Source organism: Haliotis rufescens, unplaced genomic scaffold, assembly GCF_023055435.1.
Source record: "Haliotis rufescens isolate VD_foot unplaced genomic scaffold, xgHalRufe1.0.p SCAF_18, whole genome shotgun sequence".
NCBI lineage: Eukaryota > Metazoa > Mollusca > Gastropoda > Lepetellida > Haliotidae > Haliotis > Haliotis rufescens.
Genome location: NW_025963868.1, coordinates 30,276,318 through 30,344,497, shown reverse-complemented (window position 1 = coordinate 30,344,497; position 68,180 = coordinate 30,276,318). Strand labels below are relative to the sequence as shown.

General features: G+C 41.0%; 3 protein-coding genes across 8 annotated transcripts; 2 read left to right on the top strand and 1 right to left on the bottom strand.

The window, feature by feature from the left end:
* Positions 1–13,184: 13,184 nt before the first annotated feature.
* Positions 13,185–62,452, top strand: LOC124115509. Of its 6 annotated transcripts, XM_048398588.1 has the most exons (6): positions 47,753–47,964; positions 50,140–50,142; positions 53,229–53,662; positions 54,508–54,822; positions 56,174–56,332; positions 57,728–62,452. In XM_048398588.1, exons 3-6 carry the CDS (start codon positions 53,329–53,331, stop codon positions 61,555–61,557), a joined length of 4,638 nt encoding a protein of 1,545 aa, XP_048254545.1. In that variant the 5' UTR covers positions 47,753–47,964; positions 50,140–50,142; positions 53,229–53,328; the 3' UTR covers positions 61,558–62,452. The 6 variants fall into 6 exon arrangements, with proteins under 6 accessions (XP_048254546.1, XP_048254545.1, XP_048254542.1 ...); XM_048398589.1 differs by lacking the exons at positions 47,753–47,964; positions 50,140–50,142 and adding an exon at positions 13,185–13,369; XM_048398585.1 differs by lacking the exon at positions 50,140–50,142.
* Positions 17,116–26,165, top strand: LOC125381451. Its single transcript, XM_048397999.1, has 6 exons — positions 17,116–17,449; positions 18,280–18,594; positions 18,778–18,864; positions 19,946–20,104; positions 21,500–24,282; positions 24,346–26,165. The coding sequence occupies exons 1-6, from the start codon at positions 17,116–17,118 to the stop codon at positions 25,324–25,326; spliced, it is 4,659 nt and encodes a 1,552-aa protein (XP_048253956.1). The 3' UTR covers positions 25,327–26,165.
* Positions 36,706–40,097, bottom strand: LOC125381450 (ankyrin repeat domain-containing protein 17-like). The gene is made up of 4 exons (XM_048397998.1): positions 39,927–40,097; positions 39,009–39,079; positions 37,787–37,827; positions 36,706–37,430 (listed from the first exon to the last, which is right to left on the bottom strand). Exons 1-4 carry the CDS (start codon positions 40,095–40,097, stop codon positions 36,706–36,708), a joined length of 1,008 nt encoding a protein of 335 aa, XP_048253955.1.
* Positions 62,453–68,180: the final 5,728 nt, after the last annotated feature.

The following is a 68,180-nucleotide window of genomic DNA, read 5'->3' as shown; positions in this document are numbered from 1 at the left end:
ACACAGTATTATCCCTTTGTTGACGATATCAGCAGCATGTAGATACGTTATGTACAAACGCGTGGCGTCACATCCACAAGACAACCGTATTCGGTTGGTGCATCTACGGAATCGATACCGAACTGCTACATTAAGAGCTCAGACGGTTCCTGAGTTGAGCCCGGTTAGTGGCAGAACCGTACGCAAGTTGTTGATACGCCGAAGATTGATTCTACGTCACCGTCAGCCACGCCTAGCTTGGTGTAGACATCTGAAGTTCAGAATCAGGACTGGGACAGTATGCTGATGAGCCCAGGTTTAATCTGAACAGGTCTGATGATCGTGCAAGGGTCTACAGAACGTTTTAGCGATGCTTGCATTACTCAACGTCGCCTGTTTGGGGGTGGAAGTGTAATGGTATGGGCTTATATCACAACTCATGGGAGAACATAGCTTCATTATAAATGGCAATTCCAATGGCGTACGCTACCGGGACGAAATCGTTCGAGATCATGTTCTACCCTTTGTGGATTAAGCGTCTCGTTGAAGCAGCATCGCCTCCCCCCAAAACATCCCAGCCACCCACAACCCCACCACCAGCCACCGTTCCACTTGTTGTAACAAACTTTTGGAAGTAGTATAACATTGCTGTTCTGCCATTCCTGGCTGTTTCCCCAGACATCTCCCCCATAGTACATGCCTTGGATGAGATGGAACGACGTACATAACATAACCAGAACCAGACTGTAAGGCTACTTAATTGGGCCAATCTTTGGTTGACATTTGGAACAACACCTCCCAGGCTGTTTTCAACCATCTGTTGTCTTCAATGCGCCGCCGCTGCATCAAGGCAAATGGTGGTCACTCCCGTTATTGACATTGTTAATTGAGTTCTCACCCGGTATGGGTCCTACTATTTAACGCCCGGGAATGTCCGGGGGCGTCCGGAAACGTCCGAGAGGTTTCATCAGAGGTCCGGAAACGTCCGGGAGGTTTAATAAGACGTCCGGGAATTTGAAAATACAGTGCAGACAATAAAACATGTCTTTCTCAGTTTGGTAACGCTTCCGGACGCTCCCGGCCGTTTCCGGACGCCCCCGGGCGTTTTTTAGTATGACCGCCCTGTTACCAGGTATGGGTTTGGTGAGTCAATTTGATCAGACGGATGACCAATAGTGTGTTGTTATTTTAGATAACATTAACATCAACTTATATGAAAGGCGGTTACATTTTTCCGTTAGTATATATATAGCGGCTGGTTGGGTAGCGGTGTGGTCAAAACGTTTGTTCGCTGAAGACCCAGTACAATGTGTGAAGATCAATTCTGGTTTCCTCGATTTGTGATATGAATGGACTGTTGCCAAATGCGGCCTAAAATACATCTAAATCACTCTTGAAATTTGCCAGTAAATTACTTTTAATTCACCTAGCGTAAATTGAGTTCAAACCTAGCAGACCAATATAGCATACATGTTTATGCACTTAATGTCTGTTCTTCAATATGATGTAATTACATAAGGAAATAATTTCTGTAAAGGAATTAAACCAAATAAGTACAATCAAGTACATTCTTAAATAGGGTAAACATATTTACAAATAAATCGACTTACATCTGAATGATTCTTTTGAAGAACAATAAATCCTTCATTCTTCTCAATTGGATTCGATTCACCAAGTCGTAGACGACAAGTTAACGTTTCATAACTGTATTCGTATCTCAAACAGCCGCCAGTTTCAACACATCTTACTTGGCAGAGTTTGATGCCAATGTTCCCGATAGTAGCAGAACGCTCCGTCTCCTTCTCTGTTGTTTGAACTTCACTTTGTTTGATGCTGGATGTTACCAGTCCTACCATTGAGTGTAAAGCTGCTGATACCAGGAACAGCTCCCGAAACACCCCTGAACACAGTGGAGTCATCTTCAAGTCTGCACAGAAGATGCACCAACTACCGACCACACACAGCTGGGTACGACTGCACGACTGCTGATCGACACAACCAAGGTAGACCTGCTGACTTATGTATATGGAAGTCATGTGACAGATAACGTTACCTCTGTACATGCTACATGCGAGATCAATACAGCAAAGTACATCCTGGAACCGTCAACGAAAATATCATCTGAAGTTTACAGAGAAAACAGAATGTGAAATGCTGAACGTCCTTATAGTAAGGTTTACTGTAGCCTTCAGGTATATATATGACATTGTTCATTAATTGTCAATTAGCCAATTCCCTTCCTCTGATTTTTCACCTGAACTAGCCATAATAGAGACTAGTGAGACAGCCTCATCTGTTTTATGTTAAGATCTATGCATAAAGAATCAGAGTGACAAAACCTCTCTCCACAATTATGGATGGCTCGAGTGAAGTCTTCATGTTTTCAATATATGTCAAGCAACATTCCAGCAACTCCAGCCTTTGGCGTCTAAATAACCTATTTGAGGTATAATTGTACACGCGAGTCCTGCTGAAAGAGTTACAACATTCAAGGTCTTAGTATTGCTTTCTACGTTTTTATGGTTTCACGGTGGAGGGCATTTCTAAATGTTCCCAGGATTGTTTTGGACTTGCCTTTTGTTAATTAAAACTATGAGCCTAATTACTTTTTTTCTCTAAAAAAACCCAACACATTGCAGCAATGTAATTTTTTGGCAGACAATTTCTTCCTTTTTTCCCCAACAGTCTGAAGCATAACTATTTTTTTCAAAATGTGTCTAAGGCAATTTCCTTTCAGACAAATCCAAAGCTCCCCACTGGAATAATCATACAACATAGTATTTGTCCAGTTGTCAAGATGACAGCCATGGCTTGCAACCTAGATACTGAGCACTTTACAAGGTCAGTAAACCAGGTTAACACAGGTTAGCCTACAACCATATACTGATCATTAATACCCACGTGGTGAAGATACAGGTCTTAAGATACTAAATCCTTACGTCACACGTGTGTCGTACAAGGCTGACCTTGTTTAATTCGTTTTGATTGGCTAACCGTGACCTCTGTCACACCGGGACTACTTTTTTCATTCATAAAAAATCGTGAGACGTCATTCATTTTGCAACTTCAAGGCAGAACTGAAGCAATCTCATGTGAGCGAGGGATATTAACAAACAAATTCTGTTTGCATCCTATATAAGTTATGCATTGAGCTTCCACAAACATTATATAATCGAGCTATATCCATTTACAATATTCGACTACCGTTCAATAGATCGAGGGTCCACATGAGCGTGACGCACCCGACTACTTTCGCAGCTTTCAATTTGATTGAGCGTAAATTCAGCTGATAGGTCAAGGAAACCGAACCATTTCTGATTGCACAGACGGGACACCGGCAGTGACCGACTGTCAGTCCGATATTCAAAGCGCGGGGCTAATGTGACTTTTCAAATTTTAATATCTGTGTCCTTCGTACTAACAACATGGCGCTTGAATTACCATAAGTTGAAGAATTTCTTCCAAAATGATCTTGAGCGTCGTTATTAACAACGTATACAACGTTAACCTGTATACTGTTCAGTCAACATGGTGACAGACGTTAGCTTACAGCATATATATTGACCAGTAAACCAGCAAAGATACCATATTGTGTCCAGGTATGAGCGGACATTAGCCTACAAAACAAATGGTGACAAATAAACATTTAGAATATAACATATATTGTGACCAGCATCCGTACCCTATAACATATATTATGACCAGCATCCGTTACCCTATAACACATATTGTGACCAGCATCCGTTACCCTATAATATGTATATTGTTACCAGCATCCATTACTCTATAACACACATTGTGACCAGCATTTGTTACCCTATAACATATATTGTGACCAGCATCCGTTAACTAAAACCATATATTGTGACCAGGATCCATTGACCTATGACATATATTGTGACCAGCTTCCGTTACACGATAGCATATATTGTTACCAGCATCCATTACTCTATAACATATATTGTGACCACCATCCATTACTCTATGGCACAATTTGTGACCAGCATCCGTTACCCTGTAACATATTGTGAACGGCATCTGTTACCCTATAGCATAAATTGTGACCAGCATCCGTTACCCTATAGCATAAATTGTGACCAGCATCCGTTACTCTATAGCATAAATTGTGATCAGAATCCGTAACCATATTACACAATTTGTAACCAGCATCCGTTACCCTCTAAGATATCTTGTGACCAGCATCCGTTACCCTATAACATATATTGTGGTCAGCATCTGTTACCCTCTAACACATTTTGTGACCAGCATGTGATTCCCTATAACGAACATTTTGAACAGCATCCGTTACCCTATCACATATATTGTCACCAGCATCCGTTAGCCTATTACATCAATTGTGACCAGCATCCGTTACCCTATAACATATATTGTGACCAGCATCCGTTGCCCTATAACACATATTGTGACCAGCATCCGTTACCCTATGACACATATTGTGACCAGCATCCGTTACCCTATAACATATATTATCACCAGCATCCGTTAGCCTATAATATAAATTCTGCCCAGCATCCTTTAGCCTATAACATAAATTTTGAACACCATCCGTTACCCTATAATAATGATTGTGACCAGCATCCGTTATCCTAAAACATATATTATAACCATCCCATACCCAATAACATTAATTGTAACCAGCATTAGTTGCCACATACCATAAATTGTGAACCTCATCCGTTAACCTGTAACACAAACTGTGTTCAGCATCCGTTAGCCCACAGCATCAATTGTGACCAGCATCCATTACCCTATAACATATATTGTGACCAGTATCCGTTACCCTATAACACATATTGGGACCAGTATCCGTTACCCTATAACATATATTGTGACCAGCATCCGTTACCCTATAGCATATATTGTGACCAGCATCTGTTACCCTATAGCATATATTGTGACCAGTATCCATTACCCTATAACGCATATTGTGACCAGCATCCGTTACCCCATAACGCATATTGTGACCAGCATCTGTTACCCTATAACACATATTGTGACCAGCATCCGTTACCCTATAACATACATTTTGAACAACATCCGTTACCCCATCACATATATTGTAACCAGTATCCGTTACCCTATAACACATGTTGTGACCAGCATCCGTTACCCCATCACATATATTGTGACCAGTATCCGTTACCCTATAACACATGTTGTAGCCAACATCCGTTACCCTATAACATACATTTTGAACAACATCCGTTACCCCATCACATATATTGTGACCAGTATCCGTTACCCTATAACACATATTGTGACCAGCATGTGTTACCCTATTACACAATATGTGACCAGCATCCATTACCCTACAGCATATATTGTGATCAGAATCCATTACCCATTTTGAACAGTATACGATAACCGATCACATATGTTGTGATCAGTATGCGTTACCCTATAACATAAATTGTGACCGTTGTCTGCCATGTGTCGTATGTTAAGTGAGATATATGTGAAGTATACATAATTCATAATTTCTACATCAAGATAGCAATGGTTTGATTTGTTGGTGTGGTGAAGGGAGTGGGGTATGTGTAAGCTTTACAATATGCATACCTCCCATCAACATAACAAATGTTTCATTTGCTAGCAATACCGAAGTGAGTTAGATATATGTGAGGTATACACTATGCATACCTTCTATGAACATAGCAATGATTTGATTTGATTGTACTGGTGATGTGTGGTTAGAACCATTTATTTGCCAGCTTAGCGAAGTTCCTTAGATATATGTATGTTATACATTATGCCTTAACTTAATCCATACAGCAATAGTTTGATAAAAGTGTGTATGTGTGCGCGCGTTCACGAGTGCGTGATTTTGTGCGGACGTGCATATGTGCGATTACATACACTTTAACTATAACGCAATTCTCTGTGCAGGGTTGCGTGCTTTGGGCATGCAAGAAACCTGGGTTCGAATCCAACATTTATCCTGATTGAGTTTCTGGGTTCGTCCGCACCATATCCGATCTCTTGGCTTTCACCAAAGTGGCAATTGCCACTTCGGGTTTCCACCCACATGAAGCTGACACGTTGTGATTACACCCTTGATCACTGGAGCACTTGAATCAGCGACAGAACATTCATTTAATTATGCTCATCTGATCCATTTGCAGATTGGACTTTTTACAGGACACCAGTGAAAGATATTTTTTGGGTTTAAATTCTGGAACACATTTCTTTTGTAGATTTGAATAAATAGTTGTCTTTATTTTTTTAATTTACTTTATATCAATTGTCAATGCAGCAGAATAACTAGCCTAGATTTTCTACCTAAACAGATTCCACTTGACGTAAAGGGCAAATAGCTATGGGAGTTACATGCATGGACCACTGAAAATCAGTGATGACACCAGGTGTTCGCGAAAAGGGTAACCATAACCTTACCCTACCGGTAGCACCCGCCATTCATATAATTTGCATAACAAATATAGTATTTCTTGCCTGACTCAGCACAGCGGTACCCAAACCTTGTGGCGTCAGCCTGTAAACGAACCAGATAATCAAGTGATCAATGAACCAGGATATTTAATGACACGAGTGTACTATTACTGATTTTGTTGAAACTAATAAAATCGGTACGTTAATTTTGAATTACGTTTGCTGTCAACCAATGTATAAATGGTTCAACTCTCGTCTCATCCCAGAATCTTAACATGAGTATGCATGCATTTTAAACACAATTCCTAGTTTCATGTAAGTTATTTTATTTATTACCCATAGCGACATGATATCGCATATCTGTCAATCATCCCGCGGGGATTCCAGGTTTGAATACGTACCAAGAAACCTATGCTTGTCACACAGTGGGGATTCTGGGTTTGTATAGGTCCCTAACAACCAATGCTGGTCACACAGTGGGGATTCAATGTTAGAATAGGTCCCCAGGAACCTGTGCTGGTCACACAGTGGGGATTCAATGTTAGAATAGGTCCCCAGCAACCTGTGCTGGTCACACAGTGGGGATTCAATGTTAGAATAGGTCCCAAGGAACCTGTGCTGGTCACACAGTGTTTACGTTGCATTGTCGAGTGATTGCTTCGTGCAACAATACATGTAGAATAGCGATTTATAAATGTTCCAAGGCAGAGGATACGTTGTCTAGTATTATATAGCTGTGTCGAGGTGCATGTAGGTACATAGAACTTTCACCTCAAATAAAACGACAATTTATGTAAATGCATGTTTTGAATTTTGGATGTGTACATTCTGTAAAAATGTATTGTATGATGCAATCAAACTGAAAATAAACCAATTTATTACTTCTATATGAACGTTTGTTACAAAGTTTGTTGGTATGAAAGTAGTGCCAGCCGTATCGGTGTGTGTGTGTGTGTGTGTGTGTGTGTGTGTGTGTGTGTGTGTGTGTGTGTGTGTGAGAGAGAGAGAGAGAGAGAGAGAGAGAGAGAGACAGAGAGAGAGAGAGAGAGAGAGAGAGAGAGAGAGAGAGACATTGACTGTATCTTTGTTATGTCACGGCATGTCAGATGGAAGGAAGGGAGGGAAGCACGAGGTGACGAAGATGAATCCCACGAACTCGGGTCTGGAACCATACTCATTGTCAAACTAAGATTCTAACCCCGATCACAGGATTCCAGAGAGTCGTCCCACGTTATCTTGACCGCCTTCTTGGTCTAGTAGTAGAGCGTCCGCCCGCGGAGCGGAAGGTCCGGCGTTCGATCCCCGGCCGCGTCATACCAAAAGACGTTAAAAGATGGTACATGTTGTAACCTTGTCTGGCCCTCGTCATTAAGGGGCTAAAACAAGGACAGGTCGGCTCGAAGTCAGTATACTGTGTCTGAGTGGGGTATTCATGTTAAACTGCGGCATGGTATCTCAGTGAGCTAGCACTAGTAATCGGCATGAGTCCGGACTAGTACAAGCAGGCACACACACGTGCAAGCACGTCGCTATACAATGCGAAATTCTTGGACGCGACGTTAAACCACATTTCACCTCATCTCACGTTATCTAAACGGGTCCGATACCAAGGACTTTGGCTGCGAACTCTGGTTCAACATTTACCACCCAGGGATACCGCTATTTGCCCTCGTTATTTCAACAGCTGTCCGGATGAGACACATCTTATGTTCTCCTGAGACCCTTTTTATGCTCTGTGCCTTCGTCCTCTGTCGTGGTGTAGTGGTAGAGCGCCTGCCCTTAGAGTGAAACGTCAGTGTTCGATCACCTGCCGTGTGATGCCTCAAGACGTTAATATGGAACTTGTTGTTATCCTGCCTGGTGCTTGTCATTAAAGAGGATAAAATAAGGACCGGTTACCTCGGAGGCAGTATATTGTGTCTGAGTGGGGTATTCATGTTAAACTGTGACATGGTATTTCAGTGGGCTAGCACTGTCAAACCAGCCTTAATCTTGATCTGCGCACAGACAGACAGACAGACAGATAGACAGACAGACAGACAGACAGACAGACAGACAAATAGACAGACATATAGACAGGCAGACACAGAATGCACAGTAGTGGTCTGTACCTTCTCATCGGGTAAGTATTCATGTATTCGGGTAAGTATTCAACATTTTCTCACGAGGCACCTAAACACGTGTCATGTATAATATAATAGAACTGTTAAACGGATACCTCCAACATTAAATATTACAGGTTGAATAGTCTTTTTGTCAAATCGCCCAATACCAGCTTTGACTATTCAATAAAAAATATTATTAGATAAGGAACAACGCTCAGTACTAAATTGTTCACTTGGAATAATGCACAATCAAAGCACATTTGATTTGACCAAGATTTAACGTTATGAGGGAATTTGTAAAAATACCGCCACAAAATACACACGAAGAATTACACCTTTTGTTTAATGTCTTGATTTATCATCAGTTGATCATATTTATAAGTAAGTTCCTTATTGCAATCACGAGAATAGTACAATCAGGAATTCCGCACACCCACCGAATTCTGGTCCAAAACCATTATTTGACATAAGCTATACAAAGCAGAGTTCGAACGATTCCCGTTTCGTAATTTGGTAAAGTATTTCCTGTGGAATATTTACTCGTCTTTTTCATGCCTTGAAATTGTTTGAATCATCAAATCTATACAATTTGTTTATAAACAGACCATTATTTGGACAACATTCAGTTTTGTGTGCAAACCATGCTTGCCGTTAAAGGCGACTATACTTGTCGTTAAAGGCGACTATGCTTGTCGTAAGCTAACGGGATAGGATGGACAGGCTCGCTGACTTGATTGATCCATGTCATCGTATCCCAGTTGCTTGGATCGATACTTATGATGTCAATCACTGGATTGTTTGGTCCAGAGTCGATTACTTACAGACCGCCGTCATACAGCTGGAATATTGCTGAGTGCAGCGTTAAATAACAAACAAACACAATCTTACACGGGAGCGCACCAACCCAACGTGGAGGATCCGGAAACCAGTCTAAATAGTGAGTGACAGCAGTCCTTCTCTTAGACTTGTTTGCCTGCCCTATGTACGCTTGCGCTCCTCGCCGCTTGAGGGCGAAGGACAGGGTACCAGTCTAAGCTGGGACACGTTTCTCATATCACAATATCATTCGTGACCAACTAGTGTTATTCTCATGTATAATGTAGGTTACGGAAAGGGGCGAGTGGTGTCGAATGCTTCTCATGCAGGGGAGAGCAACGACAACAAGCGAAGGATGCGAGAAACAGTCTACGCTAGTGCTGTGCAGGAGCTTCCTTTCGCTTTGTGAATACAAGGTAGCGCCGGGAACGAGGCATCGCTGTGAGAAGCTGGGATATACAAATATATTTAGCAGTGTGTTTTTCTAAATGCAACGTGTCTTGACAGAGTGCGGATCTCGTCCAGGCATATCTCCATGATACAACACAGTAAGTAAGTGTCGGCGGATTTGTGCTTGTCTGTAATCATCATTGTGTAACTATTTATTGTCGGGTTGAATTTGAGAACGAATAGATCAGTGTGAATACTGAAATAGACACGATGTTGGTGACTGAGATAACGAAACTAGCCCAGTAGCGTCAGGAAGTACAACGTCCTGTTTGTTGGTTTCGTTGTTACAGAATGGCGAAATCCAACAGATAAAGAAACAAAGGATACATTTCTTTTTACTCACAAAGATCGCTGCATGTTGGCTTATTTTAAAAAGATTTACATGCATTTGGGATCGTAATTGATACAAAGAAAAACAGACCAGTTTGTGTTACTTCCTTGTGAAGATCTGGGGCAGAATATAGGTCACTAGCAACCTAAGCTTGCCGCAAAAGGCGACAACGCTTATCGTAAAGGGCGACTAACGGGATCGGATGGTCAGGGTCGCTGACTTTGTAGATTCATGTCATTGTATCCCGATTGCGTGGATCAATGCTCATGATGTCAATCTCTGGACTGTATTTACAGACCGCAATCATATTGCTTTAATATTGCTAAGTGTGGCGTTAAAGAACAAAGAAACAAGTTTGTGTTACGTCAAAACTACCCATTCTTAATTTCAGCTCGTGTCGTTAGGGGGCGTCCATCGTCCGTCCTTTGTAAAGACTTCCGCCCGTACCCCCTCCAAAAGTTATGTATTATATCAGTGCAGTCCTTTTCATTACATATATTTTTAGGTGGGGTACGGGTGGAAGTCTTACCAAAATATACAAGTTTTTTAAAATAATTACCTTAATTTAAAAAAATACTGACTACCTAGAATCCGACCACTCTCCTACCAAGAGTTCCATGTGATCAGCAAAGTACCAGCACCATGTGATGATTCGTCACATCTTACACAGTCCATTCAAGATATTGCATATGCTTTTCATCTGTTTCATTTTGGACAAGTCTACATATCTAGATAACCATATGTCACAGAATGGTTAACTTTTATTGAGAAAATATCCTAAATCGTTAATAACTATTTTCAATTTGCGTATGTTATACTATATTTACATTGGTTGTACGGCTCCACGTGCAGTCATCGAAGCCCTACGGAGAGCTAGCCATGCGGTCACTTTGATGTGTAATTGTCATGCAACTCACTATCGCAGTTGTGGTAGTTTATTTATATAAAATATGCAAAACAATATGTAAAGCGCCCCCAAATACTTGCATCAGTCCGTTCAATTGTAATCTGAAGAAACGCGTTTATTTACAAACAAGGGAACAGTCCGGTTACTTGAAATGCAAATTAGCCGGTGTCATGCTAAGCCACCACTGCCCCGAAGTGTGGAATCCGTCCTCAGCAATGTCCAACAATTCCATTTTATGATCAGGTGGCTTATATTTGCATAAAACGATCACTACAAAGGCAACCATAACACACACTTTTTATCCCGAAATAAATAGGATAAATAGGCACTTAATATTTCTCAGATGAGCCTAAAATTTGAATATCGTTTTCTCTCTTTATTTAGCACAGACTAATGTATTTCCTTTTATTATATTAGTAAATAACCAAAAGAAACAATGACAATATTATAACTAAGAATGTGAGACAACACACTTACGAAATATTTTCTTCCAACATATACTTTTGAGAATGCATAGAGGTTATCACGTGTTTTTTTTAGGAAGGTAAATATTTTGTATCAAACATACACCTTGTATTAGGCCAGCTATGACCATGTATGGCCACTTTATTTTTTTACTAAAACAAATGCTATACAGTGCAAAATTCTTGGACGCGACTTGAAACCCCATTTCACCTTACCTCACGTTATCTAAACGTGTCCGATACCCAGGACTTTGGCTGCGAACTCTGGTTCAACATTTCCCGCCCAGGGATACCGCTATTTTCCCTTGGTATTTCAACACGTTGTTCTCCCAAGGCCTCCCACGCCATACCGGATGAGACACATGATATGTTCTCCTGAGACACATTTTATGCTCTGTGCCTTCGTCCTCTGTCGTGGTGTAGTGGTAGAGCGCCTGCCCTTAGGGTGAAACGTCGGTTGTTCGATCACCTGCCGTGTTATGCCTAAAGACGTTAAAATATGATACTTGTTGTTACCCTGCCTGGTGCTTGTCATTAAAGAGAATAAAATAAGGACCGGTTGGCTCGGAGGCTGTATATTGTGTCTGAGCGATCAGACCAAAAGAAACAAATGTGAGACAACACACTTACAAACTATTTTCTTCCAAAATATACTTTTGAGAATGCATAGAGGTTATCAGGTGTTTTTTTTAGGAAGGTAAATATTTTGTATCAAACATACACATTGTATTAGGCCAGCTTTGACTTTATTTTTTACTAAAACAAATAATGAAATTTGGTACTTTTGTAGTTAGCAGTGGGGCTCAACATGAATCTGTAAATATCTGTCATGCACACATTGTTCAATCTGAAACCCATAACGTTGTGAGTGTGTAGTTTTTATACAATCATAAATCATGTTTCTCTAGGAGAGTTACCTCCCTTATGCCAAGCGTACTGTATGTTTACTCCTTTGCCCTGACACGTCAATTATTCACGCTGTACAAAAGTCCTCACACCATGCTACACGGAAAACAGGTCAACATTCACGCCTGTCACCATGACAACAACTTGGTCCCCTTGATCATTGAGCACGAAAAAATATTTTCATACTGATTTTTACATTTCATATATATGGTTTAAATATATGGTTTCTTTAAATAAAAGGTTTAAATCTATTTTACTCATTACTCGTATCATAGAGTTCGTCCCCCTTTTATCATAGTGCCCGACTAACAAGGAAATGTTTAGTGTACTAATGTACAGTTAGGAATGGTTTAACCTTTAGCCTGCTGAATTGTTTTAGCATAAGGCGCTGTAAAGAGGGTGATAAGGTATCTTTTAAAACTTACAATAATCCAAATTTTAATCATCCACAACTGCCTTTCTCAAACAAACAAATACATAAATAAAGCACGGTATGCAGGGCACGCAATAATGGTACCAATAGTCACAACTATTACTGCAAATATTCTACTTTTGGAAAATTGACATGACTCGCCCAACCGAGAGCCGAGAGCAGCGACCCAGCGCGGCACCCAGTCTAACTAGCTGGTGACAGTAGGCCTTCTCCTAGACTGGTTTGTATCCCCTATTGCGCTTGCGCTCTTCGTCGCGCAGTCTAAGCTGCACCCCGTCTCTCATATCACAATTTAACCTTGACGATGCGCATAATGAGCCTGTAACCAGGTTAGGTGCCAGTTTATCCTGGATGGGAGAGCAGCGACACCAAACGAAGGATGCGAGAAACAGTCCACGCTAGCGCTGTGCAGGAGCTTCCTTTCGCTATTTGAATACAAGGTAGCGCCGGGAACGAGGCATCGCTGTGAGGAGCTGGGATATACAGCTATATTTAGCAGTGTGTTTTTCCAATTGCATCGTGTCTTGACAGGGTGCGGATCTCGTCCATGCATATCCCCATGATAAAACAGTAAGTTAGTGTCGGCGGATTTATGCTTGTCTGTTATCATCACTGTGTAACTATTTATTGTCGGGTTGAATTTGAGAAGGAATAGATCAGTGTGTATATACTCGGACCCCATGGTACCGCGGCATTCATCGTATCGCGGCATTTGTGATTTCCGATAGTTCACGCGGGACACGCCTCTTAGCGGCTGTCTATTAATGCAAATCAGTAACCAGGAAGTGCTCACTTCGTAAACAATTTCAATTTCCTCGGAATGTTCCGTCTGCTGTAAGTAAGGAGTTATTAATCCGTTGATACATATTTCTGGCATCTGTTGTAATATTGCCTTACCCCCATCTATCAATGGCCAACGATATAACCCGCAGTTCCCAAAGTAAACTTTCTCTATCGACCTGAACTAGATCATCTGCATATTCATGGCGACTAATGAGGTGACGGAAGTTACGTAGTCCGCACATTTTTTCCCGCTCGGTGCCCAGAATCTATTGGGAGATCATAAGGGCCATAATGCCAAACTTAGAAATACGTTCTTCACTAGTAACCAAAAGATAAATACATACTTTGGGCATACTAGGAGTGCTTTTTATATATTTATTGTTGACTTTTAATATTTTTCCATTTTGTGACAAATTATTGTCATCCAATTTTTTTTAAACAATCTTAAAATATCATTTCTGATATTTTGATGTTGACTTATCAAAATATTTTTCTCTTACTTTTCGGAAAATATGCATTGAATACCTATTGCTGATAACACATTTAGTTTTTTACTTGTGCTGTCTTTGCACTTGTCTGGACAAATCACTGATGTCTAGCATGATCATACCAAGTGGTTGGTAGAATTATGTCCTCTTTTTGTCCAATTCGGACCTCCATACACAACTTTTCTCTGTACCGCGATACGATGGAGTTCTCTCCCTTGTCAAACAGAGCGCGAGGCCCGCGGGCTTTTACTCAGAGGTACTAATGTTAATAATGAACTTTTATCAGAAAAAAATGCATTGTTTGATAACATGAAGGATATCTGATACAGAGAACACGAATAAACATGAAGGTTAGTGAGTGCATTTTGTTCCGTTTAGCGTACATGACAAGTACCGCGATACCCCGAGGTTGCAGGCTACAGTGTGTTCGTCCCGTTGTTACAGAATGGGGAAATCCAGCATATAACATAAACAAGGAATAGATTTATTTTTACTCACAAAGATCGCTGCTTGTAGATTTATTATACCCCCGGGGGTATATAGATATACAAAGGTCCTGTCCATCCGTCCGTCCGTCCGTCTGTCCGTCCGTCCGTCCGTCCGAAAACTTTGACCGCGCGATTTCTCTGAAACTATTCAGTGGATTCATCTCAAACATACTACCTATAATCTTTGTCAAACGGAGCGGTGCAGTCAAAAGAAAACCAATATTTTTGTTTATTTTCCATTTTTGTATGAATCTTTCCCTAACCCTATCCTAGGTATTTAATTTGAAACTACTGACACACTAGGCGGGTCCGGGGTATTAGTGGGCCACGCTCACTTTTGCCCTTGTTTTTATAATGTCTTACGTGGATTTGTCGTGGTTCTCACGCTTCACTAAAAGATAATGACATTTGATACTTTTGTTGGTAGTAGGGGGGCCTCAAAATGTACTTGTAAATGTCTGTCATGCACACATTGTTCAAATTAAAAAAACATATTGTTATTCCTGATCATGAACCATACCTCTCCAGGAGTATTAACTCCCTAATGCTTACCTTACTGTATGCTTACTCCTTTGGCCTGGCAAAGGCAACAATAACTCTGTGCCTTCGTCCTCTGTAGTGGTGTAGTGGTAGAGCGCCTGCCCTTAGGGTGAAACGTCGGTTGTTCGATCACCTGCCGTGTTATGCCTAAAGACGTTAAAATATGGTACTTGTTGTTACCCTGCCTGGTGCTTGTCATTAAAGAGAATAAAATAAGGACCGGTTGGCTCGGAGGCTGTATATTGTGTCTGAGCGATCAGACCAAAAGAAACAATGACAATATTATAACTAAGAATGTGAGACAACACACTCACAAAATATTTTCTTCAGGTGTTTTTTTTAGGAAGGTAAATATTTTGTATCAAACATACACATTGTATTAGGCCAGCTATGACTTTATTTTTTACTAAAACAAATAATGAAATTTGGTACTTTTGTAGTAAGCAGTGGGGCTCAACATGAATCTGTAAATATCTGTCATGCACACATTGTTCAATTTGAAACCCGTAACGTTGTGAGTGTGTAGTTTTTATACAATCATAAATCATGTTTCTCTAGGAGAGTTACCTCCCTTATGCCAAGCGTACTATATGTTTACTCCTTTACCCTGACACGTCAATTATTCATGCTGTACAAAAGTCCTCACACCATGCTACACGGAAAACAGGTCAACATTCACGCCTGTCACCATGACAACAACTTGGTCCCCTTGATCACTGAGCCTGAAAAAATATTTTCATACTGATTTTTACATTTCATATATATGGTTTAAATATATGGTTTCTTTAAAAAAAAGGTTTAAATCTATTTAACTCATTACTCGTATCATAGAGTTTGCCCGACTAACAAGGAAATGTTTAGTGTACTAATGTACAGTTAGGAATGGTTTAACCTTTAGCCTGCTGAATTGTTTTACCATAAGGCGCTGTAAAGAGGGTAATACGGTACCTTTAAAAACTTACATTTTTCCAAATATTACCACAAGTAGCTTTCTCAAAAGGTAGCGCCGTGAAAGAGGCTTCGCTGCGAGGAGCTTTGATATACAGCTATTTTTAGAAATGTTTTTTTCCAGACTCGATGTTGGTGACTGATTTAACGAAATTTTTGAGGGGGTGTACGGCCGGAAGTCTCACCTTTTGCCATAAGCATTTTATTAAGCCAGCCATGGGTATTTATGGCTACTTTTTTTATTATTTACTGAAACTGTAATGAATTGGGTACTTGAAATGTATCTTTAGGTTTGTTTTTGAGATACAGATACTATTTCATGCTTTTCGTCAAATACCACGTACTCATTAAGTGAAGTTTGAAAACCATAATGTAAAAGCTGTTGTTTTTGTGGCGCACCAGTGGGAAAGTGCACGAATATATGTGCACCACAAAGTGGCATTCATGGCAGAAGATCTGTGACCCACTTCGTCACTAGTTTGTGGTACGATAGTCAAACAAGAACATTACAGACATCATGGTGATATTGTTTTGTAATATGAAAGTTATAGGACATCACGTAGCCAATACCACAAGTTGAAAGTTTGTTTATTCATTTTGTTTTGTTCTGCTTTTACGCTGACAGATAATCCAAGGGAGACAACTTTCAAGGGCGGTAACTATGGATGATACTTGTTCTGTTTTTATGTATTTTCACACTAGTGAAAGTACTGGTTTTTGTTTTCATGACAATGAGACATGACTTTTGACAACCTTAATAACTGCATATGTCACACTCATTTCTATAATAAATGTATTGTTTGCAGTTTTTACTTGCAGAGATTTTACTGAAAGCCGGCACCGATTTGACAAAATATCTATGTGAGCTACAGTGCTGTGGCAGAGAATTCTCATACTTGGTACACTGATACCAAATGTAAGGCTGTCCTCCAGGCAGACACTGTACACGTCAGGACTTTTTTCTTGTAGGATTATGATGAGTTTGATGCCGACTTAGATTGAAGACACTGATGAAAAACAAGAAACAGTGAAGAATGTTCAAAGACTAAATCAGAACGATCAAGGCCAGATGGATGATAGTGACACAGAGTGTGGAGGATGTACACCAGCAGAGTGCCCTGGGAGCCAAAATGATGGGAACACGTCATCAGACGGGGAAAACATTGACCTTGCAGGTATTGCCACGGACAACCCTCAAGGAACAACTGAAGGAGCAGGCAGTACTGCGGAGGATGCAGAAAATAAAGATGTTGATGACGAGACTGCTGACGAATGCTTGATGGATGACATCACAGATGAGGAAGAGGGGGAAGGAATAGAAGACTTGTCACAGCTTGGAGCAGGTAGTGTAGCGGTCAAACTCCAGACTGTTCAACAAGAGTCGTACCAACTTGTAGAGAAAGGTTTGTATGAAGCAATTTCACTTGCTTGTTGAGGATGCTGTTTTAGAATCCCACCATGTCAGTGACTGTTAAAGACAGTTAGGTGCTACCTGAGGAATTGAAGCATATGGACAGGAAAATATTTTTCAATTAATAAGATAGATACTAGTATTTTGGAATCCTACTCAATTACTGAAATTAACATGTGTTTTCCAAAGAGAAACACATCGCACCTGAAGAACAACCATAGTAAGGTGTATCTGCCAGATAGTCCTGTTACTACACTTTGTATCACAACGAGGGGCGGTCGGGAAGCCTAGTGGTTAAAGCGTTTGATCGTCAGGCCGAAGACCAAGGTTCAATTCCCGACATGGGTGCAATTTGTGAAGCCAATTTCTAGTGTCCCCCACCTTGATATTGCTTGAATATTGCTAAAAGTGATGTAAAACCATACTCCGCCACTGACTGTATCACAACGTATTCAGTGTATTTACTACTGCATTAACATTTTCAAGTACTTACAATAGTGTGCATATTAGTTTCGACAAAATCGTGTGGTGCCTTGCACAATCCTTTATCCAAATGTTTAACTAACTATAACTGTTTGTCAGCACGGCTAGGGTGGTGAAAATAAACTTATTTGGTATGGAGCTACAGCTGCAAAACCAGGTTTTGTTAAATGAGTCTAAATATGTTTTACTTAAAAACACCTTGTAACAATGTAATTTTAATGGCAGACAATGTCTTTTGCAGCAGTATTTTGTTTGAAATTGAATCGGATATAATTTATATTTTAGATGTATTTTTCAAATAGCTTGCGATCCAACTGTGACATGCTTGTTCCTTCGTAGATACCACGACACTAGCACAACACATTGTGGGATGTTGTCAACAACCACAGGGAGAAATAGCGTCAACACCACAGCAGGGGACACAACTCCAACCAGCTTCAGATAGTGATGTTGATCAGACAACAAGCCAGGCACAATTGTCCTCAACTACATCTTGTGTAGTTGCTCACACAACCAGTCCACAGGACCCGACAACAGCAGCCATGACACCAGCGTCCACATCATCCCTTCTACCCAGAATACCAGGATCTGTTGTATCAGAGATACAGTCATCCGGGCTACCTGTGGTACCAGTGACTGGTGATTCTTCTGTAGGTGAGTGCAGATAAACATGGACATGACTAATTGCTCAAATATCTAATACCTATAACATGGTGTTTTCAAATGACTTTGCTTTTTTAAGCTAATAGGCTATGACAGTATTTCCTTAATTATTTTACAGGGATGGCATTAACCCTATACAACCACTATACAAGGTCTAGCTCTGCTCAATTGCAGGTTTTCCACTTTTGAGAACAACCGAAACAAGAAAGTCACCATTTACGAAAATAAGAAGAGGTTATCACGCGAGTGTGTTTGAGGATGGTAAATATTCTGCATTAGGGATATACATTGTATTTATCGAGCCTTGGCGAGCTAAATACATAGTGTTTATTCCTAATACAGGATATTGACCATCCACAAGCGTGATAACCTCTTTATCATATTATGTCATTCTTTAATTCTGTGCTTGAAAACTGCTTTCCCTGTCTCACAAGCATTATAGAAACATTGCGAGTTTTCCTGAAATGCGAGCATTAATATTTATTGAGTCACAGGGTAAGTGATGTGACAGTCGGACAGCGACAGTAGTTAATATAGTTCCAACTGAAATCTGTTCTTATACAGTGGCGAAGCAACATATACGCAAAACAACAATTGTTTTTACTTGCCTTTCGCGGCAATCCATCGGTCTGTCCGCTAGAGTAACTGCCCTTTGTCAAAGGGAAGCTACTCTAACCCTAGTCTATTAGACGTCACGCCCACGTTTAGACGTTGTTGACAGTCGGCCTATCCTGTCATAACGTTAAGAAGTACAGTCAGATGTACACACAGCGACAAAACGAAACAAGGTAACAATCCAAACATAGTTCGGCCAAATCCAACTATTTTAATTTGTGGAAAAGGTTTCAAGCTGCAGAGGCCTACAAGCACAGATATGGCTACTGATCCCGCTTGGCTAGGCCTAGTGCCCTCGCAAAGTTGTTTGGAAATTTATATCTCCAAAGTTACCAAAAGATGCCTTAGCTACGTTACAGTTAGACACTGATTTTCAGTTTATTAGACTGATCTTTTGATAATGAGTGCAGTTATCCCTGTAGTTTATCCAGATGCCCAATGGTTAATTCTGACTCGATCGCCGAATGACAAGGGCGACGCCATGTTTGTCCCTACCTGACCTTTGATATTTGCATCTCTACTCACACATGACCCCAACGGATATCGTTTTTATCCGTTGGCTTTATCCTGCCGAGAAACCTACCCATTATATGATAAAACAACTTATATGCCGTAGCAGTTCGATGTCTGTTTATGACAGTTGTCAGTTTTCAGTATCATAAGAGATATCTAAGTTCAAATATGGAAAACAACCCTGAAGGCTTAGGTTATATGGTTTCTGTTACAGTCGCCCAGTACAACCTTATCCAAGTACGGCAGCAGTTTGGAGATGTGACAGTCCAGGGCGCCAAGAATCTGAACATTGGCGGAACGCAGAACATTGGTACACCTCAGACCAACCCAGAGGAAGAGGAGAAGCCACTGACTGCTGCACAGAAGATCAGGAGTAAGTTAGCTGCTCTACTTGTTCTCACAAGGATCGATCAGCTGAAGGCGTTTTCTAGTAAATGCTGACTGTAATAATCTTCATATTCGTTACAACTGTCACCTCGTGTACATAGTTTAAGTGTTCATGACTACAATTAACTTTGCGTTTTGTAAGCAAGTGATAAACCTAGTAAAGCCACTGAAGTATTATTTCTTGATCTCTGTTACATTTTACATAATGTTACATCACTACAGGACTATATACAAACTGTAGTGTGTCCATAGGATTTGTTCGTCTAAATCACTCAGATCAAATGTAAGGTCGTGTCTAGTGATACAACATACCCAGTAGATTTGATACAACATATATGGCAACTCCTAAGTACCTGGTGGATACAATCAACAAATATATAAGAATCAGAATTTCTGTTTAGATTGGAAAAGTGAAAACAAGGTAATTTGGCCCAGACGTTTATCTTAGGCTTCAGGTATATTAGTGATCGGATATCAGTCAATGATCCTTTCACTGATTTAGCCACCTGAACTACAAATAAGGGAGACCAGTCAGACCGCCTGGGCTGTTTTTCGTATTTAGATCTGTGAATGAAGATGCTGAGTGAAACAACACCTCTCCATAAGACTGTACGACAAGGGGAGTGACTTCAACTTTCAATAGTAAAATGTCTCTTTATGCCAAGCAGGATACTTACCCTCACCTACTTGCAAGGACCTGGTATCATCACTATTTGATAGTGATCATAAACAGGTGCTTATGATATTTAGACAGAATGATTCAGTGGACTGTTTCTTATGAATATCGAAATGGTTTTGTCACTTTAATTCTATACTTTGGTATTCTGGCTGCTTCGTTCATATGAACATTCTGTTATGATCCACAAGCACAGCAGGCACTATTCAAACATTACTTAAACTGTCTGTCTGTTCAGAACAAATAACTTGCAGACCAATATCGAAAAACATAGAAATGCTTTGAAAAGCAGTGTTTCAATTTAAACAATTTGAAGGTGGCACATTCGATTCAAGAGGTTTTGTGCAAACTATTGATTGTATATCGACAATATTCAACATTCACGGGATGTATTTAGTATTGTCCAACCTCTCAGTGAAATAATGTAATATGTTACTGATTTTTTTACAGTCCTTGTTGACAGAATTATATTTCATAGAAAATTTGTAAACATTGTAGTCACGATATGGATGAAGTTTTGTTAAAATGTTAACTCACTATCTCACTGACACATTTCAAAATAAGGGATCTCAGAGTCAAACTGTATGTGATTGATAACTTTATTCCTTTAATCGAGGTCAAATTTAAATATGGCAGACTGTATACTTTTACACATATTTTTATATAGTTTTATATATATATATCAAATGTGCCTTGCTTTCACAGAAAGAACGGAATCTAGGATTCAGTCAATGACTAAAGACATGGTGGAGACAGAAGCCCTCCAGATAGTGACGGAGAAGCTGGACAGAGGAGCAACGTGGGTGACAATTAAAGGAAGGCCAGGAGAGGGGAAGTCTACAATAGCCTACATGGCCCTCAAAGATCAGCATACTCAGGGGAGACAAGTGTATCAGGTGGTGTCACCAGAAGAGTTCAATGAGGTCATAACGGCCAGCACAAACCCTGTCATTATGTTAGATGACATATTTGGTGATCTAGAATTTGATGTAGCAGAATGGGCCAAGTGGAGGCCAAGTCTACGACCTTTTGTGGATATGAAGGATACAGACAAAACCACTGAAAAAGACTCTATAGATAAATCCACTAAAAGCAAAAAAGAGAGAACAAAGGATGAGCAAACAATTCTAAAGAGAACAGCACCAAACAAAGGCAAAACGATCATTATCCTCATAGGCCGTGACTATGTGCTGAAATCCTCACTGGCAGACTTGGGAAGGGTGGCAGATTACATATCTAGTCCCCAGTATGTGGTGGAAGTTTCCTCGCAGAGAGACTCTAATGAACGAAGGAAAATATGGCATGTTCATGCCAAAACAAAAAACATAGACTTTGATGAGTCAACCGTGTCTCGGATATGTCAAACTGACTGTCCACACGGCTTTCCCCACGTGTGTAAAATGTTTGTCACAACATATGAAAAGGATCAGACTCAGCTTCCAGTAGATAAGTTTTTTCAAGCGCCTCTAGCATTCCTCAAACAGACCCTAGATAAATTCCTTAAAGATGAGATAAAGGTTTCCCTGTTCAAGGCTATGATTAAAAGTGATGGAAAGATTAGTGGACAAGAGTTGGAAGAGCAGGATGCCCATGGATACAAATACATAACAGCTGCTGATGATTTAGTTGGATCTTACCTCAAGAAGGAAGATGACACATACATGTTTGACCATCCCTCTCTATATGACTGTGTCGCTTTAATTCTCAGTACAAAACAATCAAAGTTTGTCATCGATTTTTGTAGTTTGTCATTCATCCATCAGCGACTTCGTCTTAAAGCCTCCACAAGACCAGGGGAAAACGTTCCTGGTGAGACAGATCTTGTTGCAAACATCTCATGGAACTATGCTAAACATCTAGCAAGAAGATTTGCAACTGAAATTTCAAGGAGCAATTTGTTGCATGTCTTATCGCACCAGGCATGTTGTAATCCAGAGTTTATTGACTTGCTAATGGTCTGCCTGAAGACACAGTGTCACATGTCTGTTTCTGATATTCTCAAACTAGCTGATAACTCTTCAAAACAGACATTTTGTGAATTAATTTCTAGCAGCAAGTCACATCATCTCATCAAATTTATTATTGAGAAAGAACACAGAACATTCAGCCAGCGTGAACTGAGATACATTTTACTTGGGGTGTGCATGAATGCTGCTTGCAGTGTACTGACCTATATCAGTGAACACCATCAGCTTGAGATAGATGCTAGATATGTTTGGGGATGGAAAACACCGCTTATGTTAGCAGCAGAAACCAAAGACACTGTGTTCGTTAATCAAATTCTGGCCCTTAAGCCTAACCTGAATGCAAGAGACAATCACGGTCAAACTGTCCTTCAATACCTTTGCGCATATGGCCTTACATCAGCTGTGAAACATGCAATTAACATGGGCGTGGATGTTAATGAGCAGAATGTACCATTTTTTGGTCCTTACCCGCAAACCCCTCTGTATCGTGCCATAACAAATGGTCATGTTGAGGTGGTGGGACTGCTGCTGCAAAAAGGATGTGATATAGATAAACAGAGAGGTCTTAAATGTGCATTGAAGAGCCAGAACACGCATATGACGCGTTTTCTTTTAGACAGAGGAGCACAGGTTGGTGGTGATGCTTTGCACACTGCTTGTCTGTTGAACAATTTGTCTATCATCAAGATGTTGTTTGAGGAGGGTGCTAAAGTTGACATGATTTCATCTGCAGGGGATACTCCTCTTCACGGTGCATGTGACACTAATGTTGTCTCGTTTTTGTTGGAGAACGGAGCTAACGTGAATGTCATGAATAAAAGGGGTGAGACACCACTTCATGGAGCAGCAAGGAATGGATATACAGAGTGTGTTGATCTGTTACTGAAGGCTGGAGCTAATGTGAATGTACAGAATAATGCAGGTGACACACCACTTCATAACGCAGCAGCAGCAGCAGAAGGCTTGGGATCTGCAGGGTGTGTTAATGTGTTACTGAAGGCTGGAGCTAATGTGAATTTACAGAACAAAACAGGTGATACACCACTTCAAAAAGCAGCAGCAAGGAATAGATCTACAGAGTGTGTGGATGTGTTACTGAAGGCTGGAGCTTATGTGAATGTACAAAACAATACAGGTGTCACACCACTTCATACAGCAGCAGGAAAGGCATGGTATGGATTTATAGGGTGTGTTGATGCGTTACTGAAGGCTGGAGCTAATGTGAATGTACAGACCAAAACAGGGTACACACCACTTTATGCAGCAGCAGCAACGGCAGCAATAAATGGATCTACACAGTGTGTTGAGGTGTTACTGAAGGCTGGAGCTAATGTGAATGTACAGAACAATACAAGTGAAACACCACTTTATGCAGCAGCATGGTGTGGATATACAGCGTGTGTTGATGTGTTACTGAAGGCTGGAGCTGATGTGAATGTACAGAATAATACAGGTGACACACCACTTCATAAAGTAGTAGCAGTAGTAGCAACAAGGGGTGGATCTACAGAGTGTGTTGATGTGTTACTGAAGGCTGGAGCTAATGTGAATGTACAGAATAATACAGGTGACACACCACTTCATAAAGCAGTAGCAGTAGTAGCAGCAAGTGTTGGATCTACAGAGTGTGTTGATGTGTTACTGAAGGCTGGAGCAAATATGAATGTAAAGAATAATACAGGTGACACACCACTTCATAAAGCAGTAGCAGCAGGAGCAGCAGCATGGAATGGATCTACAGAGTGTGTTGATGTGTTACTGAAGGCTGGACCTGATGTGAATGTCCAGAATAATGCAGGTGACACACCACTTCATAAAGCAGCAGCAGCAACAAGGGATCGATCTGCAGAGTGTGTTGATGTGTTACTGAAGGCTGGAGCTGATACGAATGTACAGAATAATACAGGTGACACACCACTTCATACAGCAGCAGTTGCAGCAGCGAGATATGGATCTACAGGGAGTGTTGATGCGTTACTAAAGGCTGGAGCTTCTGTGAATGTACAGAACAATACAGGTGACACACCACTTCATAAAGCAGCATGGTATGGATCAACAGAGTGTGTTGGTGCGTTACTGAAGGCTGGAGCTATTGTGAATGCACAGAACAATACAGGTGACACACCACTTCATACAGCAGCAGCAGCAGCAGCAGGGGATGGATCTACAGGGAGTATTGATGCGTTACTGAAGGCTGGAGCTTATGTGAATGTACAGAATAATACAGGGAACACACCACTTCATAAAGCAGCAGGAGCAGCAAGGTATGGATCTACTGGGAGTGTTGATGTGTTACTGAAGGCTGGAGCTTATGTGAATGTACAGAACAATACAGGTGACACACCACTTCATACAGCAGCATGGCATGGGTCAACAGAGAGGGTTGGTGCGTTACTGAAGGCTGGAGCTAGTGTAAATGTACAGAACAATATAGGTGACACACCACTCCATGCAGCAGCAGCAGCAGAAGGGTGGAGATCTACAGAGTGTGTTAATGTGTTACTGACAGCTGGAGCTGATGTGAATTTACAGAACAGTACGGGTCACGCACCAGTATTTCATTGACCAGGACATCCAAAACCTTATTAGAGATATGCCACTGTTATTAGAAATAATTGGTAATAATATATATTATTCCAGTGTCATTGCTGAGCGAAGGTTATGGATGTCGTACAGTTGGTGACATTAGCAAGCTCTTCTCCCTTATTCCTTTGTCTCACTTCGTTACTGTTGGTGTGAGGGGTTTGTGCCGTTGATGGATGGTTTTTTTTGGTTTAACACCGCACTCAGCAATATCCAAGCTTTTTGATGGCTGTCTGTAAATAATCGAGACTTGATCAGACATTATAGTGATTGACATCATGAGCATCGATCTTCGCAACGGGCGATCTTGTTTAATTCATCTTCCCTTCACTCACCCGGCTGGTGCACTGACTTGGACGGTCCAACCTTAAACTGACGGCGTATGTGGTACGAGCAGTACATGTTAATATCACACCTGTAGACAGTTGACCAGTATAGCCTTCATCTCTAGCGGCAACGGTCACGCTGGTGAAAAGACAGTATTTCTTTTCGCCTAAACAAAGATCTATAGTCATGTCCGGAAATAGATGTTCACGATTCACCGGTACATTAGGGATGATCAAGACTGGTTATATCATATAGTTAACCACTATCAGAGATCAGCTGATCGTTCATTCCACGTCGCTTTGTTGGTGCTTTTCAATCGGTACTGAAAGTGATTGCCTTTGATGTTTGAATATCACACTTTTAAAATTGAAGTAGATTTTCATTGTAAGCATACCCATATCTATGTTGTAGTATCGCCAATCACGCTACACCATATGCATGCATTTCAGTACAGTGGTAAGGTGATGGGGAACGCGAAAATCAAAATTCATCTATGAAATCAAAATCAAATTGTTGCTATATATGCATGCAACAATCTTTTTTCTGACAACTTCAATAAACTTGATTTGTATATACAAAAAAAATTCCCTTTGTTTTCATTTATGTTCCACTCCTGACAGCCATGTTAAGTTATAGTTAGCCTGTGATGTATCGCACCTTTTCCTTTTAACCGTTACTACAGCATAGTGACAAAAGTTATTTCCCATTGGTCGTTAATTGACTTTGTTTAAATTGATTTGCCAGAATGGCTGATTAGATTTGTACTAGTTTAGTACATAACTTTGTCCAAAATAACTCAATGTTGTATAAACAAAGTGGGTGTGGCTTTACAGCTGATTTACAGGTAAATTTTAGAAGTTGTCTTCCCATACAGATGGAGTTGAAATGAGGTTTAACGTCACGTGCAAGATTATTGCAGATATATAGCGATGTACATGCACGAGTGTGTGTGTGTGTGTTTGTATGGCTGCTTGTACTAGTCTTGACTGATGCCGATTTATAGTGCTAGTTCACTGAGATACCATGCCGCAGTTTAACATTTATAACCCATTCAGACACAGTATACTGACTCAGAGCCGAGCAGTCCTTGTTTTAGCCCCTTAATGACGAGCGCAAGACAGGGTAACAACAAGTAACGTCTATTAACGTCTTTTGGTATGATGCGGCCGGGGATCGAACCCCGGACCTTCCGCTCCCCGGGCGGACGCTCTACCACTAGGCGACGGAGGCAGTCATTTTCACCGCCTTTGATACTCGGTATTGTATAGATGGAGTGGGGCCCGAGGGGAGAAAGTGAATCCAAACTTGGAATCTATATAGACTTATGCTTGACATCATAGCACAAATTCATTCATGTTTCGAAAATCTGCCTCGGAGTCTGTTTCCATCCCTGGTGACCGGCTCGAAAAGGTCTTTGGGTCATAATTACCTAAAAGATTGTCATCCCCATCGTATATACATACCCAAGCTAAACGTTAGACAATACATCCGTGCTTCCAGGACTGGCCCTTCTGTTCATCTGTCCGGCACTCCCAAAGGAGTTACATCCAGTGTGCTTTGACAATCATTGGATGATTGTAATACAGATAGAGCTCATTCTTAATTTCATCAGTCGTCTAAGGCGCTGCGATTCGCTGTGCAGAGTTGCGTTCCTTGGTAACTGCTAACGGCAGTGACGCTAATTGACCTCCCCTCTCACTGCCTCTCACTCACTTGATGATTCGACAAATATGTTTAGTGTAATCAGACAGGCACATGTTTCCCTGCAAGCCAGTATTTGTTTTGCACGTGCAATACGCTATTTGATTGTTTGTCATCGTACCCGACGGCGTCAATCGCTATTCATAAAATCAATCACCGGATTGTCTGGTCAATGGTGTTGATTGCGTCTTGTTTTGGGTGAGTGAGTGAGTTTGGTTTAACGCTGCTTTTGACGCATTTATGTTGTATAACGGCGTGTCATCTTGAGATCGTGAAATAAGTGATGGAAATATTCGGCGCTTACCACTTTTGGGGAACTAAAAGAGCATAGCTACGGTACTGACAAACCTAGAAACATAATCATGGTGAACGGGAGATTACCTTAACGCCACATGCAGCCATATTCCAGCTATACGGAGACACACGTCAACCAAGTCAGTGAGCCTGACCACCCGATCCCGTTAATCGCCTCTTACGTCAAACATGGGTTGCTGGAGACTTATTCTTTTTGTTTTTTCCTGCCTTTACGGACCTGTGATGAATGGAAATAACTGATGTGAACCCTCTGAGTTTTTATGACAAATGCACAGACAGGTCGTTTTATAGACGGTGACATGTTGCAAACCAAACGGCGAATGATCGACACACGCTTGGAAACCACTTTGCAACCGATCGACAACCAGTCACCGATAAAGCGCCAGTCGATCATAGCCTCATCACTGATCAAACACAACTGGGTTGCAAAGAGTGAACACTGTTGTGCACATGAAACCGCTCACCGCATAGTGGAAACCAATCTGCGATTAAAATAACACCACTTGGGGAACTCTAGGACACCAATGACTCCTCCTAGCAACCAAATAGGTCGCAGCATGTTGTGCATGTTCAAAGGACTGGTTGCGACCGAATGGGTTTTGCGACCGCTCTGAAACCTTTCAGAGACCCCCGAAACCTCATTGCGATCGTCAAATATTTTGGTCGCCAAGAGGTTGCATCGCGGTCGCATTGTCTGTGTGACTGAGGTTTCACTGTGGTTGAGTAAATGTTTCACCTGACAAAATAGGGAAACATATGGTATATGTCAAAATAGGGATTTTTTTCCGACAGCATTTTGTCACAGATGCGTCATATTTGGAAATATCCTCCACATGTCTACCGTAAGACGTTTAAGAAACATATTCTTTTTGCAACACAGTGGTGGCAGTTTTAGTGTCCCGGCCCAAACATTTCCTTTGTATAAGGAGCTGACCTTCTACATAAACATCAAGGGACAATCCATTGGTCATCCACAGCAACAGAAACGCAACAATATTTAGAGAATTCATAATTTAATGAAGAACAATAGATGAAATACATTGTTGTGTACATATTGAAACTTTTGCATCTAGATCAGGAGTATCTACATTTCATTTTTGTCTGTTTGTTTCTACTAGAAATGCAAATACATTTAAATTGTCAAATTGTCATGACATGATGTATATTACTGATTGATTCTTTTGTATTGAACGTCGTGCTATGCTATTCCATTCCTTTTGTATTTTATACTACTACTGCCACTGTGGTTATTACCACTGTTATTACAATACCTCTAATACATGTCAAGCATCATATTAGTTATCCAATAATTATATAATGCGCTGTACAGCTATAAATGATATTGTTTATCTATATGTGTATATGGGCCAATGGCCTTTCATACAATAAAGATTGATTGATTGATATTCAATCTAATAGATTGGATCGTTAACATATATATACTGACCCGCAAAAGAATTGTCACCAGGATAGATATATGAGAAACCTTATCTGTCCAAACACTGTAAATTTTATCTCTGCCTCGTGTCTTTTGATATGAAATATATCAACAGGAGTTGATAAAAGTAGGAAAACTCCGAGGCTTGCCGAGGATCTTTTCCACTTTTATCAACGCGTGTTGATATATTTGATATCAAAAGACACGAGGCAGAGATAAAATTTACAGTGTTTGGACAGATAAGGTTTCTCATATATCTATCCTAGTTGATAAAAGTAGGAAAACTCCGAGGCTTGCCGAGGATCTTTTCCACTTTTATCAACGCGTGTTGATATATTTGATATCAAAAGACACGAGGGTGAGATTAAATTTATCATCCAACATCATTCTTCCAACTTCAGTTTGTAGACAGTAATAAGCAGTGTCTTAAGTGTAAAAAGTACTGCCAACAGCTTCAGTAGCAGAGCCATTAGTGATATCATTTGATTGTGACGTCATGGTAACCAATGACGTCACAATGGCCTGCAAATCATTGTGATGCAATTTCATTGCAGCGATATCTAGTGTAGATATCGCTTGATCTCTCCCAAGCGATATCACCTGTGGGAGCCAGTTATGGATGATAAACATACTTTGAGACATATTAAAAAGATAAAACTTGGCAAAACTGATCATCAAGGATCAAATTCAAGTGCAAAATGTTCTTAAAGTGAAACACAACACTAGTTTATGAGAAAAAGATATCACAAGTCAGTATCTCGTGTGTCCGCCATGTGCATTGATGACTGCCATGCAACGTCGATACATGAAATGGATGAGGCGGTTGATGAAGGCCATAGGCACTTAAGCCCACACTCTGAGGAACGCCTGACACAGTTCAGCGGCAGTTGTCGGCCTTTGTCGGACGTCTTTCAGCCGTCTTTGAATCTCGTCCCACAGGAGCTCAATGGGATTTCAATCGGGACTGAGGGCAGGCAAGTCCATGGTTCCGAAGCCATTCTGCTGGAGGAAGTCTTTTGTTGCTCTTGCAGTGTGGGCACGGCCGTTATCATGCTGAAACTCGGCGACATGCCAAATGAGGTATGGCGTGTGATCGCAAGACCAATGTACCGAGTTGCTGTGACGTCATTGCATCTTCCTGGACCGATGGTCTGGACGACCACAGGGCCGACCCTCTGTGCAAGACCAATTCCACCCCACAGCATGATGCTCGGACCATCCCACGAGTCTCTCTCAACAATTCAAGCATCCGAATAACGTTTCCCATGGCGTCGCCAGGTTCTCTATGCAATCTGCTGTCGAGATAAAGTATCGGCTCTCGTCTGAAGAGAGGACTTTTCTCCACTGCTGCTGGCGCAAATGCTGGTGCTCTGTTGCCCTCTGAAGACGGTCCCGGCGATGACGTGGTGTCAGAATGGGTCCTCGTTGTGGCCTGTCACAGTGGGGGTGTCTGCTTGTCAATCGTCGACGCACGGTGTCCGCACTTATGTGTCGCTGGTGTGTCCCCATGGTTTGTCGAGCAGTTTCCGCAACAGTAACAAAGCGATCTTGAAGATGCTGTCGCACAATCTGACGATCATGTCGTCGGGTGCTGACCCTTGGTCTTCCACTACGTGGTCGATTATCTGTGGTGTTGGTGGTCTGGTACCGTTGCTGGAGCCTTTATATGGTCCTCACGTGGCCTTGAAATGCATTGGCTACTTACCGGGCGGTTTGTCCAGCTTGCAATCGTCCAAGGGCATGGTGTCGCTGATTTCTTTTCAATCTTGGCATGTGGTAGCAATTCAATATCGAATGAATGTTCTCTGATCTGGGTGGATTTTTACAGAGCCAAAAATGGGGGAACGCATGTACATTTCAATTTGCATGGAACTCACGTGCATCGGGTTACCGTTGCCGTGATGCGTTTTGGTGATCGGTTTTATTGTCATCTGCTTTGTTTTTTCGTTTCATTTTCCAAAAAAGGTAATGTCAAATTTTAGAAACTTGGACAAAAATTACCCAGATATTTAAATGTCAACTTTTCATGCAATGTTACAAGGGGTGACGCTTCTTTTGCGGTTCAGTACATATGCTGTGATATGAAAGGACATAACAAAATACAAACAGATACAAACGGAATCAGCGAGACGCGAGAGTGAGTGAGTGAGTTGGGTTTAATACCACTTTTAACAATATTCCAGGTATATCACGGCGTGTCAGCTTAATTTTGGAGGAAAGCCCGACGTGATGCAGGTCTAACACGTTTACCACTTCGGTGAAACCCACGAGCACGGGTATGGTACTGACAAACCTAGAAACATAATCAGGGTGAACCGGGATTCGAACCCACAATCATAGGTTTCTGGCGTGTTTCTGCGAATCGCGACGCCCTCGACGACTGGGCCATCCGTGCCCCCGCGGGACGTTAGAGAGAACATAGCTCCCAAGCCACGTGAAATGGCTAACAAATTTGTTTATAGATAATAGTGGTGTAACACATATTGATATTGATGAAATATTGTTATTATTGACTTGTTAACGAGTGCTTGAGTGAGTTGGATTTAAAGCCGCTTTTAACTGTATTCCAGTTATATCGAGGCGCGTCAGCTTAATGTGGGAGGAAAGCCTGAAATGATGCAGGTATCAGACGTTTACCACTTTGGTGAAACCCACGAGCACGGGTATGGTGCTGACAAACTTGAAAACATAATCGGGGCGAACCGGGATTCGAACCTACAGTCACAGTTTCTGGCGTACCCAAGGGACGCTACTCTGCACAGCGAATCGCCCGGCCTTAAACGACTGGGCCACCCGTGCCCTTGTAAACGAAGGGAACAAAGGACTGTCGTTGTGAAGGGAGATGACAGCAAGCAATTGAGAAAAAGGTACTTATATAATTATGTAATGCAAGAGTGTAGTAGTATTGTCGAAATGGCGCTCTTGGAATTTGCCCATGGAACCAGGAAATAACTCACTCGACCTGTGTTCAAGTTTCATCCTCTTTCCTATATCTATGCTTTACTGATTCACAGTTTTATCAGTGTGTTATTGTTAATATATTTGGAGAGAGTATTTCAAGATAATGTTCACCTGATTCAGTCGCTATAAAATAAATTACATTTCACCAGACCATTTGGGTGATACATCGAAGTAGAACTCTAACACAGGCTCAGCTTCTCGTGGGTTGCGGAGATAATGTTAAATCATCACATCACAACTGCTCGAAGCTTTTATCAAAATGCTAAATTACGAACACCTACAGGACCGCCTTCGTGGTCTAGTGGTAGAGCGTTCGCCCGGAGAGCGGAAGATCGCGGGGTTCCATCCCGCGTCACGTAAAAAGACGTTAGAAGACAGTACGTGTTGTTACCCGTAAGTTCGTTATAACCGTAGTTCGTTATAAGCATATATATTCATCATATAAACAGCAAATGGCCTGGACCGTTATAACCGTGTTCGTTATAAACGTAGGTTACTGTATAACATTCGTGTGTTGTTACAGATGGGGCGTCCCTTATGCGTGCTTAGGAGCCATGGGTCTTGGAATGTCAGATTCGCCCGAATTATGTTTATCCACACAATACCCCTGTTCGTTGGTGTCACCCAAGTGATAAACGCCTGAGGTGAGGTGAAATGGGGTTTTACGTCGCGTCCAAGATTATTACACTTATATAGCGACGTGCAAGTACGCGTGTGTGTTTGTGTGGCTGCTTGTACTAGTCCGGACTGATGCTGATTTATAGTGCTAGCTCACTGAGATACCATGCCGCAGTTTAACATGAATACCCTACTCAGGCACAGCATACTGACTCCGAGCCGACCAGTCCTTGTTTTAGTCCCTTAATGCCGAGCGCCAGACAGGGTAACAACAAGTACCATCTTTTAACGCCTTTTACAACTATGGAAGTTGGTAACCTCAACAACACTGGCTCTTTGTTTGTTTGTTTGTATTTTAACGTCGCACTCAGCATTGTTGCAGACATATGACGGCGGTCTGTAAATATTCGAGTCTGGACTAGACAATCCAGTGACACGCGTCATCGGGGCAAAATGACACATCAACGACGTCACCGAGTCTGACCAGTCCGATTCACAAAGTAGCATCTTGCGTTCAGCACAGTTAATTGTACAACAAATTATACCAGGGGATCCACACGTACGTGTTGATATAGGGGGAACACACGTACGATATGTACAGCATGCTTTGATGAACGGATAACCACGGGTAACAGTGTGTTACTGCGTAAATAACACGTTTACACTGTGTAACATATTGTTGAAGCACGGGTAACTCATATACACTGTGTAGATGTGGTATAATTAAGAATTGACCTTCACTTTGTGTGAGTTCATTGGAGTATGAACCTTCATAGAGTGAGGGCCAAACTGTATGAACGCCGGAGCTTGCGACAAAGTGAAAGTCAATTCTTATAATTTTGTATCACAATTTCTTACCTCAAAGGATGTAGGCAAAGATCTAAACACAGTTTTTAAAACTGACAGCCAAACAACAACCAGCTATACCGCGGAATAAAATAGTTCCCCAAAAAGAGAGGTGACATGAGCGAATGGATGCAGACCTTGCTCTTCAGAAACATGTTACGCAACACATGTGTTCATATAATATCCCCATTAGATGAGAAAGGTCTGTAATGAACTACTTCAGTAAGTCAGTCACAATGACAGCGCATCATAATACATTTACATCTAGTACAAGACGTCAAAATGGCCGACACGATAAACGTGACGGGAGTATTTCCGAAGTTGTTAATGAACCTGTGGCGGTTACATGTGTTAGTCATGATTGATCAACTGACCGATTATTAAAAGGTGATTAAAGATGCGTCAAACTGACACCAAGGTAAATTCGTAGATTGCTGGAGACGGTCACTGTCAGCCTAGACACAGATCGAATCGATACTGACGATAGTTTGGATTTTTTCGTTTGTTCATTAGGATGGGCCGTAGCGAGGAAATTCGTGAACAATAATGCAGTCAAGCTCTCTTACGTTTCTCAATGTATACTGAAATGCTGAGACCAAGATTAAAGGGTCTAAATGATCAGAAATAATGCTTATGTATGTTTCCGTGCTATGGAATTCCCAGGGGTTTCCCCAGGAATGTGGAAGTAGTCCGTTAGTGTTTACGTCATTTCAAGAACACGGTCTCGTGAAAAACGTATGAACGTCAAATTGTGTCGTTCATACACTTATGGACGTCAATTTCGCGGTCATGTGACCGACCTCTCGTCAAATGGAAAAGCCGAATGTCGTGTAAACGTCAAATTAAACAAAATATGATGTGTTGATGTAAGGGTAACACATGTACAATATGTGTTGATTTAAAGGTAACACGTGTAAAATATGTGTTGATTTAAAGGTAACACGTGTAAAATATGTGTTGATGTAAGGGTAACACGTGTACACTATGTGTTGATGTAAGGGTAACACGTGTGCAATATTTGTTAATGTTAGGGTAGCATGTGTACAATATGTGTTGATGTAAGGGTAACACGTCTACAATATGTGTTGATGTAAGGCAACACGTGTACAATATCTGTTGATGTAAGGGTAACACGTGTACAATATGTGTTGATGTAAGGTTACACGTGTATAATATGTGTTGATGTAAGGGTAACACGTGTACAATATGTGTTGATGTAAGGGTAACATGTGTACAATATGTGTTGATGAAAGGGTAACACGTGTACAATATGTGTTGATGAAAGGTAACACGTGTACAATATGTGTTGATGTAAGGCAACACGTGTACAATATGTGTTGATGTAAGGTAGCACGTGTAAAATATGTGTTGATGTAAGGGTAACACATGTACAATATGTGTTGATGTAAGGGTAACACATGTACAATATGCTGAAAGAGAAACATGTGTTTTCTATGTATTCTAACATGACATTGATGAATGCTTGATTCTGATTGGTTAAAAAGAGGTTTCCTTTTTGCTACGGAAACACCTTTCAAATATATTAATCCTTTTAAAAAAAAACGTGCGTATGAATACATAAATAGCCTAAATATCGATTCATAGAAAATGGCTGCCGATCGCGAAGCACTCGGTTCAAAATGATAATAAAGAGGTATCTATTCTACAGTGGGACTACATCAAAATTCAAAACACAGTAGGTTTATCTCCTAAATAAATATGTTGCTGTAAAAGAAACAGGTGAATACTATGTAATATATGTGCTGCTGTAAGCGAAACAGGTGTATGCTTTGTAATATATGCGTTGCTGTAAGAGAAACAGGTGTACGCTTTGTAATATATGCGTTGTTTTTAGGGAAACAGGTGTTTACTATGTTTAATAGCTGTTGCTGTAAGAGAAACAGGTGTACACTATGTAACATAGGTGTTGCTGTAAGAGAAACAGGTGTACACTATGTAACACATGTGTTGCTGTAAGGGAAACAGGTGTACACGATGTAACACATGTGTTGCTGTAAGAGAAACAGGTGTACACGATGTAACACATGTGTTGGTGTAATAGAAACAGGTGTACCCGATGTAACACATGTGTTGCTGTAAGGGAAACAGGTGTACCCGATGTAACATAGGTGTTGCTGTAAGAGAAACAGGTGTACACGATGTAACACATGTGTTGCTGTAATAGAAACAGGTGTACACGATGTAACACATGTGTTGCTGTAATAGAAACAGGTGTACACGATGTAACACATGTGTTGCTGTAAGGGAAACAGGTGTACCCGATGTAACATAGGTGTTGCTGTAAGAGAAACAGGTGTACACGATGTAACACATGTGTTGCTGTAATAGAAACAGGTGTATACTTTGTAATATATGTGTTGCTTTAAGGTAAACAGGTGTACACTATGTAACATAGGTGTTGCTGTAAGAGAAACAGGTGTACACTATGTAACATAGGTGTTGCTGTAAGAGAAACATGTGTATACTATGTAACATAGGTGTTGCTGTAAGAGAAACAGGTGTACACGATGTAACATAGGTGTTGCTGTAAGATAAACAGGTGTATACTATGTAACATAGGTGTTGCTGTAAGAGAAACAGGTGTACACTATGTAACATAGGTGTTGCTGTAAGAGAAACAGGTGTATACTATGTAACATAGGTGTTGCTGTAAGAGAAACAGGTGTACACGATGTAACATAGGTGTTGCTGTAAGAGAAACAGGTGTATACTATGTAACATAGGTGTTGCTGTAAGAGAAACAGGTGTATACTATGTAACGAGCGAACGCTTTAACCACTAGGCTACCCGACCGCACATTTAGATTGACGGAAATACATTGTTGCATAGTATGAGTGGGTCATATTTAATCTGTACTTTTTCTGAAGGTTCAAACAGCTTTCATGAAATAAATGGCAATGATGTTGAGACATTTACTTGAATGCGTTTCTAGAATGACAGAAATACATGCAACAAAGAAATCATCATATTAATCATAGTGACTGCCGGTTTGTATCGAACATCAGCTTTCCAAATCAGCCCTGCGAAATAATGAGGTCATACACTTTCATGTGTTTTCTAAACTTTGCCATCATCGCTGCCGTGTACCCATGCTTGTTCTTGGCGTCAATATCCACAATATTTTGAGACAGAATTTACTTCACCATTTCCACTTGGCCACAGAAACAGGCCACGTGCAGGATCGTGGAACCATTACTATCAACTGCAGACACATCACCTCCTTTACTAACAAGCAAGTCAAACACGTCTTTATGTCCCTCAGCTGCGGCCACAATCAATGGTGTCAATCCATTTGTTGTTTTACTGTTGATTTCCGCAATGTTCTGAGAGAGGATGTACTTTACTATATCGACATTTCCTCCAACACAGGCTAAATGTAGGATGTTATTACCATTACCATCAAATGCAGACACATCACCTCCTTTACTCATGACAAAGTCAAACACGTTTCTATGTCCCTCAGTTGCTGCAATCATCAAGGGAGTCCTCCCATACATTCCTCTACAGTTGATGTCCACAATCTTCTTTGAGAGGATGTACTTCACCATCTCAACATGTCCTCCAAGACAGGCCAAATGTAGGATGTTATCACCATTTATATCCACAAGTGAAGCATTGCCTCCTTTACTCATGACTAAGTCAAACACGTCTCTTTGTCCCTCAGTTGCTGCAAACATCAATGGTGTCATCCCGTGCTTTTTCTCTCTACTGTTGAGGTCAACATGACCTTCAGTTAAGATGTGTTGCACTCGGCTAAGATCACCCTCCCTGCAGGCTTCAGGGAGTATGTTGTCTCCAGATTTTCTCTTCTGATCTCGTTTCTGCTGTTGAGATCTCGAAGGATAGAACTTCTCCCTATCTGGAAATATGTTTATTGAGATTTGTTTCACCACAGCTAGTGACGAAGTACTATTCATGTTAACATCCTAAAACACATTTGTTTCAAAAACTACATTACATAAACATATAAATTATTCAGCGTCGTCATATCCCAACATAATTTCTAGCATCTTAAATTTAACTTAAGAAAGTTGGAAATCAAGGTTAATTCAATAGATAGTTTCGTTATCTGACAGTCTAAACATTCTATTGGTGGATTGGAGATATTTCTTGGGAGGTATTGTTTCTTTTTCTAGAAGTGCAGATATTTGCCCTAAAACCCTCAAGTAAAATAGTACTTGTAAACCAAACAAAAGATAACGGGAAGGCTATTACCTTTTACACAGACAGCTTTTCCAGATCGACTCTTTATACACCTAGAACCGAGACAGCAAGACATGTCTGTGCAGGGACCAGCGGGTACCTTTAAACAGAAGCAAACTGTCAACTGTGTGTTCTCGAATTTCTCCTCGTTCCATATTCATATGAAATCTCTGCTTAAAGCATGGACATGTGTTCACGAACATGTGTTTATGAATCACTATGACACAGTGATGAAGTAAGCGAAAAGATGAACGTATCCTGACCCACCGGTGGTACCCGTCACACATGCATTAATTTTTACTTGACGTTGCCTTTCTAGATATATACTGACGAAAAAATAGAAAATAAAAATATAGTTATTCTGTAATGAAAAACTTTATCTTGTAATACATGTTCATGAAGGTATTTCCTTGACTTTAAGGTCGTGAGACACAATGTGCACGTGCATGATCATGCACGGAGCACAATATTAATGTTTGCATGTTTGTTGGGGGCATGATACTCACACACGTGTTTCTTGTTAATGTGAATAGCACACAGTGATTGTGTAGATACTAGGTGTTCAAGAAAACATTTTTGTAAGGCAATATCGGGGTAATGGGACAAAACGAAGCTGCCAGATAATCTTAAGTTTATCAAAACACAGTATTGTCCCTTTTTTGACGATATCAGCAACATGTAGATACGTTATGTACAAACACTTGACGACACGTCCACAAGACAACCGTATTCGGTTGGTGCATCTACGGAATCGATACCAAACTGCCAAATTAACAGCTCAGACAGTCCCTGGGTTGGGCCCGGTTAGTGGCAGAACCGTACGCAAGTTGTTGATTGATTGTTGCAGAAGATTGATTCTACGTCACCGTCAGCCCCGCCTAGCTTGGTGTAGACATCTGAGGTTCAGAATCATGACTGGGACAGTAAACTGATGAGTCCAGGTTTAATCTGAACAGGTCTGATGGTCGTGCAAGGGTCTACAGGCGTCCAGGAGAACGTTTTAGCTTGCAGTACTCAACATCGCCTGTTTCGGGTCGGAAGTGTAATGGTATGGGCTTATATCAGAACTCTCGGGAGAACATAACGTCATTATAAATGGCAATTCGAATGACGTACGCTACCGGGACGAAATCGTTCGAGATCATGTTCTACCCTTTGTGGATTTAGCGTCACGGTGAAGCAGCATCGCCTCCCCCACAAACATCCCAGCCATCCACAACTCCACCCCACCCACCGTTCCACGTGTTGTAACAAACGTTTGCCATTCCTGTCTGTATCTCCAGACAACTCCCCCATAGGACATGCCTGGGATGAGATGGAACAACGTACACAACAGAACCAGAACCAGTCTGTAAGGCTACTTAATTGGGCCAATCTTTGGTTGACATTTGGAACAACATCTCCCAGGCTGTTTTCAACCATCTATTGTCTTCAATGCGCCGCCGCTGCCTTGCCTGCATCAAGGCAAATGGTGGTCGCTCCCTTTATTGACATTGTTAATTGAGTTCTCACAACACCCTGTTAACAGGTATGGGTTTTGTCAATCAATTTGATCAGACGGATGGCCAATAGTATGTTGTTATTTTAGATAACAAAATATTTACATCACTTTACATGAAACATGGTTACATTTTTCCGTTAGTATATATATATGTTGGCTGTTGGGGTAGCGTTGTGTTCTAAACGTTTGTTCACTGAAGACCCAGTACAATGTATGAAGATCATTTCTGGTCTCCTCGATTTGTGATATGAATGGACTGTTGCCAAATGCGGTGTAAAACATATCCCATTCACTCTTGATATTTGACAGTAAATTACTTTTAATTCACCTAACGTAAATTGAGTTCAAACCTAGCAGACTAATATAGAATACATTTTTTATGTACTTAATGTTTGTTCTTCAATATGATGTAATTACATAAGGAAATAATTTCTGGAATGGAATTAAACCAAATAACTACAATCACCTACATTCTTAAATAGGGTAAACATATATACAAATAAAATCAACTTACATGTAATGATTCTTTTGAAGAACAATAAATCCTTCATTCTTCTCAACTGGCTTCGATTCACCAAGTCGTAGACGACAAGTTAACGTTTCATAGCTGTATTCGTATCTCAAACAGCCGCCAGTTTCAACACATCTTACTTGGCAGAGTTTGATGCCAATGTTCCCGATAGTAGCAGAACGCTCCGTCTCCTTCTCTGTTGTTTGAACTTCACTTTGTTTGATGCTGGATGTTACCAGTCCTACCATTGAGTGTAAAGCTGCTGATACCAGGAACAGCTCCCGAAACACCCCTGAACACAGTGGAGTCATCTTCAAGTCTGCACAGAAGATGCACCAACTACCGACCACACACAGCTGGGTACGACTGCACGACTGCTGATCGACACAACCAAGGCAGACCTGTTGACTTATGTATATGGACGCCATGTGACAGATACCGTTACCGCTGTACATCTTACATGCGAGATCAATACAGCAAAGTACATTCTGGAACCATCAACGAAAATGTCATCTGAAGTTTACTGAGAAAACAGAATGTGAAGTGCTGAACGTCCTTATAGAAAATTTTACTTGAACCTTCAGGTATATCTATGACATTGTTCATTAATTGTCAATTAGGCAATTCCCTTCCTCTGATTTTTCACCTGAACTAGCCATAATAGAGACTAGTGAGACAGCCTCATCTGTTTTATGTTAAGATCTATGCATAAAGAATCAGAGTGACAAAACCTCTCTCCACAATTATGGATGGCTCGAGTGAAGTCTTCATGTTTTCAATATATGTCAAGCAACATTCCAGCAACTCCAGCCTTTGGCGTCTAAATAAACTATTTGAGGTATAATTGTACACGCGAGTCCTGCTGAAAGAGTTACAACATTCAAGGTCTTAGTATTGCTTTCTACGTTTTTATGGTTTCACGGTGGAGGGCATTTCTAAATGTTCCCAGGATTGTTTTGGACTTGCCTTTTGTTAATTAAAACTATGAGCCTAATTACTTTTTTTCTCTAAAAAAACCCAACACATTGCAGCAATGTAATTTTTTGGCAGACAATTTCTTCCTTTTTTTCCCAACAGTCTGAAGCATAACTATTTTTTTCAAAATGTGTCTAAGGCAATTTCCTTTCAGACAAATCCAAAGCTCCCCACTGGAATAATCATACAACATAGTATTTGTCCAGTTGTCAAGATGACAGCCATGGCTTGCAACCTAGATACTGAGCACTTTACAAGGTCAGTAAACCAGGTTAAATCACGTTAGCCTACAACCATATACTGATCATTATTACCCACGTGGTGAAGATACAGGTCTTAAGATACTAAATCCTTACGTCACACGTGTGTCGTACAAGGCTGACCTTGTTTAATTCGTTTTGATTGGCTAACCGTGACCTCTGTCACACCGGGACTACTTTTTTCATTCATAAAAAATCGTGAGACGTCATTCATTTTGCAACTTCAAGGCAGAACTGAAGCAATCTCATGTGAGCGAGGGATATTAACAAACAAATTCTGTTTGCATCCTATATAAGTTATGCATTGAGCTTCCAAAAACATTATATAATCGAGCTATATCCATTTACAATATTCGACTACCGTTCAATAGATCGAGGGTCCACATGAGCGTGACGCACCCGACTACTTTCGCAGCTTTCAATTTGATTGAGCGTAAATTCAGCTGATAGGTCAAGGAAACCGAACCATTTCTGATTGCACAGACGGGACACCGGCAGTGACCGACTGTCAGTCCGATATTCAAAGCGCTGGGCTAATGTGACTTTTCAAATTTTGATATCGGTGTCCTTCGTACTAACAACATGGCGCTTGAATTACCATAAGTTGAAGAATTTCTTCCAAAATGATCTTGAGCGTCGTTATTAACAACGTATACAACGTTAACCTGTATACTGTTCAGTCAACATGGTGACAGACGTTAGCTTACAACATATATATTGACCAGTAAACCAGCAAAGATACCATATTGTGTCCAGGTATGAGCGGACATTAGCCTACAAAACAAATGGTGACAAATAAACATTTAGAATATAACATATATTGTGACCAGCATCCGTACCCTATAACATATATTATGACCAGCATCCGTTACCCTATAACACATATTGTGACCAGCATCCGTTACCCTATAACATATGTTGTTACCAGCACCTGTTACCCTATAATATGTATATTGCTACCAGCATCCATTACTCTATAACACACATTGTGACCAGCATTTGTTACCCTATAACATATATTGTGACCAGCATCCGTTAACCAAAACCATATATTGTGACCAGGATCCATTGACCTATGACATATATTGTGACCAGCTTCCGTTACACGATAGCATATATTGTTCACAGCATCCATTACTCTATAACATATATTGTGACCACCATCCATTACTCTATAGCACAATTTGTGACCAGCATCCGTTACCCTGTAACATATTGTGAACGGCATCTGTTACCCTATAGCATAAATTGTGACCAGCATCCGTTACCCTATAGCATAAATTGTGACCAGCATCCGTTACTCTATAGCATAAATTGTGATCAGAATCCGTAACCATATTACACAATTTGTAACCAGCATCCGTTACCCTCTAAAATATCTTGTGACCAGCATCCGTTACCCTATAACATATATTGTGGTCAGCATCTGTTACCCTCTAACACATTTTGTGACCAGCATGTGATTCCCTATAACGAACATTTTGAACAGCATCCGTTACCCTATCACATATATTGTCACCAGCATCCGTTAGCCTATTACATCAATTGTGACCAGCATCCGTTACCCTATAACATATATTGTGACCAGCATCCGTTGCCCTATAACACATATTGTGACCAGCATCCGTTACCCTATGACACATATTGTGACCAGCATCCGTTACTCTATAAAATATATTATCCCCAGCATCCGTTAGCCTATAACATAAATTCTGGCCAGCATCCTTTAGCCTATAACATAAATTTTGAACACCATCTGTAATAATGATTGTGACCAGCATCCGTTATCCTAAAACATATATTATAACCATCCCATACCCAATAACATTAATTGTAACCAGCATTAGTTGCCACATACCATAAATTGTGAACCTCATCCGTTAACCTGTAACACAAACTGTGTTCAGCATCCGTTAGCCCACAGCATCAATTGTGACCAGCATCCGTTACCCTATAACATATATTGTGACCAGTATCCGTTACCCTACAACACATATTGGGACCAGTATCCGTTACCCTATAACATATATTGTGACCAGCATCCGTTACCCTATAGCATATATTGTGACCAGCATCTGTTACCCTATAGCATATGTTGTGACCAGTATCCATTACCCTATAACGCATATTGTGACCAGCATCCGTTACCCCATAACGCATATTGTGACCAGCATCTGTTACCCTATAACACATATTGTGACCAGCATCCGTTACCCTATAACATACATTTTGAACAACATCCGTTACCTCATCACATATATTGTGACCAGTGTCCGTTACCCTATAACACATGTTGTGACCAGCATCCGTTACCCTATAACATACATTTTGAACAACATCCGTTACCCCATCACATATATTGTGACCAGTATCCGTTACCCTATAACACATATTGTGACCAGCATGTGTTACCCTATTACACAATATGTGACCAGCATCCATTACCCTACAGCATATATTGTGATCAGAATCCATTACCCTATAACACAAATTGTGACAAGTATCCGTTACCCTACAACATATGTTGTGACCAGCATCCGTTAACCATTAACATTTTGAACAGTATACGATAACCGATCACATATGTTGTGATCAGTATGCGTTACCCTATAACATAAATTGTGACCGTTGTCTGCCATGTGTCGTATGTTAAGTGAGATATATGTGAAGTATACATAATTCATAATTTCTACATCAAGATAGCAATGGTTTGATTTGTTGGTGTGGTGAAGGGAGTGGGGTATGTGTAAGCTTTACAATATGCATACCTCCCATCAACATAACAAATGTTTCATTTGCTTGCAATACCGAAGTGAGTTAGATATATGTGAGGTATACACTATGCATACCTTCTATGAACATAGCAATGATTTGATTTGTTGTACTGGTGATGTGTGGTTAGAACCATTTATTTGCCAGCTTAGCGAAGTTCCTTAGATATATGTACGTTATACATTATGCCTTAACTTAATCCATACAGCAATAGTTTGATAAAAGTGTGTATGTGTGCGCGCGTTCACGAGTGCGTGATTTTGTGCGGACGTGCATATGTGCGATTAAATACACTTTAACTATAACGCAATTCTCTATGCAGGGTTGCGTGCTTTGGGCATGCAAGAAACCTGGGTTCGAATCCAACATTTATCCTGATTGAGTTTCTGGGTTCGTCAGCACCATATCCGATCTCGTGGCTTTCACCAAAGTGGCAATTGCCACTTCGGGTTTCCACCCACATGAAGCTGACACGTTGTGATTACACCCTTGATCACTGGAGCACTTGAATCAGCGACAGAACATTCATTTAATTATGCTCATCTGATCCATTTGCAGATTGGACTTTTTACAGGACACCAGTGAAAGATATTTTTTGGGTTTAAATTCTGGAACACATTTCTTTTGTAGATTTGAATAAATAGTTGTCTTTATTTTTTTAATTTACTTTATATCAATTGTCAATGCAGCAGAATAACCAGCCTAGATTTTCTACCTAAACAGATTCCACTTGACGTAAAGGGCAAATAGCTATGGGAGTTATATGCATGGACCACTGAAAATCAGTGATGACACCAGGTGTTCGCGAAAAGGGTAAGCATAACCTTACCCTACCGGTAGCACCCGCCATTCATATAATTTGCATAACAAATATAGTATTTCTTGCCTGACTCAGCACAGCGGTACCCAAACCTTGTGGCGTCAGCCTGTAAACGAACCAGATAATCAAGTGATCAATGAACCAGGATATTTAATGACACGAGTGTACTATTACTGATTTTGTTGAAACTAATAAAATCGGTACGTTAATTTTGAATTACGTTTGCTGTCAACCAATGTATAAATGGTTCAACTCTCGTCTCATCCCAGAATCTTAACATGAGTATGCATGCATTTTAAACACAATTCCTAGTTTCATGTAAGTTATTTTATTTATTACCCATAGCGACATGATATCGCATATCTGTCAATCATCCCGCGGGGATTCCAGGTCCCCAGCAACCTGTGCTGGTCACACAGTGGGGATTCAATGTTAGAATAGGTCCCCAGGAACCTGTGCTGGTCACACAGTGTTTACGTTGCATTGTCGAGTGATTGCTTCGTGCAACAATACATGTAGAATAGCGATTTATAAATGTTCCAAGGCAGAGGATACGTTGTCTAGTATTATATAGCTGTGTCGAGGTGCATGTAGGTACATAGAACTTTCACCTCAAATAAAACGACAATTTATGTAAATGCATGTTTTGAATTTTGGATGTGTACATTCTGTAAAAATGTATTGTATGATGCAATCAAACTGAAAATAAACCTATTTATTACTTCTATATGAACGTTTGTTACAAAGTTTGTTGGTATGAAAGTAGTGCCAGCCGTATCGGTGTGTGTGTGTGTGTGTGTGTGTGTGTGTGTGTGAGAGAGAGAGAGAGAGAGAGAGAGAGAGAGAGAGAGAGAGAGAGAGAGAGAGAGAGAGAGAGAGAGAGAGAGAGAGACATTGACTGTATCTTTGTTATGTCACGGCGTGTCAGATGGAAGGAAGGGAGGGAAGCACGAGGTGACGAAGATGAATCCCACGAACTCGGGTCTGGAACCATACTCATTGTCAAACTAAGATTCTAACCCCGATCACAGGATTCCAGAGAGTCGTCCCACGTTATCTTGACCGCCTTCTTGGTCTAGTAGTAGAGCGTCCGCCCGCGGAGCGGAAGGTCCGGCGTTCGATCCCCGGCCGCGTCATACCAAAAGACGTTAAAAGATGGTACATGTTGTAACCTTGTCTGGCCCTCGTCATTAAGGGGCTAAAACAAGGACAGGTCGGCTCGAAGGTAGTATACTGTGTCTGAGTGGGGTATTCATGTTAAACTGCGGCATGGGATCTCAGTGAGCTAGCACTAGTAATCGGCATGAGTCCGGACTAGTACAAGCAGGCACACACACGTGCAAGCACGTCGCTATACAGTGCGAAATTCTTGGACGCGACGTTAAACCACATTTCACCTCATCTCACGTTATCTAAACGGGTCCGATACCAAGGACTTTGGCTGCGAACTCTGGTTCAACATTTACCACCCAGGGATACCGCTATTTGCCCTCGTTATTTCAACAGCTGTCCGGATGAGACACATCTTATGTTCTCCTGAGACACATCTTATGCTCTGTCTCGTCACGATATGGCTGAAATATTGCCCATGTGACGTTAAATAATAACTCACTCACTCACTTATGCTCTGTGCCTTCGTCCTCTGTCGTGGTGTAGTGGTAGAGCGCCTGCCCTTAGAGTGAAACGTCAGTGTTCGATCACCTGCCGTGTGATGCCTCAAGACGTTAATATGGAACTTGTTGTTATCCTGCCTGGTGCTTGTCATTAAAGAGGATAAAATAAGGACCGGTTACCTCGGAGGCAGTATATTGTGTCTGAGTGGGGTATTCATGTTAAACTGTGACATGGTATTTCAGTGGGCTAGCACTGTCAAACCAGCCTTAATCTTGATCTGCGCACAGACAGACAGACAGACAGACAGATAGACAGACAGACAGACAAATAGACAGACATATAGACAGGCAGACACAGAATGCACAGTAGTGGTCTGTACCTTCTCATCGGGTAAGTATTCATGTATTCGGGTAAGTATTCAACATTTTCTCACGAGGCACCTAAACACGTGTCATGTATAATATAATAGAACTGTTAAACGGATACCTCCAACATTAAATATTACAGGTTGAATAGTCTTTTTGTCAAATCGCCCAATACCAGCTTTGACTATTCAATAAAAAATATTATTAGATAAGGAACAACGCTCAGTACTAAATTGTTCACTTGGAATAATGCACAATCAAAGCACATTTGATTTGACCAAGATTTAACGTTATGAGGGAATTTGTAAAAATACCGCCACAAAATACACACGAAGAATTACACCTTTTGTTTAATGTCTTGATTTATCATCAGATGATCATATTTATAAGTAAGTTCCTTATTGCAATCACGAGAATAGTACAATCAGGAATTCCGCACACCCACCGAATTCTGGTCCAAAACCATTATTTGACATAAGCTATACAAAGCAGAGTTCGAACGATTCCCGTTTCGTAATTTGGTAAAGTATTTCCTGTGGAATATTTACTCGTCTTTTTCATGCCTTGAAATTGTTTGAATCATCAAATCTATACAATTTGTTTATAAACAGACCATTATTTGGACAACATTCAGTTTTGTGTGCAAACCATGCTTGCCGTTAAAGGCGACTATACTTGTCGTTAAAGGCGACTATGCTTGTCGTAAGCTAACGGGATAGGATGGACAGGCTGGCTGACTTGATTGATCCATGTCATCGTATCCCAGTTGCTTGGATCGATACTTATGATGTCAATCACTGGATTGTTTGGTCCAGAGTCGATTACTTACAGATCGCCGTCATACAGCTGGAATATTGCTGAGTGCAGCGTTAAATAACAAACAAACACAATCTTACACGGGAGCGCACCAACCCAACGTGGAGGATCCGGAAACCAGCCTAAATAGTGAGTGACAGCAGTCCTTCTCTTAGACTTGTTTGCCTGCCCTAAGTACGCTTGCGTTCCTCGTCGCTTGGGGGCGAAGGACAGGGTACCAGTCTAAGCTGGGACACGTTTCTCATATCACAATATCATTCGTGACCAACTAGTATTATTCTCATGTATAATGTAGGTTACGGAAAGGGGCGAGTGGTGTCGAATGCTTCTCTTAGATGGGAGAGCAACGACAACAAGCGAAGGATGCGAGAAACAGTCTACGCTAGTGCTGTGCAGGAGCTTCCTTTCGCTTTGTGAATACAAGGTAGCGCCGGGAACGAGGCATTGCTGTGAGAAGCTGGGATATACAAATATATTTAGCAGTGTGTTTTTCTAAATGCAACGTGTCTTGACAGAGTGCGGATCTCGTCCAGGCATATCTCCATGATACAACACAGTAAGTAAGTGTCGGCGGATTTGTGCTTGTCTGTAATCATCATTGTGTAACTATTTATTGTCGGGTTGAATTTGAGAACGAATAGATCAGTGTGTATACTGAAATAGACACGATGTTGGTGACTGAGATAACGAAACTAGCCCAGTAGCGTCAGGAAGTACAACGTCCTGTTTGTTGGTTTCGTTGTTACAGAATGGCGAAATCCAACAGATAAAGAAACAAAGGATACATTTCTTTTTACTCACAAAGATCGCTGCATGTTGGCTTATTTTTACAAAGATTTACATGCATTTGGGATCGTAATTGATACAAAGAAAAACAGACCAGTTTGTGTTACTTCCTTGTGAAGATCTGGGGCAGAATATAGGTCACTAGCAACCCAAGCTTGCCGCAAAAGGCGACAACGCTTATCGTAAAGGGCGACTAACGGGATCGGATGGTCAGGGTCGCTGACTTTGTAGATTCATGTCATCGTATCCCAATTGCGTGGATCAATGCTCATGATGTCAATCTCTGGACTGTATTTACAGACCGCAATCATATTGCTTTAATATTGCTAAGTGTGGCGTTAAAGAACAAAGAAACAAGTTTGTGTTACGTCAAAACTACCCATTCTTAATTTCAGCTCGTGTCGTTAGGGGCCGTCCATCGTCCGTCCTTTGTAAAGACTTCCGCCCGTACCCCCTCCAAAAGTTATGTATTATATCAGTGCAGTCCTTTTCATTACATATATTTTTAGGTGGGGTACGGGTGGAAGTCTTACCAAAATATACAAGTTTTTTAAAATAATTACCTTAATTTAAAAAAATACTGACTACCTAGAATCCGACCACTCTCCTACCAAGAGTTCCATGTGATCAGCAAAGTACCAGCACCATGTGATGATTCGTCACATCTTACACAGTCCATTCAAGATATTGCATATGCTTTTCATCTGTTTCATTTTGGACAAGTCTACATATCTAGATAACCATATGTCACAGAATGGTTAACTTTTATTGAGAAAATATCCTAAATCGTTAATAACTATTTTCAATTTGCGTATGTTATACTATATTTACATTGGTTGTACGGCTCCACGTGCAGTCATCGAAGCCCTACGGAGAGCTAGCCATGCGGTCACTTTGATGTGTAATTGTCATGCAACTCACTATCGCAGTTGTGGTAGTATATTTATATAAAATATGCAAAACAATATGTAAAGCGCCCCCAAATACTTGCATCAGTCCGTTCAATTGTAATCTGAAGAAACGCGTTTATTTACAAACAAGGGAAAAGTCCGGTTACTTGAAATGCAAATTAGCCGGTGTCATGCTAAGCCACCACTGCCCCGAAGTGTGGAATCCGTCCTCAGCAATGTCCAACAATTCCATTTTATGATCAGGTGGCTTATATTTGCATAAAACGATCAATACAAAGGCAACCATAACACACACTTTTTATCCCGAAATAAATAGGATAAATAGGCACTTAATATTTCTCAGATGAGCCTAAAATTTGAATATCGTTTTCTCTCTTTATTTAGCACAGATTAATGTATTTCCTTTTATTATATTAGTAAATAACCAAAAGAAACAATGACAATATTATAACTAAGAATGTGAGACAACACACTTACGAAATATTTTCTTCCAACATATACTTTTGAGAATGCATAGAGGTTATCACGTGTTTTTTTTAGGAAGGTAAATATTTTGTATCAAACATACACATTGTATTAGGCCAGCTATGACCATGTATGGCCACTTTATTTTTTTACTAAAACAAATGCTATACAGTGCAAAATTCTTGGACGCGACTTGAAACCCCATTTCACCTTACCTCACGTTATCTAAACGTGTCCGATACCCAGGACTTTGGCTGCGAACTCTGGTTCAACATTTCCCGCCCAGGGATACCGCTATTTTCCCTTGGTATTTCAACACGTTGTTCTCCCAAGGCCTCCCACGCCATACCGGATGAGACACATGATATGTTCTCCTGAGACACATTTTATGCTCTGTGCCTTTGTCCTCTGTCGTGGTGTAGTGGTAGAGCGCCTGCCCTTAGGGTGAAACGTCGGTTGTTCGATCACCTGCCGTGTTATGCCTAAAGACGTTAAAATATGATACTTGTTGTTACCCTGCCTGGTGCTTGTCATTAAAGAGAATAAAATAAGGACCGGTTGGCTCGGAGGCTGTATATTGTGTCTGAGCGATCAGACCAAAAGAAACAAATGTGAGACAACACACTTACAAACTATTTTCTTCCAAAATATACTTTTGAGAATGCATAGAGGTTATCAGGTGTTTTTTTTAGGAAGGTAAATATTTTGTATCAAACATACACATTGTATTAGGCCAGCTATGACTTTATTTTTTACTAAAACAAATAATGAAATTTGGTACTTTTGTAGTTAGCAGTGGGGCTCAACATGAATCTGTAAATATCTGTCATGCACACATTGTTCAATCTGAAACCCATAACGTTGTGAGTGTGTAGTTTTTATACAATCATAAATCATGTTTCTCTAGGAGAGTTACCTCCCTTATGCCAAGCGTACTATATGTTTACTCCTTTACCCTGACACGTCAATTATTCACGCTGTACAATAGTCCTCACACCAGCTACACGGAAAACAGGTCAACATTCACGCCTGTCACCATGACAACAACTTGGTCCCCTTGATCATTGAGCACGAAAAAATATTTTCATACTGATTTATACATTTCATATGTACACATATTATTTTACATGTTTGAGGCAAATATATGGTTTCTTTAAAAACAGTTTAGATCTATTTAATTCATTACTCGTATCATAGAGTTTGTCCCCCTTTTATCATAGTGCTCGACTAACAGTAACTTCTTCAGTGTACCAATGTACAGTTAGGAAAGTTGACATGACTCGCCAAACCAAGAGCCGAGAGCAGGGACCCAGTGCGTTACCCAGTCTAACTAGTTGGTGACAGTAGGCTTTCTCTTAAACTGGTTTGTCTCCCCGAGTGCTCTTGCGCTCTTAGTCGCATTACTTGTGCCGCCCCTAGGAGGCGAAGGACAATGTATCAGTCTAAGCTGGGCCCGTCTCTCATATCACAATTTAACCTTGACGCAAGTTGATGATGCGCATATGGAGCCTGTAACCAGGTTAGGTACCAGTCTATTCTGGATGGGAGAGCAGCGACATCAATCGAAGGATGCGGGAAACAGTGTACACTAGCGCTGTGCAGGAGCTTCCTTCCTCTATTTGAAAACAAGGTAGCGCCGTGAACGAGGCATCGCTGTGAGGAGCTTGAATATACATATATATTTAGCAATGGTTTTTCCAGCTTCATTGTGGCTTTTCTTGACAGGGGGTTAGGAGCTCGTCCACACATTTCCCCATGATACAACACAGTTAGTGAGTGTCGACAGATTCATTCTTGTCTGTAATCATCACTGTGTGACTTGTTATTGTCGGGTTGAATTTGAGAAGGAATAGTTGAGTGTGTATACTGATATAGACGCGATGTTGGTGAGTGAGATAACGAAACTAGCCCAGTAGCGTCAGGAAGTACAACTGTGTTTGTTCGTCCCGTTGTTACTGAATGGGGAAATCCAGCATATAACATAAACAAGGGATAGATATTATTTTTACTCACAAAGATCGCTGCATGTAGATTTATTTTAAAAATGTCTTGCGTGGATTTGTCGTGGTTATTACGTGGTTCTTTACTAAAAGATAATGAAATTTGGTACTTTTGTTGGTAGTAGGGGGGACCTCAAAATGTATCTGTAAATGTCTGTCATGCACACATTGTTCAAATTGAAAACCATATTGTTATTTTTTATACAATCATGAACCATACCTCTCCAGGAATATGAACTCCCCAATGCCTACCATACTGTATGCTTACTCCTTTGGCCTGACACGTCAATTATTCACGCTGTAGAAAAGGGCTCACACCTCGCTACATGGAAAACAGGTCATCATTAACGCCTGTCAACATGACAGGGTTTGGCCACCTTTGATGTTTGAGACATGTTTTAAAAAATATTTTCATTATGATTAATGCATTTCATATGTACGCATATTATACATGTGAGACAAAAATATGGTTTCTATAAAAAGTGTTTACAACTATCTCACGCATTGCTCGTATCATGGAGTTTGTCCCCCTTTTATCATAGTGCCCGACAAACAAAAACATGTTCAGTGTACCAATATACAGTTAGGAATGGTTTAACCTTTAGCCTGCTGAATTGTTTTAGCATAAGGCGCTGTAAAGAGGGTGATAAGGTATCTTTTAAAACTTACATCTTTCCAAATATTACCCATCCACAAGTATCTTTCCTCACAAGCTAGTGCCGTGAAAGAGGCTTCGCTGCGAGGAGCTTTGATATACAGCTATATTTAGAAATGTTTTTTTCCAGACGCGATGTTGGTGACTGATTTAACGAAATTAGCCGGGTAGCGTATTTTTGAGGGGGTATACGGCCGGAAGACTCACCTTTTGCCATAAGCATTGTATTAAGCCAGCCATGGGTATTTATGGCTACTTTTTTAATTATTTACTAAAACTGTAATGAAATTTGGTACTTCAGGTTTGTTTTTGAGATACAGATACTATTTCATGCTTTTCGTCAAATACCATGTACTCATTAAGTGAAGTTTGAAAACCATAATGTAAAAGCTGTTGTTTTTGTTTCGCACCAGTGGGAAAGTGCACGAATACATGTACACCACAAAGTGACAATCATGGCAGAAGATCTGTGACCCACTTCACCATATGTTTGTGGTACAATAGTCAAACAAGAACATTACAGACATCATGGTGATATTGTTGTGTAATATGAAAGTTATAGGACATCACGTAGTCAATACCACAAGTTGAATAATTGTTTATTCATCTTATTTTGTTCTGCTTTTACGCTGACAAATAAAGCAAGGGAGACAACTTTCAAGGGCGGTAACTGTGGATGAAATTTGTTCCGTCATCCCAGGGCCATATTTTTTGTATTTTCACACAAGTGAAAATACTGGTTTTTGTTTTCATGACAGTGAAACATGACTTTTGGTGAAAAACAACAACCTTTATAACTGCATATGTCACACTCATTTCTATAATAAATGTATTGTTTGCAGTTTTTACTTGCAGAGATTTTAGTGAAAGCTAGCACTGATTTGACAAAATATCCAGGAGAGCTACAGTGCTGTGGCAGAATTCTCATACTTGATACACTTATACCAATCTTAAGGCTGTCCTCCAGGCAGACACTGTACACGTCAGGACTTTTTTCTTGTAGGATGATGATGAGTTACATGCCGACTTAGATTGAAGACACTGATGAAAAACAAGAAACAGTGAAGAAGGTTCAAAGACTGAATCAGAACGATCAAGGCCAGATGGATGATAGTGACACAGAGTGTGGAGGATGTACACCAGCAGTGTGCCCTGGGAGTCAAAATGACGGGGACACGTCATCAGGCGGGGAAAACATGGAGCTTGCAGGTATTCCCATGGACAACCCTCAAGGAACAACTGAAGGAGCAGGCAGTACTCCGGAGGATGCAGAAAGAAAAGATGGTGATGAAGAGAGTACTGACGAATTCTTGTTTGATGACATCACAGATGAGGAAGAGGGGGAAGGAATAGAAGACTTGTCACAGCTTGGAGCAGGTACTGTAGCCGTCAAACTCCAGACTGTTCAACAAGAGTCATACCAACTTGTAGAGAAAGGTTTGTATGAAGCAATTTCACTTTGCTTGTTGAGGATGCTGTTTTAAAATCCCACCATGTCAGTGGCTGTTAAAGACAGTTAGGTGCTACCTGAGGAATTGAAGCATATGGACAGGAAAATATTTTTTAATTGATAAGATAGATACTAGTATTTTGAAATCCAACTCAATTACTGAAATTAACATGTGTTTTCCAATGAGAAACACATCACCAATCGCACCTGAAGAACAACCATAGTAAAGTGTATCTGCCAGATAGTCCCGTTACTACACTTTCTATCACAACGAGGGGCGGTCAGGAAGCCAAGTGGTTAAAGCGTTTGCTCGTCACGCCGAAGACCCAGGTTCAATTCCCGACATGGGTGCAATCTGTAAAGCCCATTTCCGCTGTTCCCTGCCTTGATATTGCTTGAACATTGCTAAAAGCGACGGAAAAACCATCCTCAACCACTTACTGTATCACAACGTGTTCAGTGTATTTACTACTGCATTAACTTTTTCAAGTACTTACGATAGTGTGCATATAAGTTTCGACAAAATCGTGTGGAGCCTTGCACAATCCTTTATCTGAACTGTATCTCACTGTAACTGTTTGTTACCACGGCTAGGGTGGTGAAAATAAACCTTTTGGGGATTTGGTATTGAGCTACAGCTGCAAAATCAGATTTTGTTAAATGAGTCTAAATATGTTTTACTTAAAAACACCTTGTAACAATGTTATTTTAATGGCAGACACTGTCTTTTTCAGTGGTATTTTGTTTGAAACTGAATCGGAGATAATTCATATTTTAGATATATTTTTCAAATGGCTTGATATCCAACTGTGACATGCTTGTTCCTTCGTAGATACTACGACATTAGCACAACACATTGTGGGATGTTGTCAACAACCACAGGCAGAAATAGCGTCAACACCACAGCAGGGGACACAACTCCAACCAGCTTCAGATGGTGATGTTGATCAGACAACAAGCCAGGCACAACTGTCCTCAACTACATCTTGTGTAGTTCCTAACACAACCAGTCTACAGGACCCGCCAACGGCAGCCCTGACACCAGCGTCCACATCATCCCTTCTACCCAGAATACCAGGATCTGTTGTATCAGAGATACAGTCGTCCGGGCTACCTGTGGTACCAGTGACTGGTGATTCTTCTGTAGGTGAGTGCAGATAAACATGGACATGACTAATTGCTCAAATATCTAATACCTATAACATGGTGTTTTCAAATGACTTTGCTTTTTTAAGCTAATAGGCTATGACAGTATTTCCTTAATTATTTTACAGGGATGGCATTAACCCTATACAACCACTATACAAGGTCTAGCTCTGCTCAATTGCAGGTTTTCCACTTTTGAGAACAACCGAAACAAGAAAGTCACCATTTACGAAAATAAGAAGAGGTTATCACGCGAGTGTGTTTGAGGATGGTAAATATTCTGCATTAGGGATATACATTGTATTTATCGAGCCTTGGCGAGCTAAATACATAGTGTTTATTCCTAATACAGGATATTGACCATCCACAAGCGTGATAACCTCTTTATCATATTATGTCATTCTTTAATTCTGTGCTTGAAAACTGCTTTCCCTGTCTCACAAGCATTATAGAAACATTGCGAGTTTTCCTGAAATGCGAGCATTAATATTTATTGAGTCACAGGGTAAGTGATGTGACAGTCGGACAGCGACAGAAGCCAATATAGTTCCAACTGAAATCTGTTCTTATACAGTGGCGAAGCAACATATACGCAAAACAACAATTGTTTTTACTTGCCTTTCGCGGCAATCCATCGGTCTGTCCGCTAGAGTAACTGCCCTTTGTCAAAGGGAAGCTACTCTAACCCTAGTCTATTAGACGTCACGCCCACGTTTAGACGTTGTTGACAGTCGGCCTATCCTGTCATAACGTTAAGAAGTACAGTCAGATGTACACACAGCGACAAAACGAAACAAGGTAACAATCCAAACATAGTTCGGCCAAATCCAACTATTTTAATTTGTGGAAAAGGTTTCAAGCTGCAGAGGCCTACAAGCACAGATATGGCTACTGATCCCGCTTGGCTAGGCCTAGTGCCCTCGCAAAGTTGTTTGGAAATTTATATCTCCAAAGTTACCAAAAGATGCCTTAGCTACGTTACAGTTAGACACTGATTTTCAGTATATTAGACTGATCTTTTGATAATGAGTGCAGTTATCCCTGTAGTTTATCCAGATGCCCAATGGTTAATTCTGACTCGATCGCCGAATGACAAGGGCGACGCCATGTTTGTCCCTACCTGACCTTTGATATTTGCATCTCTACTCACACATGACCCCAACGGATATCGTTTTTATCCGTTGGCTTTATCCTGCCGAGAAACCTACCCATTATATGATAAAACAACTTATATGCCGTAGCAGTTCGATGTCTGTTTATGACAGTTGTCAGTTTTCAGTATCATAAGAGATATCTAAGTTCAAATATGGAAAACAACCCTGAAGGCTTAGGTTATATGGTTTCTGTTACAGTCGCCCAGTACAACCTTATCGAAGTACGGCAGCAGTTTGGAGATGTGACAGTCCAGGGCGCCAAGAATCTGAACATTGGCGGAACGCAGAACATTGGTACACCTCAGACCAACCCAGAGGAAGAGGAGAAGCCACTGACTGCTGCACAGAAGATCAGGAGTAAGTTAGCTGCTCTACTTGTTCTCACAAGGATCGATCAGCTGAAGGCGTTTTCTAGTAAATGCTGACTGTAATAATCTTCATATTCGTTACAACTGTCACCTCGTGTACATAGTTTAAGTGTTCATGACTACAATTAACTTTGCGTTTTGTAAGCAAGTGATAAACCTAGTAAAGCCACTGAAGTATTATTTCTTGATCTCTGTTACATTTTACATAATGTTACATCACTACAGGACTATATACAAACTGTAGTGTGTCCATAGGATTTGTTCGTCTAAATCACTCAGATCAAATGTAAGGTCGTGTCTAGTGATACAACATACCCAGTAGATTTGATACAACATATATGGCAACTCCTAAGTACCTGGTGGATAAAATCAACAAATATATAAGAATCAGAATTTCTGTTTAGATTGGAAAAGTGAAAACAAGGTAATTTGGCCCAGACGTTTATCTTAGGCTTCAGGTATATTAGTGATCGGATATCAGTCAATGATCCTTTCACTGATTTAGCCACCTGAACTACAAATAAGGGAGACCAGTCAGACCGCCTGGGCTGTTTTTCGTATTTAGATCTATGAATGAAGATGCTGAGTGAAACAACACCTCTCCATAAGACTGTACGACAAGGGGAGTGACTTCAACTTTCAATAGTAAAATGTCTCTTTATGCCAAGCAGGATACTTACCCTCACCTACTTGCAAGGACCTGGTATCATCACTATTTGATAGTGATCATAAACAGGTGCTTATGATATTTAGACAGAATGATTCAGTGGACTGTTTCTTATGAATATCGAAATGGTTTTGTCACTTTAATTCTATACTTTGGTATTCTGGCTGCTTCGTTCATATGAACATTCTGTTATGATCCACAAGCACAGCAGGCACTATTCAAACATTACTTAAACTGTCTGTCTGTTCAGAACAAATAACTTGCAGACCAATATCGAAAAACATAGAAATGCTTTGAAAAGCAGTGTTTCAATTTAAACAATTTGAAGGTGGCACATTCGATTCAAGAGGTTTTGTGCAAACTATTGATTGTATATCGACAATATTCAACATTCACGGGATGTATTTAGTATTGTCCAACCTCTCAGTGAAATAATGTAATATGTTACTGATTTTTTTACAGTCCTTGTTGACAGAATTATATTTCATAGAAAATTTGTAAACATTGTAGTCACGATATGGATGAAGTTTTGTTAAAATGTTAACTCACTATCTCACTGACACATTTCAAAATAAGGGATCTCAGAGTCAAACTGTATGTGATTGATAACATTATTCCTTTAATCGAGGTCAAATTTAAATATGGCAGACTGTATACTTTTACACATATTTTTATATAGTTTTATATATATATATCAAATGTGCCTTGCTTTCACAGAAAGAACGGAATCTAGGATTCAGTCAATGACTAAAGACATGGTGGAGACAGAAGCCCTCCAGATAGTGACGGAGAAGCTGGACAGAGGAGCAACGTGGGTGACAATTAAAGGAAGGCCAGGAGAGGGGAAGTCTACAATAGCCTACATGGCCCTCAAAGATCAGCACACTCAGGGGAGACAAGTGTATCAGGTGGTGTCACCAGAAGAGTTCAATGAGGTCATAACGGCCAGCACAAACCCTGTCATTATGTTAGATGACATATTTGGTGATCTAGAATTTGATGTAGCAGAATGGGCCAAGTGGAGGCCAAGTCTACGACCTTTTGTGGATATGAAGGATACAGACAAAACCACTGAAAAAGACTCTATAGATAAATCCACTAAAAGCAAAAAAGAGAGAACAAAGGATGAGCAAACAATTCTAAAGAGAACAGCACCAAACAAAGGCAAAACGATCATTATCCTCATAGGCCGTGACTATGTGCTGAAATCCTCACTGGCAGACTTGGGAAGGGTGGCAGATTACATATCTAGTCCCCAGTATATGGTGGAAGTTTCCTCACAGAGAGACTCTAATGAACGAAGGAAGATATGGCATGTTCATGCCAAAACAAAAAACATAGACTTTGATGAGTCAACCGTGTCTCGGATATGTCAAACTGACTGTCCACACGGCTTTCCCCACGTGTGTAAAATGTTTGTCACAACATATGAAAAGGATCAGACTCAGCTTCCAGTAGATAAGTTTTTTCAAGCGCCTCTAGCATTCCTCAAACAGACCCTAGATAAATTCCTTAAAGATGAGATAAAGATTTCCCTGTTCAAGGCTATGATTAAAAGTGATGGAAAGATTAGTGGACAAGAGTTGGAAGAGGAGGATGCCCATGGATACAAATACATAACAGCTGCTGATGATTTAGTTGGATCTTACCTCAAGAAGGAAGATGACACATACATGTTTGACCATCCCTCTCTATATGACTGTGTCGCTTTAATTCTCAGTACAAAACAATCAAAGTTTGTCATCGATTTTTGTAGTTTGTCATTCATCCATCAGCGACTTCGTCTTAAAGCCTCCACAAGACCAGGGGAAAACGTTCCTGGTGAGACAGATCTTGTTGCAAACATCTCATGGAACTATGCTAAACATCTAGCAAGAAGATTTGCAACTGAAATTTCAAGGAGCAATTTGTTGCATGTCTTATCGCACCAGGCATGTTGTAATCCAGAGTTTATTGACTTGCTAATGGTCTGCCTGAAGACACAGTGTCACATGTCTGTTTCTGATATTCTCAAACTAGCTGATAACTCTTCAAAACAGACATTTTGTGAATTAATTTCTAGCAGCAAGTCACATCATCTCATCAAATTTATTATTGAGAAAGAACACAGAACATTCAGCCAGCGTGAACTGAGATACATTTTACTTGGGGTGTGCATGAATGCTGCTTGCAGTGTACTGACCTATATCAGTGAACACCATCAGCTTGAGATAGATGCTAGATATGTTTGGGGATGGAAAACACCGCTTATGTTAGCAGCAGAAACCAAAGACACTGTGTTCGTTAATCAAATTCTGGCCCTTAAGCCTAACCTGAATGCAAGAGACAATCACGGTCAAACTGTCCTTCAATACCTTTGCGCATATGGCCTTACATCAGCTGTGAAACATGCAATTAACATGGGCGTGGATGTTAATGAGCAGAATGTACCATTGTTTGGTCCTTACCCGCAAACCCCTCTATATCGTGCCATAACAAATGGTCATGTTGAGGTGGTGGGACTGCTGCTGCAAAAAGGATGTGATATAGATAAACAGAGAGGTCTTAAATGTGCATTGAAGAGCCAGAACACGCATATGACGCGTTTTCTTTTAGACAGAGGAGCACAGGTTGGTGGTGATGCTTTGCACACTGCTTGTCTGTTGAACAATTTGTCTATCATCAAGATGTTGTTTGAGGAGGGTGCTAAAGTTGACATGATTTCATCTGCAGGGGATACTCCTCTTCACGGTGCATGTGACCCTAATGTTGTCTCGTTTTTGTTGGAGAACGGAGCTAACGTGAATGTCATGAATAAAAGGGGTGAGACACCACTTCATGGAGCAGCAAGGAATGGATATACAGAGTGTGTTGATCTGTTACTGAAGGCTGGAGCTAATGTGAATGTACAGAATAATGCAGGTGACACACCACTTCATAACGCAGCAGCAGCAGCAGAAGGCTTGGGATCTGCAGGGTGTGTTAATGTGTTACTGAAGGCTGGAGCTAATGTGAATTTACAGAACAAAACAGGTGATACACCACTTCAAAAAGCAGCAGCAAGGAATAGATCTACAGAGTGTGTGGATGTGTTACTGAAGGCTGGAGCTTATGTGAATGTACAAAACAATATAGGTGTCACACCACTTCATACAGCAGCAGGAAAGGCATGGTATGGATTTATAGGGTGTGTTGATGCGTTACTGAAGGCTGGAGCTAATGTGAATGTACAGACCAAAACAGGGTACACACCACTTTATGCAGCAGCAGCAACGGCAGCAATAAATGGATCTACACAGTGTGTTGAGGTGTTACTGAAGGCTGGAGCTAATGTGAATGTACAGAACAATACAAGTGAAACACCACTTTATGCAGCAGCATGGTGTGGATATACAGCGTGTGTTGATGTGTTACTGAAGGCTGGAGCTGATGTGAATGTACAGAATAATACAGGTGACACACCACTTCATAAAGTAGTAGCAGTAGTAGCAACAAGGGGTGGATCTACAGAGTGTGTTGATGTGTTACTGAAGGCTGGAGCTAATGTGAATGTACAGAATAATACAGGTGACACACCACTTCATAAAGCAGTAGCAGTAGTAGCAGCAAGTGTTGGATCTACAGAGTGTGTTGATGTGTTACTGAAGGCTGGAGCAAATATGAATGTAAAGAATAATACAGGTGACACACCACTTCATAAAGCAGTAGCAGCAGGAGCAGCAGCATGGAATGGATCTATAGAGTGTGTTGATGTGTTACTGAAGGCTGGACCTGATGTGAATGTCCAGAATAATGCAGGTGACACACCACTTCATAAAGCAGCAGCAGCAACAAGGGATCGATCTGCAGAGTGTGTTGATGTGTTACTGAAGGCTGGAGCTGATACGAATGTACAGAATAATACAGGTGACACACCACTTCATACAGCAGCAGTGGCAGCAGCGAGATATGGATCTACAGGGAGTGTTGATGCGTTACTAAAGGCTGGAGCTTCTGTGAATGTACAGAACAATACAGGTGACACACCACTTCATAAAGCAGCATGGTATGGATCAACAGAGTGTGTTGGTGCGTTACTGAAGGCTGGAGCTATTGTGAATGCACAGAACAATACAGGTGACACACCACTTCATACAGCAGCAGCAGCAGCAGCAGCAGGGGATGGATCTACAGGGAGTATTGATGCGTTACTGAAGGCTGGAGCTTATGTGAATGTACAGAATAATACAGGGAACACACCACTTCATAAAGCAGCAGGAGCAGCAAGGTATGGATCTACTGGGAGTGTTGATGTGTTACTGAAGGCTGGAGCTTATGTGAATGTACAGAACAATACAGGTGACACACCACTTCATAAAGCAGCATGGCATGGGTCAACAGAGAGGGTTGGTGCGTTACTGAAGGCTGGAGCTAGTGTAAATGTACAGAACAATATAGGTGACACACCACTCCATGCAGCAGCAGCAGCAGAAGGGTGGAGATCTACAGAGTGTGTTAATGTGTTACTGACAGCTGGAGCTGATGTGAATGTACAGAACAATACAGGTGACACACCAGTATTTCATTGACCAGGTCATCCAAAACCTTATCAGAGATATGCCACTGTTATTAGAAATAAATGGTAATAATATATATAATCCCAGTGTCATTGCTGAGAGAAGGTTATGGATGTCGGACAGTTTGTGATATTAGCAAGCTCTTCTCCCTTAATCCTTTGTACCACTTCGTTACTGTTGGTGTGAGGGTTTTATGTCGTTGATGGATGTTTTTTTTGGGTTTAACACCGCACTCAGCAATATCCATGCTGTTTGATGGCTGTCTGTAAACATTATAGTGATTGACACATTATAGTGATTGACATCATGAGCATCGATCTTTGCAATGGGCGATCTTGTTCAATTCATCTTCCTTTCACTCACCCGGCTGGTGCACTGACTTGGACGGTCCAACCTTAAACTGACGGCGCATGTGGTACGAGCGGTACATTCCACGTCGCTTTGTTGATGGTTTGCAATCGGTACTGAAAGTGATTGCCTTTGATGTTTGAATATCACACTTTTAGAAATGAAGTAGATTTTCATTGTATATATACCCATATCTATGTTGTAGTATCGCCAATCACGCTACATCATATGCATGCATTTCAGTACAGTGGTAAGGCGATGGGGTACGCGAAATGTGAAGGTCTTATGAAACGTAAAGTTACAAGTTGCCTAAATGTTGTGAATTTCGACAGCAACACATGTAAGTATTTGTCAGGTATATAAGTGAGAGAAGTGTGAAATGTTTTCAAGAAATTGCAAAAGAAAATAGGCAGTGACAAATAATGGCATCAGCTAGATAGCACAATACAATGTTCAATATAAAACAAATGAAAATCACTTAAATCGATCTTGATATTTAAGGGTTAGTTAGGGCCAAAAAGAGTTTATAACTTGGACACATTTAAGATCCCCACGGTATCACCATATGTACAATTGCTGAGTAGAATGAGAGGAATGCAGGTTCTTGCCTTCCATTATATGCACATTCTCTGTCGGAATATAGATTGTTGCATGCATATGTAGCAACAATTTGATTTTGATTTTATATTTTTGATGCCTTTCCTATTCATCTGGAATTTTTTCAGTCATTCCTTATAAATATTGTTTCAACTTCAATAAACTTGATTTGTATATAAAAAACTTTGCCTTTGTTTTCATTAATGTTCCACTCCTGAAGTGAAGTTATCCTAATACTGTGATGTACCGCAGCTTTTCCTTTTAACCGTTACTACAGGACAGTGACAAAAGTTATTTCTCATTGGATGTTAATTGACTTTTTATAAAATTGATTTGCTTGAATAGTCCAGAATGGCTGATTAGATTTGTACTAGTTTAGTACATAAATTTGTCCGAAACAACTCGGTGTTGTATAAACAAAGTGGGTGGGGCTTAATAGCTGATTTACCGGTGAATTTTAGAAGTTGTCTTCCCATACAGATGGAGTTGAAATGAGGTTTAACGTCACGTGCAAGATTATTGCAGATATACAGCGACGCACATGCACGAGTGTGTAAGTGTTTGTATGGCTGCTTGTTCTAGTCTTGATTGATGCCGATTTATAGTGCTAGTTCACTGAGATACCATGCCGCAGTTTGACATTAATAACCCATTCAGACACAGTATACTGACTCCGAGCCGAGCAGTCCTTGTTTTAGCCCCTAAATGCCGAGCGCAAGACAGGGTAACAACAAGTATCGTCTATCGTCTTTTGGTATGATGCGGCCGGGGATCGAACCCCGGACCTTCCGCTCCCCGGGCGGACGCTCTACCATTAGGAGACGGAGGCAGTCATTTTCACCGCCTTTGATACTCGGTATTGTATAGATGGAGTGGGGCCCGAGGGGAGAAAGTGAATCCAAACTTGGAATCTATATAGACATATGCTTGACATCATAGCACAAATTCATTCATGTTTCCAAAATCTGCCTCGGAGTCTGTTTCCATCCCTGGTGACCGGCTCGAAAAGGTCTTTTTATGTCACAATTACCTGACAGATCGTCATCCCCATCGTATATACCCAAGCTCATCGTTAGACAATACATCCATGCTTCCAGGACTGGCCCTTCTGTTCATCTGTCCGGCACTCCCAAACGAGTTACATCCAGTGTGCTTTGACAATCATTGGATGATTGTAATACAGATAGAGCTCATTCTTAATTTCATCAGTCGTCTAAGGTGCTGCGATTCGCTGTGCAGTGTTGTGTCCCTTGGTAACTGCTAACGGCAGTGACGCTAATTGACCTCCCCTCTCACTGCCTCTCACTCACTTGATGATTCGACCAATATGTTTAGTGTAATCAGACAGGCACATGTACCCCTGCAAGCCAGTATTTGTTTTGCACGTGCAAGACGCTATTTGATTGTTTGTCATCGTACCCGATTGCGTCAATCACTATTCATAAAATCAATCACCGGATTGTCTGGACTATAGTGTTAATTGCGTCTTGTTTTGGGTGAGTGAGTGAGTTTGGTTTAACGCTGCTTTTGACGCATTTAAATTGTATAACGGCGTGTCATCTTGAGATGGTGATATAAGTGATGGAAATATTCGGCGTTTAACACTTTGGGGAACTAAAAGAGCATAGCTACGGTACTGACAAACCTAGAAACATAATCATGGTGAACGGGAGATTAGCTCAAAGCCACATGCAGCCATATTCCAGCCATACGGAGACACGCGTCAACCAAGTCAGTGAGCCTGACCACCCGATCCCGTTAGTCGCCTCTTATGTCAAACATGGGTTGCTGAAGACATATTCTTTTTGTTTTCCTGCCTTTACGGACCTGTGATGAATGGAAATAACTGATGTGAGCCCTCTGAGTATTTATGACAAATGCACAGACAGGTCGTTTTATAGACTGTGACATGTTGCAAACTCAACGGCGAATGATCGACACACGCTTGGAAAACACTTTGCCACCGATCGACAACCAGTCACCGATAAAGCGGCGGTCGATCACTGCCTCATCACTGATCAAACACAACTGGGGTTGCAAAGAGTCAACACCCTTGTGCACATGAAACGGATCACTGCATATTGGAAACCAATCTGCGATTAAAATAACACCGCTTGGGGACCTCTAGGCCACCAATGAAACCTCCGAGCAACCAAATAGGTCGCAGCCAGTCTTTTGTGCATGTTCAAAGGACTGGTTGCGACCGATTGGCTTTTGCGAGCGCTCTGAAACCTTTCAGAGATCCCCGAAACCTCATTGCGATCGTCAAATATTTTGGTCGCCAAGAGGTTGCATCGCGGTCGCATTGTCTGTGTGACTGAGGTTTCACTGTGGTTGAGTAAATGTTTCACCTGACAAAATAGGGAAACATATGGTATATGTCAAAATAGGGATTTTTTTCGACAGCAATTTTGTCACAGATGCGTCATATTTGGAAATATCCTCCACATGTCTACCGTAAGACGTTTGAGAAACATGTTAGTTTTGCAACACAGTGGTGGCAGTTTTGGTGTCCCGGCCCAAACATTTCCTTTGTATAAGGAGCTAACCTTCTACATAAACATCAAGGGACAATCCATTGGTCATCCACAGCAACAGAAACGCAACAATATTTAGAGAATTCATTATTTAATGAGGAACAATAGATGAAATACATTGTTGTCTACATATTGATATTCAATCTAATAGATTGGATCGTTAACACATATATACTGACCCGCAAAAGAATTGTCACCAGGGATAGATATATGAGAAACCTTATTTGTCCAAACACTGTAAATAGAGAATCTCACCAGAGTGTCTTTTGATATCAAATATATCAACACGAGTTGATAAAAGTAGGAAAACTCCGAGGCTTGCAGAGGATCTTTTCCACTTTTATCAACGAGTGTTGATATATTTGATATCAAAAGACACGAGGGTGAGATTAAATTTATCATCCAACATCATTCTTCCAACTTCAGTTTGTAGAAAGTAATAAGCAGTGTCTTTAGTGTAAAAAGAACTGCCAAAAGCTTCAGTAGCAGAGCCATTAGTGATGTCATTTGATTGTGACGTCATGGTAACCAATGACGTCACAATGGCCTGCAAATCATTGTGATGCAATATCATTGCAGCGATATCTAGTGTAGATATCGCTTGATCTCTCCCAAGCGATATCACCTGTGGGAGCCAGTTATGAATGATAAACATACTTTGAGACATATTAATGTGAGACAAAATGTTCTTAAAGTGAAACACAACACTAGTTTATGAGAAAAAGACATCAGAAGTCAGTATCTCGTGTGTCCGCCATGTGCATTGATGACTGCCGTGCAACGTCGATACATGAAATGGATGAGGCGGTTGATGAAGGCCATAGGCACTTTAGCCCACACTCTGAGGAACGCCCGACACAGTTCAGCGGCAGTTGTCGGCCTTTGTCGGACGTCATTCAGCCGTCTTTGAATCTCGTCCCACAGGAGCTCAATGGGATTTCAATCGGGACTGAGGGTAGGCCTGTCCATGGTTCTGAAGCCATTCTGCTGGAGGAAGTCTCTTGTTGCTCTTGCAGTGTGGGCACGGCCGTTATCATGCTTAAACTCGGCGACATGCCAAATGAGGTATGGCGTGTGATCGCAAGACTTGACCAATGTACCGAGTTGCTGTGACGTCATTGCCTCTTCCTGGACCGATGGTCTGGACGACCACAGGGCCAACCCTCTGTGCAAGACCAATTCCACCCCACAGCATGATGCTCGGACCATCCCACGAGTCTCTCTCAACAATTCAAGCATCCGAATAACGTTTCCCATGGCGTCGCCAGACTCTCCATGCCATCTGCTGTCGAGATAAAGTATCGGCTCTCGTCTGAAGAGAGGACTTTTCTCCACTGCTGTTGGCGCAAATGCTGGTGCTCTGTTGCCCACTGAAGACGGTCCCGGCGATGACGTGGTGTCAGAATGGGTCCTCGTTGTGGCCTGTGACAGTGGGGGTGTCTGCTTGTCAATCGTCGACGCACGGTGTCTGCACTTATGTGTCGCTTGTGTGTCCCCATGGTTTGTCGAGCAGTTTCCGCAACAGTAACAAAGCGATCTTGAAGATGCTGTCGCACAATCTGACGATCATGTCGTCGGGTGCTGACCCTTGGTCTTCCACTACGTGGTCGATTATCTGTGGTGTTGGTGGTCTGGTACCGTTGCTGGAGCTGGTCCTCACGTGGCCTTGAAATGCATTGGCTACTTACCGGGCGGTTTGTCCAGCTTGCAATCGTCCAAGGGCATGGTGTCGCTGATTTCTTTTCAATCTTGGCATGTGGTAGCAATTCAATAACGAATGAATGTTCTCTGATCTGGGTGGATTTTTACAGAGCCAAAAATGGGGGAACGCATGTACATTTCAATTTGCACGGAACTCACGTGAATCGGGTTACCGTTGCCGTGATGCGTTTAGGTGATCGGTTTTATTGTATTCTGCTTTGTTTTTTCATTTCATTTTCCAAAAAAGGTAATGTCAAATTTTAGAAACTTGGACAAAAATTACCCAGATATTTAAATGTCAACTTTTCATGCAATGTTACAAGGGGTGACGCTTCTTTTGCGGTTCAGTATATATGCTGTGGTATGAAAGGACATAACAAAATACAAACAGATAAACACGGAATCAGCGAGACGCCAGAGTGAGTGAGTGAGTTTGGTTTAATACCACTTTTAACAATATTCCAGTTATATTACGGCGTGTCAGCTTAATGTGGGAGGAAAGCCCGATGTGATGCAGGTCTAAGACGTTTACCACTTCGGTGAAACCCACGAGCACGGGTATGGTGTTGACAAACCTAGAAACATAATCAGGGTGAACCGGGATTCGAACCCACAATCATAGGTTTCTGGCGTGTCCAGGGGACGCAACTCTGCACTGCGAATCGCGGCGCCCTTGACGACTGGGCCACCCGTGCCCCGCGGGACGTTAGCGAGAACACAGCTCCCAAGCCATGTGAAATGGCTAACAAATTTGTTTATAGATAATAGTGGTGTAACACATATTGATATTGATGAAATATTGTTATTATTGACTTGTTAACGAGTGCTTGAGTGAGTTGGATTTAAAGCCGCTTTTAACTGTATTCCAGTTATATCGAGGCGTGTCAGCTTAATGTGGGAGGAAAGCCTGAAATGATGCAGATATCAGACCTATACTACTTTGGTGAAACCCACGAGAGCGGGTATGGTGCTGACAAACCTGAAAACATAATCGGGGCGAACCGGGATTCGAACCTATAGGTTTCTGGCGTGCCCAAGGGGCGCAAATTTGCACTGCGAATCGCAGAGCCTTAAACGACTGGGCCACCCGTGCCCTTGTAAACGAAAGGAACAAAGGACTGTCGTTGTGAAGGGAGATGACAGCAAGCAATTGAGAAAAAGGTACTTATATAATTATGTAATGCAAGAGTGTAGTAGTATTGCCGAAATGGCGCTCTTGGAATTTGCCCATGGATCCAGGATATAACTCACTCGACCGCTGTGTTCAAGTGTCATCCGATTTCCTATTCCCACATACCTTACTGATTCACAGTTTTATCAGTGTGCTATTGTTAATATATTTGGAGAGAGTATTTTAAGTAAATGTTCACCTTATTCAGTCACTACAAAAGAAATTACATCATGCCATTTCACGTTGGCTGATACATGGAAGTAGAACTCTAACAGGCTCAG

Bases quoted from the DNA above. Each gene is read 5' to 3' on its own strand.
- LOC125381451 (XM_048397999.1), top strand. From the start codon at position 17,116: ATGGATGATAGTGACACAGAGTGTGGAGGATGTACACCAGCAGAGTGC. The intron at 18,595-18,777 runs GTGAGTGCAGAT...GCTCAATTGCAG, and splicing joins GACTGGTGATTCTTCTGTAG to GTTTTCCACTTTTGAGAACA. The intron at 24,283-24,345 runs GTGTTACTGAAG...ACACCACTTCAT, and splicing joins GATCTACAGAGTGTGTTGAT to AAAGCAGTAGCAGTAGTAGC.
- LOC125381450 (XM_048397998.1), bottom strand. From the start codon at position 40,097: ATGACTCCACTGTGTTCAGGGGTGTTTCGGGAGCTGTTCCTGGTATCA. The intron at 39,080-39,926 runs GTAAGATGTGTT...ATCTCATCCCAG, and splicing joins TTGGCATCAAACTCTGCCAA to GCATGTCCTATGGGGGAGTT. The intron at 37,431-37,786 runs GTAATAGCCTTC...ACATATTTCCAG, and splicing joins AAAAGCTGTCTGTGTAAAAG to ATAGGGAGAAGTTCTATCCT.
- LOC124115509 (XM_048398589.1), top strand. From the start codon at position 53,329: ATGGATGATAGTGACACAGAGTGTGGAGGATGTACACCAGCAGTGTGC. The intron at 53,663-54,507 runs GTTTGTATGAAG...GTTCCTTCGTAG, and splicing joins ATACCAACTTGTAGAGAAAG to ATACTACGACATTAGCACAA. The intron at 54,823-56,173 runs GTGAGTGCAGAT...TTTCTGTTACAG, and splicing joins GACTGGTGATTCTTCTGTAG to TCGCCCAGTACAACCTTATC.